This window comes from Metopolophium dirhodum, chromosome 5, assembly GCF_019925205.1.
Source record: "Metopolophium dirhodum isolate CAU chromosome 5, ASM1992520v1, whole genome shotgun sequence".
Taxonomy (NCBI): domain Eukaryota; kingdom Metazoa; phylum Arthropoda; class Insecta; order Hemiptera; family Aphididae; genus Metopolophium; species Metopolophium dirhodum.
The window spans coordinates 6,262,605-6,334,693 of NC_083564.1; the positions used below are offsets into that span (position 1 = coordinate 6,262,605).

The 72,089-nt window shown below is 30.6% G+C and overlaps 7 protein-coding genes across 12 annotated transcripts; 4 read left to right on the forward strand and 3 right to left on the reverse strand.

Annotated features, from left to right (window-relative positions):
- Nucleotides 1–15,494: 15,494 nt before the first annotated feature.
- Nucleotides 15,495–21,465, forward strand: LOC132944110 (ATPase family gene 2 protein homolog A). 2 transcript variants are annotated; one of them, XM_061013288.1, is made up of 10 exons: nucleotides 15,495–15,509; nucleotides 15,593–15,887; nucleotides 15,976–16,149; nucleotides 16,228–16,677; nucleotides 17,634–18,009; nucleotides 18,097–18,379; nucleotides 18,450–18,923; nucleotides 18,987–19,151; nucleotides 19,215–19,375; nucleotides 21,342–21,465. In XM_061013288.1, exons 2-10 carry the CDS (start codon nucleotides 15,698–15,700, stop codon nucleotides 21,343–21,345), a joined length of 2,277 nt encoding a protein of 758 aa, XP_060869271.1. In that variant the 5' UTR covers nucleotides 15,495–15,509; nucleotides 15,593–15,697; the 3' UTR covers nucleotides 21,346–21,465. The 2 variants fall into 2 exon arrangements, with proteins under 2 accessions (XP_060869271.1, XP_060869270.1); XM_061013287.1 differs by lacking the exon at nucleotides 15,495–15,509 and having other exon boundaries at nucleotides 15,533–15,887.
- LOC132944113 (transmembrane protein 41 homolog) lies at nucleotides 19,377–21,871 on the reverse strand. Its single transcript, XM_061013291.1, has 6 exons — nucleotides 21,462–21,871; nucleotides 21,118–21,274; nucleotides 20,927–21,055; nucleotides 20,640–20,838; nucleotides 20,427–20,565; nucleotides 19,377–19,708 (listed from the first exon to the last, which is right to left on the reverse strand). Exons 1-6 carry the CDS (start codon nucleotides 21,493–21,495, stop codon nucleotides 19,542–19,544), a joined length of 825 nt encoding a protein of 274 aa, XP_060869274.1. The 5' UTR covers nucleotides 21,496–21,871; the 3' UTR covers nucleotides 19,377–19,541.
- A 158-nt stretch (nucleotides 21,872–22,029) lies between these two features.
- On the forward strand, nucleotides 22,030–27,971 carry LOC132944112 (GPN-loop GTPase 2). The gene is made up of 7 exons (XM_061013290.1): nucleotides 22,030–22,465; nucleotides 22,536–22,637; nucleotides 22,705–23,003; nucleotides 23,305–23,510; nucleotides 23,573–23,690; nucleotides 25,255–25,450; nucleotides 27,638–27,971. Exons 3-7 carry the CDS (start codon nucleotides 22,886–22,888, stop codon nucleotides 27,903–27,905), a joined length of 906 nt encoding a protein of 301 aa, XP_060869273.1. The 5' UTR covers nucleotides 22,030–22,465; nucleotides 22,536–22,637; nucleotides 22,705–22,885; the 3' UTR covers nucleotides 27,906–27,971.
- A 92-nt stretch (nucleotides 27,972–28,063) lies between these two features.
- LOC132944109 (TBC1 domain family member 15-like) lies at nucleotides 28,064–32,994 on the reverse strand. 4 transcript variants are annotated; one of them, XM_061013284.1, is made up of 11 exons: nucleotides 31,736–32,501; nucleotides 31,386–31,480; nucleotides 31,207–31,323; nucleotides 31,033–31,141; nucleotides 30,660–30,843; nucleotides 30,376–30,581; nucleotides 30,060–30,292; nucleotides 29,803–30,001; nucleotides 29,521–29,741; nucleotides 29,123–29,437; nucleotides 28,064–28,961 (listed from the first exon to the last, which is right to left on the reverse strand). In XM_061013284.1, exons 1-11 carry the CDS (start codon nucleotides 32,184–32,186, stop codon nucleotides 28,746–28,748), a joined length of 2,346 nt encoding a protein of 781 aa, XP_060869267.1. In that variant the 5' UTR covers nucleotides 32,187–32,501; the 3' UTR covers nucleotides 28,064–28,745. The 4 variants fall into 4 exon arrangements, with proteins under 4 accessions (XP_060869267.1, XP_060869266.1, XP_060869269.1 ...); XM_061013283.1 differs by having other exon boundaries at nucleotides 28,065–28,961; nucleotides 31,377–31,480; nucleotides 31,736–32,500; XM_061013286.1 differs by lacking the exon at nucleotides 31,736–32,501 and adding an exon at nucleotides 32,577–32,994 and having other exon boundaries at nucleotides 28,067–28,961.
- Nucleotides 32,995–35,301: 2,307 nt separating this feature from the next.
- On the forward strand, nucleotides 35,302–37,986 carry LOC132944114 (small ribosomal subunit protein uS4). Of its 2 annotated transcripts, XR_009664416.1 has the most exons (6): nucleotides 35,302–35,461; nucleotides 35,956–36,197; nucleotides 36,426–36,544; nucleotides 36,746–36,813; nucleotides 37,450–37,619; nucleotides 37,727–37,840. XR_009664416.1 is itself a non-coding variant. In XM_061013292.1 (5 exons), the coding sequence occupies exons 2-5, from the start codon at nucleotides 35,975–35,977 to the stop codon at nucleotides 37,911–37,913; spliced, it is 597 nt and encodes a 198-aa protein (XP_060869275.1). In that variant the 5' UTR covers nucleotides 35,302–35,461; nucleotides 35,956–35,974; the 3' UTR covers nucleotides 37,914–37,986. The 2 variants fall into 2 exon arrangements, 1 of the variants encoding a protein (XP_060869275.1); XM_061013292.1 differs by lacking the exon at nucleotides 37,450–37,619 and having other exon boundaries at nucleotides 37,727–37,986.
- Nucleotides 37,987–41,067: 3,081 nt separating this feature from the next.
- LOC132945068 (extended synaptotagmin-2) lies at nucleotides 41,068–48,469 on the reverse strand. Its single transcript, XM_061014690.1, has 18 exons — nucleotides 48,226–48,469; nucleotides 45,080–45,753; nucleotides 44,858–44,998; nucleotides 44,670–44,743; nucleotides 44,519–44,585; nucleotides 44,308–44,453; nucleotides 44,126–44,246; nucleotides 43,868–44,038; nucleotides 43,704–43,795; nucleotides 43,587–43,635; nucleotides 43,418–43,507; nucleotides 43,267–43,353; nucleotides 43,048–43,206; nucleotides 42,819–42,983; nucleotides 42,268–42,563; nucleotides 42,085–42,186; nucleotides 41,904–42,003; nucleotides 41,068–41,818 (listed from the first exon to the last, which is right to left on the reverse strand). The coding sequence occupies exons 2-18, from the start codon at nucleotides 45,464–45,466 to the stop codon at nucleotides 41,585–41,587; spliced, it is 2,481 nt and encodes an 826-aa protein (XP_060870673.1). The 5' UTR covers nucleotides 45,467–45,753; nucleotides 48,226–48,469; the 3' UTR covers nucleotides 41,068–41,584.
- Nucleotides 48,470–53,006: 4,537 nt separating this feature from the next.
- LOC132944760 (uncharacterized) lies at nucleotides 53,007–54,966 on the forward strand. Its single transcript, XM_061014242.1, has one exon. The coding sequence runs from the start codon at nucleotides 53,251–53,253 to the stop codon at nucleotides 54,907–54,909; it is 1,659 nt and encodes a 552-aa protein (XP_060870225.1). The 5' UTR covers nucleotides 53,007–53,250; the 3' UTR covers nucleotides 54,910–54,966.
- Nucleotides 54,967–72,089: the final 17,123 nt, after the last annotated feature.

Consider the following 72,089-nt stretch of genomic DNA (forward strand, 5'->3'; position numbering starts at 1 on the left):
GCAACAATAAAAAAAAAAAACCAAAAAATCACCCCTTTTACTTATAGCACTTGCTGGTATGCCGGAACGTTATTTCGATCGTCACATATACAGTGTATAATAATCCAAACACACTGAAAACATAATATAATATTTTCACCGCGTCGATCGAAATCGATATATATTATAATATTTTGTCGTACGCCCGTATATCCGGTGTTTCGATTTCCGTCTACAGCTATTACGGGCAAGCACGTATAATAAGATAATATTAGTATTTCGCTTCCGGTGTTCATATACATAATACTATTATAATATAATCTGCCATACAAATAACTAGTGATATAGGACGTACAGGTAATTTATCCCTATGTAACGTATCCCTTACGTAGAAAAATATATATTATATTCAAATTCTTGAATTTTCCGAGATAGTAGGTACCTACTATTTATACTATCGTTCATATCAATTTATTATAATATTTAGGTTAAGTACATTTTTTAAATAGAAGTGGATTTATTTTTTGAAATTTTTACTATCCATATTGTACATAATATTGTAGAATCGATCAAGCTGGATTCGAAGAGAATAAAAATTCATTAAACTCTACAACAACAATCAATTATATTAGTTTGTATAGGCCCTTCTCCCATCTTTTCCTGGTCTTTGCTTGAACTTATTATCCCTTCCATAACCTTGATATAACATTCCTCTAGTGTTGATTCCGGGTATACTCCAGGAGGTGAATACCCCCCTGGAATTTTAATCGACCCCCCTGACAAATACAACTGTCAACAAGAGGTATTTATTAAATGTACAATACTCGTTACGATTTTATTACCTTTTATAATTATTATAACAATATGAACATACCAATACCATTCAAGGTTAGATTATACACATTATACATCTAAATACCTAGAACTTATCTAAAAGTGTTCAATAAAATATAATTAATTGTTATCAATGTTACACCTTCAAATTACAATTTGCCAAATTTAGAACAAGACACATTGGGTCACTGGGACAACAACAGTAAGTAACCATCAACACGACTACACGAGAGAACTCACTGATACACTTATTAACAGCCATCTTCCGATACAGTAAAGTAACATTTTATATATAATAATTAATAATTATTCTAAAACTATAAACCAAACGTTAAACATCTCTTTTTATTTAAAAAAACTTCATACACAGTGCTCTAATCCCCATCTACGGAAAACTTATCCATAAGGAATAGATAACCTTTTCTAGATAACTAATATCGTAACAAGGTTCCCCCGACCAATTTGCATCAATTTCTTTCCGCTTGTTAATTGTGTCTCTTATTTTGTTTTTTGTTTATAAATTTAACTTATTTGTATCGAGTAATAATTATTATTCTAAATTTGACATAAATTTATCATTGACAGCAAAAAGTTTAATTTTTCGTGGTTTATTATTTGATTTACTTGGGTCCTGGGACAACTAACACCATGGTGATGTGATAACTAACGCAGGTAGGTTGTCACGAATTCTTTTTTTTTTTTCAAAAAATGTATTCTGTCTTATTATTAGTTTGATTTTTTTTAGAGTGTTCTCAAGATAATATTTTAAATAATGTATTTAATGTGACAAACAGCACTTTAAAAAAAATAAATTAAAAACTGTGACAACTAGCCCCGGTTTCTCCTACCAATTTGTGAATTACGCCATATGTATGAATTATATTAATTGGTACTATTGAATTGCATTTTTAAACATAGTTTGAAATTTGGTTACGGTAAAATATAAGCGAAAAACGGTTAGTTGGCTTAGCATTGTTTAATAATCATATGCACTATAAAATCTATCAATATATTATATAATGATATGCTCACACATCATTATAACAAGTAAACTAAAATATAACAGATTAATAAATAACAGTCAGATTGTCGAGTGTAGAAATTGGACACCCTGAATAAAACCCTTATCAGTTATCCTTATCACCGACAAAAGGGTCGATCACGTATATGATCACGGATTAAGAAATCAACACGTATTTGTATAACGACAAAACGTTAGGCTTGTTGCATTCCAATATGAGCCAGAAAAAAGGAATGGTCGCATAAAAGGGCTTTGCCACCGAAGAGACAACTAGTTCTCTTAGTTTTAATTAATTTTAATTTTTCAAGAAATTTACCCAACTCTGAAGTTATCTCCGTAACAACTTCTCAATACCGAATCCTGGGAGCGACGACTCACTGAATTTATCTAATCCTATACTATAGCATATTCCATAGGCAACTGTGAGTCAGGAAACACACATAAGACACATAATATAATATAATATATTCATTATATAATATATTAAATTACCTATATATATTTTACATGAAATTGAAATTGTACGGTGTATTTGATAAAATTCTCGAATAGATGACTTCGAGAACCTTCTGTAAATCTGGAAGAAGGTAATAGAGTAATTTTAATATTTGCATCTGATATTATTCTTCAACACTTATAAGTTATAAGAGTAGATACTGGACCTTCACTTGGCTTCAACACAACTTTAATACTACTTGCTAGATTATTTTTAATTCTCTTATTTTTACATTATTAGTTATTACGTCATATACTCATTCAGGAGTATTCAAGTTGATGAAGAAGGTAATAGATATGTTTGCTGGAGCAAAAAAAGGAATTTTATATCATAATTTATTATTATTCTGTATTATTATTATTATTTTTTTTTTTTATTTAGTATTAGTATGTAAAAAAATTATATATTTATTTTAATACAAAAGTCAACAATTTTTATACTTCTAAGTTCTAGTAATATACACATTTTAGCTTTACTGGGCAATACAATTATTTAACTAATAGACAATAGTATAGTATTATACCATTATACTCCAAGTGTAGTAGTGCGTTAAGCTTCTTCCTCATTAAATTTATTAAATATTGTGCTACTAGGATTGCTATTGAACTTTTCTCATCATTTCATATAGTAAGGTAGGTATTTCATATTTTGCCTCTCCCCCCCCCTAAAAATGTTCCCAAAGTACGTCTGTACGACATTTATTCGAAGAGTCTATTATGTATTGTATTGTTGCTTACTTGTATTAGTATCTAGTAGTCATTCACTATATACCATACATATAATAATATAATATTATATATTATATATTAGTTATTATATTAGGATTACGATTTACAAACAATTTAACAATACAATTATAAAACATATAGTTAGAACTATAAGAAGTAAGGTATATTAAATATTTAATGTGAAATATAATGTTTTAATTTAACATTCTTAACTTTTTTTTTAAGGGTAGCATGATGCTATTTTTGTGGCTACTAAGCTCTCTTAAATAATTTGCTTGGACCTACAAGCTATAATATATAGTTATATGGCAATGCGTTTGTACGTTAGATACAAAAAGTAGTATTGCGAAAAAAAATACCACCAAAAAACAATTCGCAGACATGGCGTGTGCGACCCTCGTCGATCGGTTTAACTTTTCACAAACCGACTGTCTGCAACAGTGCGTGACCACCGGCTGTGCGCGGGTATATTTATATATACTGTTTATAATATATATAATATATAAGAATGGAGATCGTATATATACAATATAGTCTTTGAGCATAGTATATACGTACAATATATTATAATATATATTATACATAAATAGATACCTAGGTATACGTGACATGTGTGTGTATACATTATACATATATAATATGCATTGGTATAGTTTGTCGACAATAATAATAATAATAATAATATAATATCTATCGGGTCGTTTCGACTTTCGAAGACGATATATTATAAACAGGCGGTGGTGGAGGTGTCATCGATATATGTATATACGACCATTCTATATATATATATTGTTCGTTGAACTTTTCGCTTTTGTGTCGTCGTCGATTTTCCTATATACAGCAGCGCGGCGTGCACAGCAGTTTTTTCCCCGTGTGCTCGCGTAAAACTTCTTCGCTTTTATCGTATAGATGCGTCGCTGCTATATATATTATGCAGGCTCACCCTATCACGGCCTCTCTCTCTGTCTCACTCTTTCCTTTCGCGTTCCCGCCATTCTCGTAGCCTTTCGCTACCGCAATACGTACAATATAATATAGTCACTACTCGCGAGAATTATAATTTAATTTTTTTTTTGCTCGTTTTTTAGTCTGTCACTCCCTCTCCTTTACCACTACCGCCGACGACCCGTTGTCAACGGCTATCGGAGAACAAAAACAGTAGAGCGAGAGAGAGAAAAGGGCGGCTGCTATACCACTATACTGCAGCGAGGAGAGAACAAAAAAAAAATGGAAAAAATTGTGGATAAGATTGAGAGTGAGATGTCAGCTCGGCAGCGGCGGTGGTAGAAAGGCGTTTGAAAAATGGTCAAAGTGGCAATCTCGCAAAAGGGTCGAATTAATGGCTGTTTGGGGTTGCTCGACCCCATGCCATAAACAGCGCACACCTACCCTATAGCCGCTGCCGCCACCGACGCAACCGAAAGGGGTCGTGAGTAGTGCAGAGTAGTCGCCACCGAGATTTCTGCCTTCTCGCCGTCGCCGTCGCCGTCGTCGTCATCGTCTGCAATTGTCTTGGAAGGCGATTGTTGCCAAAACCGCAAGCGCGTAAAATATTATCGTCATTCGGCTGTTCCGCCGCAAAAACGACTTGTTGACTACCGGCAATTAGCGTCATCGCAGACTATAATATACGAACACCTTAAATAATATATACTATACAATATACGTGGATGAATAGTCCTCATTGTTCGGTCGGCCACGTTGTGAATCATAGTCGGGGTCCGACCTCTAGAATTTTCGTGTTGATGTATTCGATAATGCTGCACACATTGTAGTATATCTCTTTATACATACCGGCTGCAGTACATAATAAGATATCATGTTACATATATATAAATATATTATGCATGCTGCACTTCACTGCACATTGGTTTTTTTTTTCAAAATTTGCGGCGTGACTTTATATTCTCATGTGATCCCTACCTATCACCGTTGCCCGTAGGGATCTTTGTAACTGCATAAAAAAAATAACAAAAATTACACGCGTTTCGTAGTAATTTTGAACAATCAGTACCCATCTTTATCGTTTATGTAATATACCCAGGTAGGTACATATACATTAAATATGATGCGCAGAACTTACTAAAAAAAAAATTACGATATAGTCTGCTGGGACTTGGGAGTCACGTGCAGGTTTCTTCCTGATGTAAATATTGTTATACGTTATGTCTATTTATTGTTATGCGCCCGCGTATATAATGGTATACTGTATATTGCCATACAATATTATTTAGTGCTCATTAGTTTCGACCCTTACACTTTCTTATTCAGCTTATACAGTTTTATAATATCCGACCAAAGCTATTTTTTTGGGGAGTCGTTGACAGTAATCAATAATAAATTATTTTGTACAGTAATCAATATTATAACATACGACCGCGAAACGTGTATCGAATTTTGTCTTTAATTATTATATACCTATTATAAGTCAAGTTTTTCCGTTCCTAAACACGCAAGTCGCACGTCTGTATTATAATATCGCGTTCGCGGGCGTATTCGATTTTACTACGCATATTGTATATATGGTAAATATATGGTTAATATGGTACATAAATATATTATGTCGAAATGGTAATTTAGTGATACATACGTATGTATAGTATTAATAATATACTTTAATGTTTTCGTTTTAAAATCGATGACATATTTCGGATGCCTATTATGTGTAAACATTTAGTTAATACAGTAGGGGTAGGTAGTATATATACGCATAGCCGTAAAGGTATTATACCTATACGCCTGTAATAAATGGGTTTTGGAGAAGTGCAAAATTGTCTTCGATGGATTGGATTTTGATGCATTCACCTAGTGACTGTATTTTCGCACATTTCGCGTTATATTATTGTATATATAAAATATCAAATTATACGACAATGTATAGATATAGTATTTACTATATTATATAGCGATATACCTACGTAAAATTATAAATCATTTTTATAATAATTATATTGTATTATCTTTATACATATTAATTAGATAATGATAATATATAATTGTTTGAATATATTAATTTTTCATAGTATACGTAAAAAATAAAAACTACTATATGTTATATAAAAATATATATATGATAAGTGATAACATAGGTACAGTTATCTCTTGCCAGTGCATTTTCTGTAATGCGTTTTTGTAAATATTATTATATATTATTATACGCGTTACCTCTTCTATTATATACAACGCCGTGGTTTAGTCAGTTTTGTAAATGTTGAAGTGCGTGGTTGTATAACCGAAAAGGATTAGCGCACTTCACGGGATTCTTCGTTTGTATAGTTGGTCTGTATGAGATTATGACGCACTTTGTAACACGCCAATCCACTTTGCCTCGTTGTAACTCGAATACGTTTAACTGTAGGCACATAATATTATGTTGACTTTCAAATAATATATATATATATTATATATAATATGTTTGTATTATTTAGGCATTAAATATTGTACAAATAATCAAAATGCCGAAATATTAGCCATCGGTGAGATTTTACCGCGTTTTAAATATATTTTCACTATGACGAATAAGTATGACTAATGTCGTGTTGTTAATCATAAAAACTACATGTCGAAACAAATTCCTACAGAAGTTTGTAATGTTTTTAGATACGATAAATGAAGAAGTTGTAGATGATAATAAATATAAGTATTATTATATGGATGCGTCGTGCATGTTATATGCATACGTGGTATGCCTTTGGGTGTGAGTAAGGACAATATTATATAATTAACTGACGATGTGAGACGTGTCAAAGGGTAATCAATATAATATAATTGCATTAAGTATGTACATGCACGAGACTACGAGAGACAGTGACAGAGACAGGGTGGTTATTATATTGTTAGCGAGTAGCAATAATATGGTAAACGAAATAATAACGTACTATATTATTATATTATGTAATATGTGTATACTGTATATTATAGGCACCTATATACTATATAGCCGGAGTGTTCACGGGCCGTGTAATATAAAATTATAGTGAATATAATACAGTGTGTACTGAAAACACACGTGGCTGTAGACTACAAATGTATATATTAGAATAATAATACTAATAATAACAATGTACAGCGCGAAAGGATCTGTTTGATGTTTGCATATAATAAAATATCATACGGTGCATTGTATAAATATATGCGTGCGCATCGGTGCAGATTCGGGCCGATGGCCAATATTTTTCGATTTATGAATATAAATGCTTGTAAGGTGTACCTGATGCGGTGGATCATAATATATATATATTCAGTGCTGGAGGGACAGGGGTTTATACTTTTCGATATTTTTGGCATAATATAATACGTGTAGTGTATACCCGAGGAAAAAAATGGGAAACCGTCGGTTCCCGCTCAATAATATACATTATTATAGTAAACATAATGCATATATAATATTATATGCGCGTATATATTATCTATGCGATATACCTATGTGGAATATGCCAACCTCCGCCGTCATAAAAAAAATTAATTATATGAATTTATTGAATTTTTATTCGTGAACCTCATTGGTAGGTATATGATGAATCCCGTATAACATATTATAGTTATATTATATTTTATCGTATTATTATAGATATTTGATGCAGGTATACGCGTATTACAGAATACAGTAAACCTACAGTATATTTACAGTACATTTATACAATATAATAATATTAATAAGGTATTTTAGTTGTACAAACGATCATACCACATCAAAAACAAAAATTGATCATAATATAACGTAAAAGATGTTAAGTCTGAAATATTAACTTAATAGTAAGCACCTAGGTTCAATAGAAATTTCAAAATGTTTCGACTTTATTGAACAACAATTTGCGTCGAACTAAACAAATAATATTTATAAAATTGAAGACTTGAAATTAGTATATAGGTACTTACTTATATTTAAACTCTAATGGTTTTTCGAAAAACAATGGAATTATCGATATTATATAAATTATTGTGTAACAAAATCGGACAAATATTTTTTAAAAGTTCAAAATTTACTTTTTCTAAATCTAGTCAGCAGTTTTAAAGACTGAACCACCCTGAATTGTTTTTAATATCGTCCCTACTTGTATAAATGTCTATTTAATAAACCGATAGTACAACTAGTTGAAATATTTAACGTAGCTTAATTGCTTTCAAAAATGTAACCCAACCTCCAAAAAAAAATATTAAAATAAAACAAATATTGATTAAATTATTAATACAATACTTTACACATACATCATATATTATGTACAATGTAAATAATAAACATATTAATACATCATTATACTATTTTTGTAGGTACAACACTCACAATACTTTTATAGTTTGATTTATTTTCACTATAGGCACCAGTATAATATTGTTTGCAATTATCATTAAAATATAGATTTATATTTGTCACACGCAAGCCTACAGGACGCAATTCCTTCTAGCGATCATACGATACATACAGTCTAGATACTTCAGATCATTATGCCATTCCAGAGGCCTTAAGTAAGCCCAACATTACAATTTTACAAATTAAACCGAAGGTTGGCACATTTTTATTCTTACGTTAGTAATGTATTTTATAAAATATACATGTAGGCAAGGAAAAAATCTACAAAAATATTATTTATCAGTCTAGATTAAAAATTAAATACCGTATTCAGTAGAAAATTTAGATATCAGCAAGGATCTATGTTATAAGTTGGAAATAAATAATTAAAATAAATAACAATAAAACGATGCATAGTATCAAACATTATAATAAGATGGACACGGAGTTAATGAAAAAATGATGTCACAGTTGCATTCTTAAGTATAATGAAGACTACAGTAGGTAATTAAAATTTAACATGTACTATTCAAAATGGTTTACTGTATATTTCAAGAATTTTGTTTTTTTTTTATATCCTTTGAACATTTTCATTTTAACCCCTAATGTAAATCGGATGCTTCATTAAAATTCTAAGAATTAATTATATTTAAATTGCCAATCGATATGCAAGTTAAATGAAACTCTTTTATATATTCTTAATTCTTAGTGACAAAAAAGTTTTTTTTCTAAATAAAAATTATTAATAAATACCTATTTCCTAACCTATTTCCTAGAATATAAAATGGAATTAAGAAGTAAACTGCCATAGTGCCTTATAAAATATATACAATATACAATAAGAGACATTTCTTCTCAAGGCATAAAATCATAAACTGAAATTAATTAAGATTTATAGTATAATACAAAGTCATTTAAATGATATTTTAGATTCTGAGCGAAGCGATAAATGCATTGATTTTATTATGATGTATGTTTTTTTTTATTTTTTTATTTTTGTGTCTGTCATGACCTTTTAGGACAGTAAAAATGCTTGGATTTTCTTCAACAATTACTTTTCTGATGTGAAAATGAATCTATTTGGTACTTTGGGGGGTCAAAAGTAAAAATTTCCAAGTAGTTTTCAAAAGCGACGTGAAAAACAAAATAAAAATTAAGGAAAAACGGGAAATTTTACGCAAAATCTGTTTTCGAGAAAATCGATTTTGGTTTTTGGTGCAACTCTAAAACAAATGACCGTAGGTACATGACATTTTGACTGAATGTTTATACTAGCATTTTCTATACACCATACCATTTTCCAAATATTTTGACTTATTTTGAGCGGTTTCCATTTTTTTTAGTTTTTTTTTCTATAAATATCAATAAAATTTTATTTGTTGGTTAAAAAAGCTTGAAAATTTAATAGAAAGCTCCTAGGTTATTGTTTCAAAGACAGATAAAAAAAATTAAAAACCATTAGTCACAGTGACCCACTTGTCACCTACTGTACAGCAGAGCGACATCCACTTACCCACCTTTTTTTTTTTACTTGTGTTAGTCAATCATTTTACTAAGTTATTTAAATAGGCATTTATATGAACGATGGCATCTATAAAATGTATATGTATATCTTTTTATTAACAAAGACAAGTAATTTGACCACAATTAAACTATACATTTTCTTAAATTTAATCTGTAAATTAATATATTATATAAAAATGTATTTTTTTATAAGCCCGCAAGTACAAGGAATTATGAAGAATATTCCAAATTAAACGAGTTACTAAAGTCTTCTGACTTCTGGATAAAACAAGTGCAGACAACACAAAACTATTTGTCAATAATCATTGAAACGCATAACATTAGAAATATAAAAAAAATAAGTACGACATGCATATTAGAGACAGTGCATTAAATCGTTTTAATGTAAACAACTTTTAAAACATTTAATGAATTTACGACCAAATTTAAAAGGTGATTGATCATCATAAATACATAAATATAAATTATTTATTATAAATTTGTCATTTTATTAAGTATTTATCAGTCTGCAACCACAACTCGTATATAGATAACCACAATAAGTTTTGTATAGTTCTGATAACCAAATACCTAAGTATTGTTTATATATGTGTGTATTATTTATTATATATTGAATATTCTATACCCCGGGGTCGTCCGGGGATATATCGAACATATTATTATGGATCACGGGTATTTGATACATATTCTTGAGTATAGGTACTTTTAGCTTTGGAATTTGACTTTCTGGCTTTCTGGTTTTCGTTGAGAAATCGATTTCGCCGAGTAAAATAAATCGGAAAGACATTTTGAGATTTCAGTATTTCAGTGATTCCGCCAGTCTTTTTTTTAGATAAACAAAAATATGTATAGATTCCGCCGCACCATAAAGAGTATAATATTTAAAGTATGTTTATGAACCAATCGATTTTGCCACCTAATATAAATATGTATACACACAATAAATTCATTCGACACCGAAACTATATAACATGGCTAGCACACAAGTATCAATACAACTCAAAGTTATATTTACGTTAGGTAAGGAAAAGTATAGACGAACGCCGCGCCGTGAGCTGGTGTAATAGAGTATCTGTACGCCCATGTAATAATATATTATATAGGTACCTATACTAAATTATATACACATATTATATAGTATATTAGTCGCGAGTGGAAAACGCTATAAAACTATAAATTCGAAATGTTGTTTTAAACGAATAATGGTCAACGTTGTGTGGCTGTCACATGCAGTTTAACTATAGACGCAGAATTAGCCATTAGATATAGTATAATATTATAATGTGTACGGTGTACCTCACGGTGCAGACGGGCTGACGTATCATCTGCATAAAGTGGACTTGTCACGTGTGCTTGTCGCACTGTCGCCTGACGCCTGTACCCAGACATAACGATATTATTATAAAACATTTTTATATTTAATCGATTGATTCGATGAACAGTTTATTGTTTTATTATTATTATTATTATTTTTTTTATTTTTTTTAATGTTCGTAATTTATAGTAGGTACCTAACGCTATAATAATGGCGAATGTCCCATCGATGGAAATTACCGCGTTAACGACGATCACGATATAAATATATAATACATAAAAGCCAAAAGGTAATGATAAAGCTGACTTGTGCACACATACGCGCGTGTGCACATAATAATATTATAGTAATATATACTTGCATTCGATGGACCGACCGCGTGTACTATACATAATTTTATGTGGTTAAATATATATATAAATATAAGCATACATTCAATAAACGTGTCGTTATGGTATATTTCCGCCACCCACATGTAACTATAACCTATAGCATATAGGTAGGTTTAGTAGGTACTTACTACATATATGTATACATATATTTATGTATAATATATGTATATTATTGTGACGTGATTTATATGTAAACACTAAAAGTACACACAGACACACACACATACTACAGGGTGGTGTTTGTCCTTTCGTACTTACCCGCACCCACCTACTATATTATTCAATGCCTAAACATTATAGCTGTGTCCTCTATACCACCCGCGACCCGCCTCCTGTCTATAATTTATAACTTAAATAATATTATTATATTATACCCAAATATTTGAATTCCAACAGAATTTAATAATATTCGAGTTTTGAAAATAATTACATAAATTGACATTAGATTTTAAGTAAAACACGAAAACAAACTTTTTCATGGTTGTTTAGAATTGCTTAAGAATTATAAAGTCAAAGCGACAAAGCGTGATACTCTTTTGGCATACAGCAACCATTGCCAACCATTTCGATCTGGAAAAAGATATGATTGTTATCAGAAAATGGATTTTCTTACACATTTCCGTCTCTATAAGCCGACAATTCATTTATAGCGGGCAGCAGCGTGTGTAAGTCAACAATTTGTTATATTAAATAAATATATTATGATGAAAACGTGATACAAATATAGTAGTGACATTTAAATTTTGTAATTTTTTTCAATTTTTTTTTTCTGTTTGTTGAGTGTTTGTGATCTTTTAGCACTAATAATATAGTTTTTATGTTAGTTTAATTAGTCTGTATGTTTGCATTTTTTACCTCCTGTGAGGCATTTTTTTTTCCATAGGTTGCACATTATAATAGGTGGGTTCATATACATAACCGAGAGTTGTTTGACTTTGATTGGTATTTTTTTTGTATTGTTGTTGTGTGAACAAAGCTGTGGCACTGTGTTTGTTTCCATAAATGCGCGTTTCGCTGCAAAATCGGTTTTGTGGTTCTGTGAATACAATACACAAATACACATACAGCGACATACAGTAGGTATACACTTCAAATAATATTGGATTTACTAGACATTTTGATTAATTTTGTTTGTTGTGCCACTGTTTCGATGTGATATTCTTTACTACTTTAGATACGTGGTGCCATGTACCATGTGCAATGCGCATATACGTATGTTCCTCGGGCCTAAGACGATTTTGTTTCATTTTTACTACATTAATTGTTGTTATTTGATAAACGATAGGTATTACTGTATTAGGTAACCCATAATATTAGTCTTATCAATTAAATGACAAATGTATCTTATTCTTCAGCAAATTATGGTATTATATTTAGTATTCATATATTATTATATATAGTGTATACACCGGATATGACCAGGCAAACGACACTACGACAGCTTGATTTTATCCGATAAATTCGATTCAGTCGCAATAATTAACAGCAGTAGCCATTAGGTACAAATATTATAGGTAATGTAACGTACATCGGTCATCGTTTAAACCGTAGAACAACCAATTCGTTTGTAGATCAAAATCTATTAAAAATGATTGTACACGTATGAGATCATTAAAGATTTTTATTTCATCCGAGGATAAATTGGTATAATTTGAAATACCTAATAAAATTTTTTATTTCTTTTTAACAAAAAAAAAAAAAAATTTAATAATTAGAATTCAGAAGAAAAAAAAAGTTAAAAAAACTATACAAATGTGATGTAAATAATTAATAAGACTATTATGGAACAATAGTGAGTTGTACTTTAGCATTAATAATTTTAATAAAACAATTATACCTAATGCAATGTTGTATTACAAACAAAAATAATACATTAGTGTTTATGCGAACTCCATTAAAATGGTTTGTAAAAAATTATTCACAAAAAACTAATTATTCACCTTATGATTTTGATTTATGTACATAGTACCTACATGGCTACATATACAAAATTATGATATGAATAAATTGATGATATAAATTCTGGTATAGTACCAAAATGAACTTTCGAATTCTAATACATAATTTTATCTTAAGAGGATGTCAGCGTACTATATTTGTTTTCTCTCCCTGGCCCACGCGCGACATAGACAAAACGCATTTACGCAGAAATATTTCTTCTATGTTTTTAAGTAATTTTAGATAAAGAATAATAATAATTTTGAGGGAATGATACGTTGATTTGTCTAAATATTATCTCAAAACAATTTAAACATAATTTAAATTTATAACATGTTTTTTGTTTATTTTGAAAGTCGAATACAAAATCAAATGACAATAAAATATAAAATAAATATGTCATTCCCTCAAAAATATTATTAATTATATTTTTTGTAATGAGTGATTTTACTCTAAGATAACATAAAAACATAGAAAAAAAGATTCTGCGTTAATGCGTTTTGTCTATGTTGCACCTGGACCACTACAGAGAGAAAACAAATAGTGCGCTGATATCCTGATATCCTTTTAACTAAAACTTGGGTTTAATAATGGTATATACTTAAATAAAAGTTGAAATCAAAAATGTATAGGTAGTCAAATGTCAAAATAATTAACAGAAGGCACACTATATTATACAGTAGCTATTTAAAATGTCCTGTTAGAATTTTGTAATCGTATCGTTTGTCATATAATAATAATAAATGATATTATTTTATTTTATTTTCAGACGCATAGAGTAGGTAACCTATTATTTGAGAAGTAACACGCTTCACATTTATAATATTGTGTGTTTCCATGTGCGTTATATCCAAATCAATGTTTTTTGAATAATACACTAAATAAATCGACTTACTTCCTAATATTATTATTTATTATTAACTTTAAAACCTTCCTATTTTTAAAGTTATATGTTAGGTAGGTATAGATATAGGTTATTTATAGGCTATTATTTATATAATACTAGCTGATCCCGTGCACTTCGTTGCCCGTTAAATGTACCAACTCCATATGACTCAAACTTTGTTCAATTCGTTATTTAATATTCGGCGTATGGTGTTCAAAATGTATCTTAACTTTTCTGTTGCCCGGAATAAAAATTCTGATTCGCAGCACTATATCATCAGGTAGGCAATCCACCTGCGGTAGATCGCGGACCCTGAGCTGTTTGTACGTAACTGTATGATTTAACTCTAAAGTATCAAAGTTATACCAACTACCAAGTTTGTCGTTTTCATTTAATTCCACCTACGGTGGATTAATATAATCAATTAATGCAAAATCCCAATCCAACCTAACCGTACTAAAATCCGATGAATAAAAAAAACCAAATTTAAACCTTTTTAAATTAGCCTATCTTCGTCCCAGAGGTCTATCTACACACAAACATTCATTTATATAAATATATATATTTTGACAAAAAATAATAATAAAAATCAACTAACATGTCCGATTAACCAATAGCAACCAATATATAATACACTATTTTTATTTTAATCTGTGCAACAATAAACTAAATTTTTATTTTATTATTTAGTATATTTTTTTCTAGACAGATGTCACCACTATTGTATTTTTGACATTTGTATTAATCGTGATAATAATTGAAGTTCCAAAACGGTAATTTCTGAGGTTTTCCCTTAAATACCTGGCTATAATTTTGTCAGACGACTAATAATTTATCAACAAGATTATCAATTTAAGTAATTTCAAAGAATTTCGTGGAAATGTCGTTTGTTGTCAACTAATTATCAGAAATTGTCAATGGAACGATTATAGAATAATAACCTTAACTAGCTGATATATTATTATTATATATTCTATAATCGTTGTCGACGGATAATATTATTATTATGATTATAGTGAAATAATTCTATTTTTAAAGTTTCAGGTGTAAGCGTTTTCAAGGCTGCAAAAAAATAAACGGTAACTTGGCCACACTGCGCCACACTCGTGAGTATTGAAAACTGTTTTCGCGGCTCTGATGATAAACGGACAGTGGGTAGTTATTGTAAATTAATTTTCGAATTAAATAGAATTCGAAAATCAAAACAACACGGACGACACCGTGTGCGGCGGACGCGGTTCACTCTTCCGGTCTTTCGTCGCAGCCACCTGCCACGAATATCTGAGGGTCCTAGATGACGAAGCCTAGGCGTTCGGTCGGACCGGCCGTCAAGTACCGCACGTGCGACGCCTGCAATTCGACGTTGTACTTCACGGACTTGGAAACCCATTTCACCGGCCACTGTCCGCCGAGCTCGTCGAATTGGACCCAGGCGTTCGTCAACGACCTTTGTCTTTACTCGTACGCCAAGCTGTACACGAAAGGTACGAGACTTTTACTTAGTCGTACGCTTGTAACTAAAACATCGGTATTTTTTTTTTTTCATATTATTTTGAATTTCGACACCTACAGATGACGAATACATGGTGGGCAACGACAACGTGGTCGTACCTGTTGCTGCGATTCAGTTGTGCGGCTTTGTGCTCGGCGAACCGGTCATTGTGAGGTGCGGAAACAAGACTTTCGTCAAGCACGTCTGGCCTTCGGACGACTTGCCGCTGTCGAATGTATATTTCTCCAAAGAAGGTAGTGCGATTATAACACAATTTGATGTATAAATTATTTGGCTGTTGTTTTGTTTATTTATTATTTTCCTTATTATAGTGTTGGCTGACGAACTAGATCAGTTAGACCACGTTTCTGTTGAGCGATTTAAAATTCCACCGAGTGAAGCTCGAAACATTGAAATACGCTTGTCAAACAACGATCAATTACCAGATGGAGAATTCATTCGCCATCTGTTGACTCACATTTCTAATAAATATGAAGGACGTATCATCAAACCTTCAGATTTCTTATGTTTTGACTTTTATGGACGTAGCCTCGTCTTGGAAGTATCGAACATTTGTACTTTTCCAAATGCTGGACTGAATGAACAAATGCAAACTATGAATATAAACGATGAACAATTTTATCATATTTCATGTTCTACTACATGGAATATAAAAGATCATGTTGACAAAGTTAATATAACTTACCCAGTATCAGATGTTGGTGGATTGTGTGATATATATGAAAAAGTAATGAATGTAATACAAAAATCGAAATTTCAAGGTAAGCTAATAAGTAGAGGGCGGATTTTTCTTTTTCACATTTTTGTCAGTAATCTTTATAAATTCCAATAGTTTGAACGTAATGGCGATTTTTTGTATTGTATATTACTGCATATTTAATAGTTACCGCATATTTTGCTAAAATTCAAAATGTATTGCATATTGAAGTGAAAATTAGAAAAATTGTAATAAATAATATTTTGTCAAGCATAAAATGTAATAATACATTTTGTAGGTACTAAGTGATTATTAATTTTAAGGCACCCGGTGTCGATGCCATTTTGTCCTCAAAAATACACTCTGAGGGAATAACGATATACCGCCTTGTAGAATCAACCAAATTTCATAATTTTTTTTTTTTTTTTGATTGCTAGAGAGGAATATTCTATAGCCCGCATCAATCTCTGTTTTTCAATATTTTATTCTCAAACTTTATAATATGTCTAAAAAAATACAAGTTAAAAAACATTTTTTTACAAATTTTTTAATACAACTATTTAAAATAAAATACAAAATCAGAGATCGATGCAGGCTGTAGGAAGTCTTCTTTTTTCAGATAAAAAAATAGTCATCAAAATCCGACAATTCTACAAAGCTTGAGAGTTATTTCTGTAAAGTCATTTTTTTGATATAATACACCCTATCAACCCCGCCTAAATAGGTATCGGATAGTAGATTAGTAGAAAAGTCTTATAATTTAGGGGGCAACTAAAATATAAAATTTTATTTTCAAATTTTATTGAATTGAGGAAAATTTGAAAAACTGGCACCGGGACCCTTAATAATATTGAATTATACATTTTTTACAATATTACAAAATTTAAATTTATTTGTTGTATATTTTCATGATTTTAACTGCATATTATATGACATTTTTTTGTGCATAAAAATCTGCGCTTCACTAATATAGTCATATTGTATTTAAAATCAAACTACTAAATATTTTTTGATATTTAGGTGTTTGCGGATTTCTTTTACATGGTATTTCTGGAACTGGAAAAACATTATTGGCAAATACAATAACTTATTCATTAAAAAGACACGTGGTTGAAATAAAAGGTTGGGAAATTCTGAGCAAGATTTATGGACAGTCTGAAGCAAAATTGAAATTATTTTTTGAAGAAGCAATCGTTAATTCTCCTAGCATCATTCTAATTGATAGGCTAGAAACATTAAGCAAATCAAATGAATCTTCAGACCTTGAAAGAAGGATTATTAACACACTTCAAACTATGTTTGATTTGTTAAAATCAACTAAACATAATGGAGTAGCTATCATTGGCACTACTAGCAATTTGAGCTCTGTTGATGGAAATTTACGAAGACCAGGAAGGTATTATTGATTTAATTAGTTATGGTCTCAATTTTTTTTTATCATTATTGACATAATTCAAAAAGTAATTTTTGATTTAAAATTTAGGTTTGATTACGAGATTGAATTACCGGTGCCAAATGAATTACAACGTAAAGATATTTTGACGAAACAGTTATCACATATTGAACAGGAAATAAGTGAAGATGAAATAACTTCCATTGCATATCGAGCTCAAGGATTTGTGGGAGCAGATTTGTTAGCCGTTGTTAACCGAGCACAAACTGAAGCATCAATTAATAATGAAAACGTCACTTATAGGCATATGTGTTCTGCTTTAACCCAAGTGAAACCATCAGCCATTAAAGAAGTTATGGTTCATGTGCCTAATGTAAGTTCCCAACTTAAATCTTAATCATTATTATTAACAAATATATTGAACTATTTAATTTTTCTTATAGGTTAAATGGACAGATATAGGTGGCCAAGAAGACATAAAATTAAAACTTAAACAGGTCGTTGAATGGCCACTTAAACATCCAGAAGCTTTTAAACGCATGGGTATCACTCCCCCACGGGGTGTCCTACTATACGGGCCTCCAGGTTGTTCTAAAACAATGATTGCTAAAGCTGTAGCAACAGAGAGTCACTTCAATTTTATATCTGTCAAAGGACCCGAACTCTTCAATAAATATGTTGGAGAATCTGAACGTGCTGTCAGGGAAACATTTATGCGAGCTAGGAGTGTAGCTCCGTGCGTTGTATTTTTTGACGAGTTGGACGGCTTAGCTGGTGAAAGAGGTATGGGAGACAGTGGTTCCAGTGGGGTTCACTCTAGAGTTTTAGCCCAATTACTGACAGAGTTGGATGGTGTTCAACCATTAGGGAATGTCACTATTTTAGCTGCAACCAATAGGCCTGATCTTATTGATTCTGTAATTATTATAAATTTCAAACTTAATTTTTAATTTTATTATTAATTTACATTTTTTTTTCAGGCTCTCTTGAGACCGGGAAGATTAGATCGTAAAGTTTATGTTCCATTACCAGATAAGACTACCCGTTTCGAGATATTAAGACTAAAACTTTCAAAAATGCCAACATCAACTGATGTAGACATCAATAAATTAGTCGAACTTACTGAAAACTATTCGGGCGCAGAAGTAAAAACAAATAATATTATGTTTATATCATAAAATACTAAATATTAAACTTATTATTAAAAGGTGATTGCAATCTGTCATGAAGCTTCATTGAAAGCTTTGGAAGACAATATAAAGGCAGAAAAAGTAGATATGAATCACTTTGAAGTTTCACTTCAATCGTTACGGCCTCAAACACCGTTATGGTTACTAAAAATTTATGAAAAGTTTTCCGGAATCCAAAAGTAACAAAACAATTTTTATTTGCTATGAATTATTTTATGATGTTTAAATATATTATAAATGTAATAATTTATGAGACATTGCGACATAAGGAAGAGGCATATATGGGTAGGGAATCTAGACTACACTAATGGAATGTCCTTCAATATGGCAGTCAACAACATTTTTTCAGTCAAATTTGTCTCTTAATTTTGCCTTGAATAGTACAGGCAGTAGTGACAGGGCAGCAAATGTTGCCAAGAGTAATACGGAAGACCATGACCAGGTTGATTCTGATGCGACCTGATGTAAAGTTTGTCCAGCTTGTACAACCAATACAGACGGTACTGCTACTCCTGGAATTAAAACGACAGAATTAGTGAAAAAGTAGTCATTATTATATATTTAATTAATGATCATGAAGTTTGGTTATTTATGTAGTACCTAATATATTTATCAGTTGAGTTAGGCCATTCAATATGTTTTTTTACGAGATCTAAAAACTACCCTAAGTGCTCTTAATTTTTTGTTTTAGTTTACTCACATTCCATATAAAATAATAAATATTATTATTATTATTTTTTTTTTTTATCTAAATTTAAAGTTTACATTAGATATTGATAATTCAAATAGATTATTAGTGTTTATAATATATAATGCAAACACAGTGGGTATCTAAAATAATCATTAAACATTTAGGTGGCACTAAGCACCACACATTTTATAAGCATAGCTTTGTAGTAAATCATCATTCATTATTGACTTGCCATAAGAATTAAATAAAAATAACTAATTTCTTAAAAAAAAGAAATTATTTTGTCAATTCAATATTTAGTATTTCATAAAAAATACTCAGATAATTAAATTAAGAATATAGGTTACCATTGAAAATTTAAAAACTAATGAATTAACCTCAATAAAAAAAATACAATATAACAATAGTATAATTTATAATCTGTGATAAAATCTTAGAATTTCTTATGCATCTTAAATTATCCAAAAGTATTATTCTTTGTACTATATACCTACATATTTTTAAAGTATAAATTATAAATTTTATTTTTAAATATTTACCAAAAAAAGTTCCCAACCAAAATGGTATTAACGGAACATCGACTAGTGGTGCACACACATTTATGAACCAATTGGGCAAAAATGGAGTTATTCGCAAGAACATCATATAACAGAACATATTGTCGTTGTGTTTCTTAACCTGAAAAAAAAGGTATATAGTATTAACTGATTGACGATTATATCCACGCGTTCTTGTATTCAATATTCACCAACCAAATTTGCATATGATTTGATTCTGTCTGGAAAGTATCTGTATGCTAATCTCCTTCCGATTGTCATTGACAATAGATAACAAAAACATGCGCCCATTGCCGAACAAAAACATATAATTGCTAATGCTAATAAAAATGGGTATAAAAATCCACATAATATTGATAATGAAATTGATCCAGGTATGGCAAACGTCTGCAAACTAATATTTTATTAATAGTTAAGGTAAATGAATGAAAATCAAAAGATAATTTCTTCAATTATTGAATTTCAATGTGTTCAAAGGATACAATATATAACAGAAGAAAATTGACATGAACACTTGAGTGTAATTTGTATCCTTGTAATCTTCCAAAACTCTGCCCAGGTTTTGCATATCTGTGGTATTACGTGGAATTTTTATGTATTTTTTTTCCTCCCTGTAAACAATAATAAATGTAATTAACACTATGTTTAGGAATCAAATTTTTTTACTACATACTCGGTCATCTGGGGGAAATTGTAATACAAATAGCCTAAGATTAGTATAAACAATGAGAATATGACCACTAATATGACCAATGCTTTTGTGGTAGACATTGTTTGTTCATTTTCCGTCTTAGGCTCTGTGATTGTTGTAGTGTCGTCTACTGTCGACACTGAAATTAAATCATAAAAACTTTGTAATTTAATAAACGTGTTATAATGCATTTGTTTGTGTTTCAGATGAATAAGACTGTCACTTGGCACATCCCAAAAAATAAACAAAGAAAATCTTGCAGTTTGCAAGAGTGATTGATTATTGTTGTTAATTATTTATTAATTTTGTAATATACCAAAGCTTACCAGATTCGTTTTGCACACTGTGATCCACATCCATGTCTTGTGTTGTTGTCTCTTCTGACCTTATTAACGAAAAATTTGATAGTATTTTCCGCGAACTTTGTCGGTGACAGAAAAATACGAATTATTCAAAACCAATGACTATTTAATGATACTATACGACATTTTATCGTTTCGTAATTCGCCTGTCGACTGTCGTCGCACGTACAGCATTATATTATTCTTGTTGATAATAATCGAACGTTTGGCATACGAACAATCGAGCTTCTAACAATGTTGTGCTTACGTCAATTCCAGATTTGTGACGAAGAGGAAATTTTTTAGCTCTTCGAGGCTCGACTTTCTCGTTATCTCCTCCTATCGGCCTATAAAAATTGTAATGAGAAACAGATAACAGAAACACGAACGCTCGAAACTCGCCGATTTCACGAAATATTTAGTGGTCGGTTATCGAGTAGTAGCACGGGGGTTCTTATCGCGGTAAGAATGAAAAAAAAATTATGAACTAACGGCGCTCCGTGTGGACTAACTCATGTTTACGTGTAAATTTAATATTTAAATTTTAAATCATAATATTAATATTGGTCTGTAATCCGTACTTATTGACGGAGAAACAGTTGTATTTTTCCCTGCTAAGAACTCGACGTGCTCAGAGCCATTCGTCAATTTAATAATTGTTGTTGTTAACGTTAATCGCGGTGACAGATTTCCACGAAAAACTCGAAAGACGCTTAACCAACAACTACGGTACATACCTTTAAATACAAATACTTTAGATAATAGATTATACATCGTACACACAACCGTCACAAGTCGAGTTCAAGTACACTGCACAGAGTTTAATTTGGAATGGTACGTTGCCCGTCGGCCGCGTACGTACGAAAAATATATTTTTATAATTTATGTTGGTTGTGAGTTTTAGTATGCCGGTTGTGCAAAATGAAATTTAAAACTGTAGCGGCTCTACTGGACGGTGTGCACACAGATTTTGTAGCGTCGGTGTTCGAGTAATATTTTGATTCGCGATGTCCATATTTTGTCGATAAAACTTATAATATGTCCTGTTGCATTTCACAGGGATACTACCTTTATTGCGGTCACTCAAAATTCAAAACTAGGAACGTTGTATCTGGTCAAGCCGGAATCTTGTACATTGGAAGATCAAGGATACGACATAAAGTGAGTTCTTAATTTTTAAACTCAAACAATAATGATAAATCATAAATACAATTGTTGCTTATCTTAGAGTGCTATTTGGCCGAGAAGACGATAATCAAACTTCAAGTATTGTTAGTTTGATGCGAGCATTAAACGTTAACAGCAGAACTATTATTTCTCTTATGATTGAGAACACTAACTTCAGAACTTTAAGAGCTGTACAACAGGTCTTATCCACACTGATTTAAAAAGTTAACTTACCAAGCAACATGCCTCTATACGGTCAAGTCATCATTGGGCCACCGGGTAGTGGAAAAACTACGTATTGTGATGAAATGAGCAAGTACTTACAAGAAATGGGCAGACGAGTAGCTATAATCAATATAGGTCAATATATTATAAATATTATAATTATCTATGAATATTGAATAATAATAAACTTATGATTTTACAAATGTAATTTAAGGCAACAATTTCAAAATGGTAGATTTAACGTTGTAATTCTCATGCTGTTTTTATAGGTATTGTAACAAAGTAAAGTTTTTACTTTTTACCACTAAACTAATGTACATAATAATATTATATACATAAATATGTATGTGGGGATATACATTTAATGTATATATTTATAAAATGTATTTTTACCAACCAACAGAAAAAAATAATTCTTTGAATTGTTTGTTTTTAGATCCAGCCAATGATTCACTGTGTTACAAAGCAGCAATTGATATATCAGAACTTATCACAGTTGAAGATGTTATGGATTATGTAAATTTAGGACCCAATGGAGCTCTGATTTATTGTATAGAATACTTGGAAAAGCGGCTTGATTGGTTGTTAGAAAAATTAAGGAAACTGACTGATTATTATTTATTTTTTGATTGTCCTGGACAGGTATATAATTAATTATAATTTAACATATTAATCAGGATCTAATTATATTTCACTCAATTCAGGTAGAAATATACACTCATCATAACTCAATGAAAAATATTATGTCTGCAATTAAAAATGAATTAGATTTGCGGTTATGTTGTGTACAACTCATTGATTGTCATTATTGCAGTGATCCAGGTATGTTTTTATACCTTTTCCCTTAAATAATATTTTATTAAAGTTTTTAGTAAATTAGTTATTATAGTTTATTAATGAGTGTTATAAGTTATAAATGTAATATAATTTAAAAATAAGTCTAATAAGTTATAATGCACTAAATAACCGAACTTACAGACTACCATAGTATACATTAATACAATCATTTTTTTTTATATCAATCATAAATATTTCTGGTGGGATTCAAAAGGTTAGGTCCAAATTTAAAATTCCTATAGTTTTTTAAAAAGTAAGAAAAAACAGAAATTTAAAAAACAAACTTAGATAAATTAAATTTTCACTGAATAATTATTATAATAACTTATATTAGTATTTTGAATTTTCTATACACCAAAAAATATTTTGTCGTTAAAAATGTATTAAAATGTTAAATTTTTATAGCTAAGGATTAAAAATGTAAAACAAGGTTCCACAAGTAGTTTATAATGTAACCAAAAAATCTAAAAAATATGTATATACAGTTTGTTTTTGTATAGTTATTTTAATTTTGAATTTGGCCATAATTACATAAGAAAACCAAGAATAACACTTATAGAGTAGATTTATTATTATATTTTATACACACAATAACATTTTCAAATTCAATTTTTTCGACAAAAATAAATTTAACCTACTGTAGTACTAATGCCTAATAGTAAAACAAACTACTTTAATAAAAATAATATCATAATGTATACCAGCTACTTAGTAATATCATAGGATATCAGACTGTCTTAACTCATAATCGTTTTTCGTATACTATGATTTTATATCATTAAATTCAAATTTAACACATCCTTTGACATGGCAGGCATGTCATACTCAAAGTTTAATTTTTTTAATTAGGCCAAATATATGTTTACTATGCTCAATGTTTACCATAATAATGTATCGAAAAATAAACATTTAATACAAATTTTAAATTATTTTCATTATTTACAATACTATACAATATTTATTAAATTACAGTTTATAAGAAGATTAGATAGAAAAGTAACATAATTGTGAAACAATAGGAAAATTGTATAATTTATTTTTTTTCAATTTAGTTTTCATTTATATTGGTACTACGGGCCATACAAAAAATGAGCAAAGGGCCACATTACAGTGTCTCTCTAGGCATTTAATGTACAACAGAGTGTTACCCACTTTGAGTTTTTATATTATGTCGATTAAAACTTTGTATGTCCATTGTAAAAATATATTATAATTGTCATTTATAACAAGTCCTGTTTTAATTTAAAAGAGGCATTAAAATTATGTTGAAAAAGTAAGATGTAAGGTGTAAGACTTAAAAGTAGTCATTTATGTAATCTACAAATAAACAAATAATTCAGCTGTAACACTGAAAAACAAAAAAAAATAACACATATTATTTGGAACAATTAAAAATCTTAAAACTGCTCTCCTGTAAAATGTAGTGTTTGTGACGTACAACTTTTGGTCTTATCCATTTTATATTCTTCATTTCCCTTGTCCTACACCTCCATAGGGCTTATATTGTATTCTGTAAATGAAGAGAATTTTAATAATTATTCATTTTCAGGTAAATACATTTCAGCACTTCTGATGTGTACATCTACTATGTATCAAATGGAATTGCCTCATGTGAATATATTATCAAAAATAGATATAGCTGTTAAACATAAGTCAAAGCTATTATTCAATTTAGATTTTTACACAGATGTATTGAGTCTTGATCAGCTATTGGATGCATTGCAAAATGATCCCCACACTTCAAGGTAAGCATATATTTCGACCTAAATTTATCATTTAAATAGAAATATTTTGGTATACTAATACTTAAACACCACAATATTAATCTCCAAAAATCTTTAGCTGGGAACAATAGAACCACTTTTGTAAAAAAAAAATAAAACATTACTTTATACCTAAATGTTGTGTTAATGTTTGTATTTAGATATTTTATGTATTTACATAATAATCAATTAGCTAATGCATATTTAAAAACTGATTTCTACACAAACCAAAAAAAAAACCCTATAGAATTAACAAACATTTTTGATTTTGTCTATCTCCCTATATGCGGCGTAACTGTTTGTATGTACTTCCTAAATATGAGTCTAGTATGTGGTCTGCCAATGAATTGTGTACTACTATAACCATTTTATTGTCATATCTCTATCTCTATATCTAAGTATAGAATTGGTATTGCCAGGGTTTTTCTTGGAATGAGGAGCTGATAATTTCTTTATACTATATATATAGGTTTGGGATGATGATTTCGAGAGTATATAACATTTTAAACTTATGCTGCCTTATGCAACTTTCATACCAATTACAATTTTAATACATGATTACATTCTATGTAATACACTAATACATTCATAGGACACTTACCTTGTGCATTTTTAAATGTTCTTAAATTTCTGTAGCTTCCTCCGCCTTCCTGGCTACATCACTGTAGTGTACTAATATAGTGAGTTCAATTAGTATAGTAAATTACAATGAATTTATTGAATACTTGTAAAAGAATTGTAATGTATTTTTTCAATCTATAAAATCATAGTTCTCAATTCTAAATTAGGCAGATTGTGGATGAGTTTAAGGAGAAAATTAATTTTTGTTTGATGCTTAAGATTTGGATAAGGCTTATGACAAGATTTCCAAAAGTGGTATCCACTTAAGGAAATGGTTGCCAAGGGTGTATGTGAAGGTAATAGTGGACGTGTATCAAGGAGCGACAACGAGAATGAAGAGTGTATGATGTAGAAACGGAAGAATTTAGTGTAAGAGTAAGTAGCTGTGCACCAGGGTTCAGTGTTTAACCCTTACCTGTTCTCTTTAACCCATTAACGCCGTGCGTTGCCATATGGCAACATAGATTTTTACAATCATTTTTGAAGTATAACATGTTTTCAACAAAATTTTGGTTAAAATTGTAAATAAAAAACTCTGGTGCTAATGGATTAATAACGGACAAAACTAAGTAATATAAACAGAATGAGTTGCATTGGTCATATTTGGAGCTGTAGTGTTAATAGTAGAAAGCAGGAAAACCTTAATGAAAGATGAGTGGTGAACAGCACTAAAAGGGAAGAAGTGAGAGTTAAATAAGCAATTGTGTATGATTATAGGGGAAGTAATCGAGAAATTGATGGAGCAAGGCATAAGGGATGATGTAGTGTATGAGGTGAATAGGTTCAAGTACTTAGGATCAGTGGAATAAAAAAATGGTTGTTTTGAGGATGACGTCAGAAATAGGATTATGTATGTATGGATGAAGTGAAGTGAAGTTTCATGTATGTATTTTAAATTTTTGTAAGACAAGTTGATGCTGTTGAGATTAAAAGGTAGACAATATAAAGCAATATTGTGTGGCCAGCCATGTTCTATGGATCAACATTTTTGGCAGTGATCAATAAAACAGAACAGAGGGTGAGTTTAGCAAAAATGAGAATGCCAAGGTGGATGTGTAGAAATTATGATAGAATAAGTAAAAGGTTGAGTTGATTTGTTCAAGTTACGAGGTGAGGTGAATTGGAGGCTATAAGAGTGGCTATGAAAATAAATGTAAACATAAAGGGTGAAAGGAAGATCGAAAAATAGGTAGACATGCATACTAGAGAATGGCCCAGAAATAGTGTGTGAATAAAAGTGCGGGGCAGATATTCCTATAGGCTATATGAAAGCGTAGGATAAGGGTAGCAGGCCACTAATATTTGGAAACGATAGGCGAAAAAAAGAAAATTCTATAAAATAAATATCATATTTTAACTTATTTCTGAAATTATTATAAATTATATTGTAGACAGCTTACCATACTTTTATTATCATTATAGTCTACTATAAATTTGTAATAATAAATAATAATAGATAAAAAAATGTATTTTTTTTAATAACTACTTTTTCTAAAATATCTGAAAAGCATAAATGCACATAGTTACATTTTTTATTTGTTTTTATAGGTATCATCGTTTAAATAAAGCTATAGTTAGCCTAATTGAGGGTCAAAATATTGTTTCATTTGTACCGCTTAATGTGAAGGATAAACGTACCTTGGAATTGGTAAGAAAGAACATCGATAGAGCTAATGGGTACATTTTTAACCCCGAAGAGAATCAAAATGCTGCAATGCTGAACTCAGTTATGCAATTGGATATCAACGATTTAACTCTTGACGTTTTAGAAGATTTACCCAAATCGGATTCATTGGATACAATGATGCAAACTTAACTTGTAATACTACAGTAAATAGCTTTATACAAAAATGTTGTCAATAAAGATCTAATTTTTCCTTTATTTTTCTGATTTATGTTCCGTTATTTTATTTTAAGAAGCAACAAACACAATTTTTATGAACATTAAATTGAATATGTTTTCATGTAGAATTTTATTCTTAAAATCACATTCCAAATACCTAGTTAAAATAATACACAAAAAAAATATATCAAACAGACACAAAGTACAGGACAAATTATACAAATTACATCAATATAAAAATGTGTATAATAATCATATACCCTGAATATTTTAATAACTATACACATAATAAAATAGATAAAGATAAACAGATAGACGAAACATATACTGAAAATGTATTCATTTGCAACGTTAGCAAAACGAAAACATACCAAACAATCAAGTAGAATCATCACGTATGGTGGTGGTTAGAAAAACAGGTTCAGAAGGATAATAGATATTGTATAAAAAAAAGTGCGATTGAAGAATTATAAAATATGATAACAACTAAAAAACTTGATAAACAATCATAAAGACTTAAGAATAATTGTTAATTACAAATCAAATTCAAATTTAACACTCAGAGAGTTGTTGACCAAAAAAAGGCAAATATCACAATAAAATATTTAACAATAATTATTGATATAATGTGTAAGTTACATGCATATAAATATAAAGTTTACATAAATAAATAAATTTAACAAGAAATTATTTCAATACATCTTAACACACTGATTAAAATAGTATCTATAATCTCTATAAACTATAAATATGAGATTATGAAATTTTTCTTTGATCACAGTAGTACATTTCTATACATCAATTGTTTGGTTTTTATGTATAATTCATTGATAAGGCCTTTTCATAATCGTCTTCTCTAGAATTGCTGTCACTAGATAATATAGTTTCAGAGTGGGATATCGAGAATCCAAGTAATTCGTTAACTGAATCTTGTAATGATGGCTGTGCTTGTTTCAACTGTTCATAAATACTATAAGCTGTAGTTAAAGCTTTATCCAAATCAATTTGTTCGCATAAATTATTTACGTGCTGAAAATGTTAAATCAAATATGTTAATAATTATTGTGTTCAGTGTTGCTGTGTTTAAATGTAAATGTTAATATGATAAAAAACAAAAATTAAAACCCTTCTGGATTTGATAATTTTTGATATAAGTATAAATGAATAATCAATTGAATGACATTACTAACTTTCAATATTTCAGTTAATCCATAATTTTCATTGATAATAGTATCCTTTTCATTATCCAATATCGCCACACATATTAACAAATGGAAATTTGCACAGGGAATATCTGTCCATAATACTTCCCACAAGCGCATGATGTCAGAATAAATAAATTCTCGTTTGAACAAAACCAAAAGCCATCTAAAGCAAAAGTACATATTGCTGGAATCCATTTTTTTCAAATGGTTTTCTAATTTTGGTGATACAGTTGTAAGCAAGTAATGCAAATCGTTCAACTGTTTTTTCATGCCAGTTTGTTTCAATTCAAAGTTAGTATTCTAAAACATAAAACAAATCTCGTAATAATATTGATTGTAATTTACTTGGGAAAATTTCTGTTATTTATTTTTATTTGACTCACGACTCTGTTCATGAAACCCACAAAACACCAAAATGATTCTACTTCATCGCTGTTCATTATCATCAATATTGGTGATAATAAATCACTCATACCCTGGACATAACCAAGATCAAAATTGTACATAACATAAGTCATTAATACATTATGTAGTTTAACAAGATTTTCATTTCCTTCTCCAGCATAAAAATCGAGAGTGCGGTCGGTTCTATATACATCTTTATCTGTAGAAAAAGAAAAATTATTTAATAACTATGAAAATTGGAAGATTGTCTAAATATCTACCTATTAGGCTCTTTCGATCTCTGTACATATTAAACCTAGATATTTGATCAGAAGACATATTCATCCATTGCACTTTCATTCTCTCATATTCCGTTTTTTGTTGTTTATCAATGTTTATACGTTGTTCTCGGGTAGAATCCCAAGGATAATATCCAAGTAAGTACTTCCATACTTCGTGTCTTATTGAATGTTCACAACCCTAATTAAACAAAACAAATTAATAGAATTCTTTGCATATATACATTTATAAAACTCACTCCATAAAAAATTATGTTTTTGATGTAATCTTCGTTTGTTATTCTCCCCTCATCATTCATAGATTGATAAAAAGTGGTTTGATCTAATGGATTTCCTCTTGGCTTTATTCCCGGTCTTGGTGGTAATACAGTTGGTGGAGGGTGATCTACCATAGTATATTCGTCATCTTCCTCAGCTCTGTTTAAAAGCTCAGCCACTTCTTGGTCTGGTCTTGTGTCTGGTGTGCGAGTCACTAAATATTCAATGTACAATTGTAGTCAAATGTAAGTACATTCAGTATATTCTAAATAATGCTGATTAGCATATTTTACTCACAAAGAACATCACTAATTTTTGCAAATGTTTCGTACGTTTTTTCCACAGGATTGTTTTGGAAGCCACTAATAAAACTCCAGACTGTACTTGTGGGTGGTTGATCAGGAAATATTTTTAATTCTTTAATTGACTGACACAGAGGATCTGAATCTTGTCGCTCACCCAACACCAATATCACTCCAGTAGGTCTGTGGTGTCGTATTTCTCTAACATAACATGATTAGATAAATAATAACAAGAATTTATGTATTTTATTTTATTTTTTAATGTATGTATTTATTTACTTTTCTGTATGAAGTAAGGTCTTTAGAGCAGTCACAAAATCACTAATAGGCGAGCTTTCAAATAAAAATGTAACAAGTGAACCATTAGTTTGGAGAATTGATATTTGATGTTTTTTGTGTTTTTTCATTTTATAACTCTTCATTGTGGCCAAGTTAATTTTTATATCAATATTACTACGATCATCTAAAAAATATATAAATTAATGAACTATTTGAATTTTACCATATTAATTATTATTGCCTAACTTGATTTATTGCATATTGCAACAGTTATTTATGACCTTAGAAGTATTAAAAATATACTCTTTACAGCTATCAGCTTACATATTACAATAGAAAAGAAGGTTAAAGATAAATATTCTAAGTTACTTACTTTTATTTTTTCCATTTTGTTTGTATCCAGTATCAACTATATTCCATTCATCTACATCAGGGAATATAGACATTTCAGTTGGCTTCCATTCAATAAACTTAGCAGTTCTCTACAAAATACATTCATAATGATTCAACCCATTAATAAAAAAATATTTTAGTTATAAAATCTTACATATTTCATAATTCTCAATAATCCTGTATAATGAGTCTCTGCATTTTTATGACTCTTCGATCCTTTATGCAATTTACTTAAACTTTTTATCGCTACTCCTTGTTGGACAAAATACTCCTAAAAAAAAGTTATTAATAACATATAGTAAGGAACAAAAATTGGTAATTTACTGTTCCGACTTCTTCATCTGAAGCAGTAGATTCAGCACTTCCATAAGTTGAATTCATTTCTGTGGTAGTTGTTTTCTCATATAAGACTACAGTACCTGCTCCAGCTAAAAACAAAAACATTAGATAATTTTAATTCATCTAACCATAGTAGGTAGTTTCTTTTAAATATTTCACAGTCACTTGTCTTGCAAATTAATTTAATTACTTACAAGCATTACAAAATAAACAAAAGTATGTAAATATTATTTATGATTTAGTAATCATCATCTATTATCGCAGTTCCGTTATATGCTAAAATTATATTTATTTAATTATTTCCCTATTGTAAAGTTGAAAACCTAATGAACTTTAGTCTTTACCTGCACCGTCATTTTGATTTGTATTTGTTTCAACAACGCTTGTATTAGACGCCATACCTTCCATTTTTCTCATTAAGAACAATATTCCTTTTAATAAATTAGACCTGTCATTTTGATCTCGTTTTTCAACAGCTGGTAACTTATCCACACGGTTCATCAAATGACATAATTTTGCATCTGCCAATCTATATTGTTCACTGTACCTGTCCCCTTGAATGTTGTCAATCATTTCATTGATGACTTGCAATTTTTTAACGCATGTCTTTACTTCACTCTTTACGTTTACTCCAGGCACTTTACTATCAGCGCTCATCAACGAGTTGCCCTCGACTTCGATTCTCAACAGACCACGCAGAACACTCCTCATTTCGTTCACATCGTTCATGGCGGCTATCCCTCTAGCCCTCAACTCGTACGACAATTCCTCTTCGTCCAATTTGGTGACATCCATTTTTTTTTTCTTTTTATTCGTCACTCGCAAACTATTTATATAATATATTTTATTTTGTTATTATAACTTGTAGGAGACAAAAACACTACGTACACAAGATGTGCGAAAGGTTTATAGGCACCTCCTATACGACAACTGTGGTCGCGATTACTTCACATCACGTACAACAACAACAAATACCAACGGCCTTGTAACGATATTGAGGTCACACAAACCCGTTCTCGTGATGTTAATTATTCCTCTCTCGCTGTTCATTTTTCATTTTTTGTCGACAGCAAAACCCGCTCGACGCACACACAACACTGCCCTCCCTCCCACCCGCCGCGGACGCCTCATCGTCGTCCCATGTTCCTGTGACAAACGCGCTGCACACACGATTCAATATGGTACCTGTCGGATTCGGTCCGTGCAAAATCGTCCGGGACTATGCACGCGAAAGTATGAAACTGCTAATTTTCAGTCGCAGTGTCGGCAGTTCGGTTCAGACGACCAAAACATCAGACGGACATCAGCACAGCACCACGTCACGTCATCGGGTGTCGTTTCGTTCTCACTGTTCCCGGCGAAGAAAGATATCGGGAAAAAGGTGCTTTGTGCCTGCGTGAACTGCGAAGGCGAGTAATGCAATATCAGTGTATCGCACATCGCACTATCGCAGCCAACGAATTATAAATTATTATTGTTGTTCGTCGTTATTTTTATCAAACTAAAATAGAACCGCGGTCGTATTATCTCATACACTGATAATAGAAATAACAATAACAAAAACCGTCTTCCGCGGCACCTATAATAATTATTGTCCTGGCGGTCCTACGACATAATAATATTTATATTTTATCTTAATCCTTATTGCGAATTAATTTCCTCAATTAGTTAAAACTATAAACGATGTAATTTTTTTTTATACAGTTATTATATTTTCCTAAAATATGTGATTATATTATATTAAAATATTATTATTTTTTTTTCTAGTATTTCCTATATTATTATGTTGTTGAAATAGTGTTTTTATGGTTTTTGAACTTTGGAAGAATGATACTTAAATTTTTCTTTTTTTCCTTGTAAAAATGTACAGCACCAATCATTATAAATTATAATATGTTCGTTGTGTTCAAAGTAATTTTCATCAATGTCCGGATTAATTGCTCATTTGCAGAGTTTAATCAAATGCCATTTAATAGCCATTAAAAGTGATAAGCTGTAACGGGACGCTGTGTATCATTTTTTATGTTATTTTTCAAATTGCCCCGTTACAGATCCACCACCCCCCCCCCCCCCCACCTGTTAATTGATAAGCTTTAAATCGCCGCTTTGTCTATCCACAGAACAATACAGAAGCGAAACTCGATCAGCTGATGGGTGGTGAAGTGTTTACCTATGATCTGAAGTCCGAACAATGAAACTGTTTCCGTACACTACGACTACGGCGCAATAATAATATTCGTTCTTATTGCGAATTCGTGCCCGTTGCTGTTATAGGGTCAAGGGAGGCACGGGCGGTCTGAAATTCGGGAAAAAAGGAAAAAAAGAAAAAGAAAATAGAACAATTTTTAAAAATATATTAATTGATTATGAAAATTAAAAAAAAATATTAAGGGGTATCAAATGTCAATAGTATGGAAAATGCTATGAAAATTAATTTTTGTATTACCAATAGTATGGTTTATTGAGTGGTTTGAGAGTAAAAACACATAATATTATCCATATTGTTAAAGAGAAGCCAATCTGCGTCAGTATAAAAATACATTTTCGATATATTAATTATTTAACTCAATAATTAAAATTCAAAAAGTAAAATATCACAAGTGTTGGAGCTATTTATTGGAAAATTGAAAACAATATATCGAAAAACGACTCATACATAACATATTATTTTATTATATTTGAATGTATGTCAAGTGATTTATTAAATATTTAATATAGGAATGAGTAATGACTAATGACTAATGAGAATGAAGCATTTATATGAATGTATAGACTATATTATAGAATATAGAGTATAGACAATTTGACTTATTAGCTTTTTTGTAGGTTTGCAATGTTACCAGTGATTAATAGATAATAATAATTTGATATTAATATTTATTTTTTTTGAAATAATCAATTAATAGGCAGATATATTTAAAATTGTTCTCTTTTTCTTTAGTCTATTTTACCGATTACCGGGCGGTTAGCGAGTACGCGGTGCCACAGTGGTATTGAAGACAATTTTAGGCAGCCAAGAGTATTATTTTTAAAACCAAAAAATTATCGTTTTTGTTTTTATCGATAATTTATTCTTACAATATTCTGACTTCTGAGCCTAAACAGAATTTCAAGTGAATTAATTAACATAGTACACTCGACTTATAGAGCTATTTGTAACAAAAGTATGCATTATTTGGTATTTTCAAACTTTCATACGTAATTTTTAAATTATTTAATTTTTTCACTTAAAACTATTAACAATATAATTTTTTTTATACAGTTATTATATATTGTCCTAAATGTAAAAATGAGATTATTTTTTTTTTTTTAGTATTTGCTACGATTTACTATATTATATTGTTGAAATATTGAGTGTGTTAATGGTTTTTGAAATTTGGTGCAATGGTTATTAAATTTACGACATTTTACCAATCGTTCAATATATACATATTGTAGAGGAAATGGATAGGCACCTAATTAAAAATATAAACGTTTTTTGCATTCAGGTTCGACAGTAATTTACAAAAATCGTTTTCATTAAATAAACGTAACCTACTATGGAAAAAATCACAATTTATATTTTATTAACGATTTTTTGTAAATTACTGTTGATTGAAACTGAATGCAAATAAATTATTATATTTTTAAATTGCTGGAATACAGATCAGATTTATTAGATATACTTTATTAGATCTTACTATATAATTGTATACGATAACTGTGTTTCGTTCCATGACAAAGGATTTGTTCTTCTATGACATTGTCGTCCATGCTTTTTCTCCTTCTAACGTATTGGGTTCGGTGGATCTCTCCTTCTACTAGCGGTCCATAATATCTTTATAGGTTAATGGTCATACCATGGTTTTGGTATTTACTGGTTTCCCTCTCACCGCGACGTAACCACGATCACCACTCCAATAATAATTGTACAACCAATGCGCGAACCACCCCCCACCAACGACCGGCGGCCATCGATCGCTGAATCGCGGCGAAGCTGACGTGGTGACGCTCACTCGATTGTCGCTCTGTTCTTTTTGGATGCGCACGTTTGACGGTCAAGTCCTGCCGATAGTTTTCTTCCATTTGCTGTGAGTATTGTAATTATTTCTGGATATACGTTTATTTTTCGTTCTTCTAGACCTGAACTATTAGTTATCGACGATCGACGGTGGCTTCGTAGGATTGTCGGTGGTTTTCAGCCATCGCCACGCTCGATCGAAACGGATGAAAAATATCGCCGACACGAGTTTGTCGCTCGCCGTCCTCGTTTCTCTATCGTCTTTACATGATGTACATACATACTGTATAGAGTTCTTTTTCTCTCTTTTTCGACATTCACCGATACCTATTTCTTGTCAGATTTGGGCCGATATTCGCCATTCGCGACGTTTACCGTTGGGTCGAGACTGTGTTTTCGTACGAGTTATAAAACGTTTTTTATCATGAATAACCAATTCCTCTTTTACTGTGCGATTGTCCCCCTCTGATGACGTCGCGAGTCTGAATTTTAGAATGCATTAACAGCGTGCCCGTCGAATTGTATACATAGCGTGTTGTGTATTGAACATTTGAACTGTTTTAGTTTCAGGTAACGATTAAAAATGGTTAACGGACGCATCCCGTCCGTGTACAGTAAGACGTACGTGACGCCCCGTCGTCCGTATGAGAAGGCGCGTTTGGACCAGGAGTTAAAGATCATCGGAGAATATGGTCTGAGGAACAAACGTGAAGTATGGCGTGTGAAATACACATTGGCCAAGATCCGTAAAGCCGCTCGTGAACTGTTGACCCTCGAAGAGAAAGATCAAAAGCGACTTTTTGAAGGTATGTTTGTTTGTCGACCCAGACCATCTAATTATTGTTCTTGTTTACAAAATATTACAATGATGAAACCAAATTATATATTCTGACACCTCTCGTCTGAAATTCCGACAATGTTGCTAATTTAAACCTTTCTGAGTTGAATCATATTTTGTATAAAAATTAAATTTTATCCATGTTCTCTAATTTTTTAGTAGTGGACAATGTGAATAATTTAACGGATTTTTCCAGGTAACGCTTTGTTGCGTAGGTTGGTTCGTATTGGAGTATTAGATGAAGGCCGCATGAAGCTTGATTACGTTTTGGGTTTGAAAATTGAAGATTTCTTGGAACGCAGACTTCAAACTCAGGTAAATGTATTTATTGAAAAAAAAATGTGAGCCTATAAACTAATATGATGAATTTATTATTATTTTCTGACACCTCTTCTGAAAAATATTTTGTTGATAATTAAATATCTGATAGTTTATGGCTGCATTATTTTTTTTTTTTTAGTAATATGTTTGACCCATTTATGCTTGTTTATTAACGAAAAATGTATTTAATTTTAGGTATTCAAATTGGGATTAGCCAAATCCATTCATCATGCACGAGTTTTGATCCGTCAAAGACACATTCGGTATGTATTTTGACTTTTTAAGTGTATGCCAATTGTTTTGGGCAAGGATGCTTGTTTGTTCTACCAAGATACTCCTAATCACAATTGGGCTAAAGTATTTGCACTGTGTTAATCCAAGTTCAGATAAATGTTTTCTGATCTTTTTCATGACAATGCTACACTATTATACTAGTAATTTAAGCCTATTATTCTTGGGCAAGGATGTTCTTAAATCTTATACGAACAAATCTTAATCATGATAAGGCAATAACATAACACTTTGGTTAATCAAAGGTCGGAACGTATATCGTCTGTCTTTTTCATGACAAAGTGACAGGTCTAATGCAGTATATTATGGGATAATTTTCTACTTTTGTTCAATGTATAATTAAGCCATTTGTTCTTGGGCAAGGATATTCATTAATACAATTTTAAGTAATCCTAATCACAATGGGCTAAATAAATAGACTTTGGTTAATCAAAGGTCAGAACTACTATTTTCTGTCTTTTTCATGACAAAGTAACAACTTAATTGTATGTATTGAATATAATTAGTTAGTGGTTTGGGTTAGAGATGTTAGGTTATAAGTACTAAATTTATTAATACATTTCTTTAACTTGGAAGGCTAATAGTCAAATGATTGTTTTCCTAATTAGATGAAAGTCAACTGCCTCTCAATATTGGCAATGAGTTCAATTTAAATTTTTATCAGGCCACTTAAAATGTTCATTATTTATAATGCCATTTTAACGTCTGTAAAACAACCATTTAATTGTTGTTATGTTACTGGTCCCTCTGATAAATCCATGTTACTAAGACCGAAAATGTGAGTTGTTTATACAAGTGTCTTTTCTGATACTTACATATTGTGAAACTTTCTACAACTTGACTACTAGTTCAGGATGAGTTGTTCAATTTTGTTTTCATTTACAGTGTGCGCAAACAGGTAGTAAATGTACCATCATTCATTGTTCGTCTGGACTCCCAGAAACACATTGATTTCTCCCTGAAATCACCATTCGGTGGTGGCCGTCCAGGACGTGTAAAGAGGAAGAACTTGAGAAAGGCCAAGACTGCCAAGGACGATGGCAATGCTGCCGAAGAAGAAGAAGAAGATTAATCTTATTAATCATTGTTCTTGCTCTGTACATTGTATTTTTAATTAATGAAAATATATTGACAACTAATTTTAATTTTTCAGTTGTTACTTTTTACTAATTTTTTTTGGCATTTGTACATTTAAGATAATATTGTTGGTAAATTATTGTAAGAGTTATGGAATAATTGAATTTTCATTTGGAATGGAAATTATTTTTACGCCAACAGATCTGGGACTGCCCATTTGTTTGTTAATGATGTTTTTGAATACTAGCTGGTAGAACATTGTTTGGAGGGGTTAGGGGTCTGATACATTGAAATTTAAAATATCTGTTTAGATGTAAAGGATTCTTTGAAAAACCCTTGATGATTTATAAACTTTTTCTCATAGATTTACATGGACCTTACATACTAGCATGTGCTGTTCAGTATTTAAAAAAGAAAAAGTATAATATGAAAAAAAAAACATCAATATTTTTTTTTGATACATCAGACTAAAAATCGTATTGAACAAAACCATGTTTTTTTGTCCACCGAAGGGATGGGGTATTATTTTATTTCATAATACTTATATAGTTGTATATTTTAATTCTGGCCAAAAAACTGCAGACAAAATTGAAAATTGCGCACGATGATACACTATTAAGATATAACGATATGTTTCGTTAGGTCCTAGTTCATTAGTAGAGACTTAATTTTAGATTTTCGGGTTTTAAATATGGTCAAATATTCTATGAAATATGACATTTTTTCTTTGTGGATAACAGTTGTATGTAAAACCCGAAAATCACGAGCGTCTGTTAAAATAATATGTATAATGTAATTGCTTCAATATTCTGTGTTTTATTTATTCACAATAATAAGTGACAATATCAACATTTTTTACGGTAACTAATAATATTTAGAGTATTCAAGCAAAACGAAGTATGAAATCAAACGAGGGCTCACCCGTATGCGTTCTTCTCTCTCTTACAAATGCGTAACATGGCAAATTGTAGCAGATCACGTTTAGCTCTGTTAGTTTAAATATTAGAGTGAATTGACCCTTATACAATTTAAAGGTAAGATTATATTCTAAGGAACCTCTTAAGTTTTTTTTAGATTCTGAGTGGAGCGAGAATGTATTGATTTTACAATGATGTTTTTTTTTTTATTTTTGTGTGCCCCTTTTACTGTGCTTAGATTTTCTTCAACAGTATTTTTTCTGATAGGAAAGTGAATTTAGTTGGTACTTTGGGGGGCCTAAAGTAAACATTTTCCAGTAGTTTTCAAAACTACTTGGTCTAACTAAAAGAAATAACCGTATATAGGTACATCACATTTTGATTGAATGTTTATAATAAAATTTTCTATACACCATAACATCTTAAAAATATTTTAAGCTGTTGGACATTTTCAGTTTCCAACTGTTTTAGTTTTTTATTCTTTAAAAATCAATAAAATTTTATTTGTTAAGTTAAAAATCTTGAAAATTTAATAGAAAGCTCCTAATAATTGGCTAATATATTGTTTCAAAGACAGATGAAAAATATTAAAATCCGTAGTCACAATTTTTTTTATAAGCATTTAAAGTTTAAATATTGACAAAATACGGAAAATTCACAAAAAAGTACAAATTATTTTGAGTTAGAAATTCATGAAATTTTTCTTTTTAAATCTATGATATGAAAATATAATAGAAGATTCCTCACTTTGTCTACCTTATTAAAAAAAAAGTCAAATCAGATTAAATTTTTATGAGCGTTAGAAATTCATATTTTTACAAGATTGGATATTCACTTGATTTTTAATGTAGCGATTTTGTTATTTTGATGTAATTCTAAAACGAATAACTGTAAATAGTTTTTTCTACTGTCAATAAATTTTTATTTGTTGGGTAATAATGTGTGAAAATTTAATACGAGGCTCTTGATAATATATTGTTACATTAGCAGTTGAAAAATATTAAAAATATATATGCACAATTTTTTTTTATTTGGTTGGAATTTTGACGAAATTTATCAAATTTAAAATTAAATAATTATTTTTTAGTTAAAAATGTATAAAATGTTCAAACTTTATATCTAAGGATTCAAAATTTAAAACAAGGTTCCACGTATATAGGTTATATATTATAAATTACTTTATTCACAATAATATCATTAAAATATTTACTTAGTAATATCATAGGCTGACAGTCAGTCTTCACTCAGAATCGTTTTTCTTATACAATGATATTATATCATTGAATTCAAATTTATCACCATCCATTACAGTGACCCACTTGTAACATAATGTACAGCAGAGCGACACCCACTTGCCCACCTTTTTAGATTTTAACTTTGAAGCAAGTTAGTAGGTATGAGTATTTTAAAATGCACAAGCAATTTACAATTTTAAAAGACTCATAACTTGGTTTAAAATTAAAATATTAATAAAACCCTACGAGGTTCACTAGATAATATTCTTACTTCTAAATTTTATTAGAGGTCAATAATTTTTAAACTGACTATATGCAATCTGCTGAGCGTACAATTTGCTATGTTATGCGTTTGTAAGACAAAAAGAACGCTGTGGGTGTAGCGCCGCACTCTTAACAAAAAAAAAATTACTACAATTTCTCGGATGGATAACTAGTTTAAACGGAAAACAATTTTTGCTTGAAAGACGTATACTAGTATACTTATAAAAAGTTCTATTGTAATAGTTGATCTCTAAATGTCTAAAAGCCATAACGTTTATGTCAATATTAACATAATATTTAATCAATAAAAATGTCACTGTTAAAAACAAAGAAACGGTTTTCATCATTTTCTGCGACAAATAACCTCTAACTCGTGAAATGAACCACAATATTCTGTTTTTATAGACAAAATATGCTCTGATATGCAAAATCAATTTTCCTCTACAAATCCCGTAAGCATGGGCGTGTCCGATGTATTGTTCTTATTGTATACAGCCAATTAGTATGTGAAAAACAGTCGCTTCCTACTCATCAGTTTCAGTATTGTTTCCACTCAATAATGAAATTTTTTTTTCTCATTACACTAAATGCACCATCATAATTTGTGACTACACCAATGGCGCAAGTCTTGTTTATTGAATTGCCTGATGTATCAAACATGTTTATAAGACGTAACTTAACAAGAAGTTCAACATATTCAACGTAACAGCACAAATACATTTTATAAAACTAATAACTGTCAACAATTAAATTTATTTATTTCTTCAATAAAAATGTGACGCTATAAAACATTATTCTATTTTAATGTGTAAGAAATGAATACACAATATATTTATCAATTAATAATTAAAAAGCGTGGCACTATTTAATTTGTTCAACAAAATAGTTAATATTAGTATAAATCAATGAGTTATCAACAAATAATACTTGGCATAGACGGAATTGTTTTCAAATTAAGTTTGGAAAGTACATAAGAAAAACATGTTATAACAGTTGTAAAAAAAATATTATGTATATATGTATACATAAATAATAATAAAATATAAATGTAACAATTCAAAATGCAAAATGCAAAAATAAAAATAAAAATAAAATAAACAATGTGACTAATAGTTTAAAAAATAAATACACATTATGCGGCCTTAAGGTAAATCATAATATTTAAGCACCATAATGTATTAAAATAATAAATGAACTCCGTTCATAAAATTAATGACAATATTAATATGTTAAAGCCCTGTGCAACAAAATTAGCCAACGGTGCCTTCTTTGATTTCGGTTTCTAAATCAAACCAACCAGTAAAACTGGGAGTGTTTACGTTGACATAATCGCTAATATTCAACACTATCTGACCCAAAACTGGACTGTGCCACGTTTTCTTAGTCAGGACAGTCACCTCCAGCTGCTTGCTATTCAACTCTGCCACTCCCATGATGTATTCGAATGTTTCTTCGTAAACTGGATTGCAGTTGTCTTTGTACGTCTACACATTGAAAAATACAAGTGTATATTATTTATTAGAACATAACGATGACGTTTTTCATATCCCTCTTGCAACGGAGTCTTACTTCGGTTTTTCGTTTAGTGTTACTGTTTTCTTTCTTGGGTAGCACATACAACTTGACATAAGGATCAGGGATGTCTGAAGCTTCTTTGATTGGTAGGTTACTGAAAACAAGCAATGTGCATGCGCGACCATTAATAATTGTTGTGCTTACACTAATGAAGTAATTGTGATGGTATTCTTACACAACTTTGTGTATAGTAACGTTGAGACGTTGTCGGGCCACACTGAACGTTAATGTAAGTTGTATGCTGCCTAAAACACCTGTGCCGGGAGCAGGTTCTTCTCTATTTGAATAAAAAAAAATTAATAAAAAAGATGTCATTCCATAGCACAATAAATACACGTCAACAAGATATGATTCCTACGGTTCGGATAACAGTTCGGTAGTTTCAGCTTGCTCAATGAGTGGTTCTTGATCACCACCACCAGCATGTGAACCTCGTGATACCGTTGAATCTCTTTTAATCGACGAAGTTCTACTCATACCATCCGTTGGCGTGTTAACGCCAACAGCCGATGACTGAATCTCAGAGACGTCTGCTGACGTTATAACACTGTTAACAGATTTTGTCGACTGTACAGAGGTCTGCCTTGATAGTGGTTTTGTTACTGTAGATGTGTCGTCATTAACATCGACCAATACTGGCAGCTTCTTCAAAAACTATACAAAGTTGAAAGTAAGTAATCACATACGCCTGTCAAAATATTAAATCAGTTGCGTACAAAAAAATTCAAATGGAGGGTGGGTGTTATAACAAAAAATATTATATAATATAATATATATGGTTTTTACTTTTTTTTAAAAATATTTGTACGTTTTTATACAATGAAAACAAGCCAAAAGGGGGAGGGTTGAAAACATTTGTGTACGACACTGTATTAAATTAAAGTCTGAATATACATTATACAAACATACTTTAAGTTGCAAACAAAACAATAATTTGCTGTCATGCTGTTGGTTTTTGCTGTCAATTATCAGATCATAAGGTTGAGTATCAACTCGCATATTTTGGGCGAGTACTAGTGCTGACAATTCGTACACATACAACCCCAATTGAGTGTTTGTCTTTTGATCTATAACCTAAATACAAAAAAAAAATATACAGTCAAGGTGTTTTAAGTCAAGGATAAAATATTTTAAATACCTTAAATTCGATGGTGTCTGTTTCAGGGTTGCTCACCAAAAACGTGAATCCTTGTTCATAGACAGGACGTTCAGTGCGTAACTTTCCTACAGTCGTTTGGGAAGTTTGACCAACTGTTACTCGTACCAATGGATCTGGTTTGCTTTGGGCCCGAGCGTTCTATAATATACCAGAGTATAGAATATAATTCTTAGAAATAAATTTCATTAGAGTACACACCGGCAAATTAATGGCTGAGTCTATGTATACCATCACCACAGCTGAACTCAGGTTTGTTATTCGCAGTTCTTGGGTTTCAGTAAGGGCCTAAACAGTACAATATTAGATATACCATAAACGCGATAAGTGATTTCACTTTTCTATATATTACCCTCTTTAGAGCACTTTGTTCCAAAGTCAAGTCCAACCAAAGCATACGCACATGTACCATGCCATGTTTAGTGTCCTCCAAGTTGATCCACTATAAACAAAAAATTGTATATATTATATATTAAAAAAAAATTAATGCACATAGTTTCAATTCAAATTATTTTATTTACCTTATCAAAATATCCAGTTTTAGCAACATTGCCAATTTGTATTGAAGCTCTACACAATAAAATTGAATAAAAATATAAAAATAATATTAATTATTATTTATTTTATAAGTGTTTCACCTTCCTAGATTCGAATGTTTTTTGCCCACCATTTCGTCTTCATCATAAAGTTTAAGCTTCAACACTTGTCCTCTGGGAGAGAAGGATGCAAACTACACATTGACAGTAATTATACAGTATTCGGGGTGTAAAAATGTATGGATCAATAAAAAAATATTCATTACCTCGCACCAATAATCCCATTTAGGATTCAGTTCATTGTTTATTGTATGGGTTTTGTATTGTTGTGCACCCAATGTCACGATGACATATGGATCAGATTTACCTTTTCTTATTAAGCTCATGTCTTTGGCCACCAAATTTTTAGCTTGAAAGATGTGTACACGTAGGACACCCTAGAACATAAATAATTAATCTTCAAATATAATGACTTAGAACTGGTTAAAAAATGTAGAATTTAAAATTTTCTATCTGATACTAACCTCTGGTTCAGGTAACTTAACTACATGTGCAGCTATTTCATTGCTCAATACTATAGGCAATTTGTTTGGTAAAACCATTAAAGCAGCTACTTGTTGAGAAATAACTTTTCTTAGTACATCACTAAAACAATAATTGTGTTGACATTGACAAAATATTTTATATTATGATGTACTGAAATTACTTGAGGCCAGGCATATCCAGTACGTCGGCAACGCCCATCAGATCGTAATCAATGTCGGGTTGATTTAGGAAAAATATCTGCAATCCTCCTACCAGAGGTGAAGTAGTGAGCAATGGTTTCATAACCACTCTCATCATACCACGAATCTGTTTGTTGATATTTCTACTATTATTAAAATTTGTTCTAAAACTTAAAAACTACTCATCATTACTTGGAAGTCTTTGATACCGCAAGGGACTCCACTAACATAGAACGATATGTCACTATCACTGGCAAATCTATAAAATGTGAACATTACAGAGTTAATTTAAATTATTCCTTGTAAAATATTATGTAAAATGGTTATTGATGACACGACTCACATAACATCAATGTCCAACATTATTTGATCCCGCGACACTTTATCATACACTTTGACACCTCCGATTTTGGGCGGCTTAAATAAAAGAGTTTATTTTAAGTACCTGGTACACCTTAAGTGAAACGTCAGCGTTTACAACCAACGACACAAACTTCAAGGCGTGTAGGTAAGTAGATTGATGGTACTCACTATTGATCCCAGTCGTAACTTGTCAAACGCAAAATTGTTGATTTTGTATTCGCGTAGGCTCTCGGCGACCATTGGTTCCACGGTTTTTTTTATGGTACTCTGAGCATATACGCTAATCAACGGCCACATCTGCTTGATAATCTAAAACGGAACATAGCCAAGCAATTAGCAAACAATGGTGCACATGGCCACGGGTATCGACGTCAAGGGCAGCCGACCTACCTGGTTGAGCCATTCGGCGCGGTGGATGTCTGGGAAGAACACCCAGGACGGTAGCTCAGCAACGTTGGCGGTGATCAGGTCCTTCTCGTCGGCAGCCGCGGCCAGCTGAGCGCGCCGGCGCTTCGTCCGGCCGGCGTCGCGCAAGAGATCGCGGACGACCGACAAGCAGAAAAAGAACGGCATCAGCACCCAAACGCTGGCGGACGCCACGCGCCAAAAGCCGAGAGCGTAGATGGTGACCACGGGTACCAGACCCTTGGTCACCCGCCAAACGGTCTGCCGGACGGTGGGTTTGTCCAGCGTGCCGTCCGCGGCCTCCTCTGCCAACGCAGACGAATCATTGTCGGCGTCGCGTAACCGCAGCTCTTCTCCCTGGCGATCCGCCATTGTTGCGGGACGAAGACGAGAGAAATGAAAACGTTAAAAGATCGCGACGACAATACGAGTGGGCGTCAGGCCGTCTGCGCCACACGAACGCGAACGGATGAATAAATAACCGACAACTGTACAGAGGCAACACTCAAAACGCTGAAGGCGGCGATGACATAATAATAATAATATTATTCGATATTGTCGAAACGGCCGAGGCAACGGAGAGGAGTAGGAGTCGGTCTTCGTCGACAAGATTCGGCGGCGAGAGGTGGGACTGCAGCACTGCGGACGGTTTCTAAAATCTAAACGAGTAATAATTGTTATTACTTATTATATTGCGGTACGTTTTGTTATTATTATTTTTATTTAATTTTTCGTAAAAACGAGACGACGTGAACGGGAAAAACCCTTGCGGTCATGCTCTGTTTATTTCGTTTTCCGCCGCCGGCTGGATCCCCAAAAGATTATGTTATCTCACTAACTGATAAAGTGAAAAATTTAGCAATCTGATGTTAACAATAACTTAACATCAGCTGTCTGTGGTTAACGACATTCGCCGGAACTCGAAAGCCCGGACCGCGGCCTGCTGGCGCAGAATAGATTTTATTTTCATGATTTCGTGTACCTATTTAGTTTTAATTATTATTACTCTATGCGCCGGACCCACGATTTAAGATATTTTATATCTTAAATTATGACGTGAAACATTCAATATTTGAAAATATAACGAAAAAATTACACAAACACGTAAACTATATTTTAATCAACACCACTATAATATAGTATATCTACTTTGTGGACCGGGCATTAATGCGAGTATGCGACCGACGGCCAACGGGCACACTAAATTTAATTAAATATGAACATTTTTTTAGAAATAATGATATAATTAATAATTTATCTTATATAATATAGTACCTGTTAAAATAATTAACTATTACATCGTTCAGAAAACACCTATGAAAATGAATTATATTTTAAATCGATGATTTTTTTATTTTTTTTCGAAAGATTTTGAAAACACCCTTGCGCCTATTGCGGGCAATTTGTGGGTAATAATATTATAATTTGCGAATACGAACTCAATTTTGTATAATTATGTCATCGGAACTATAATAGTACTTCTACAGCTTGGGGTTCTACTATACCTATTCTTTTCGTCGTCAGTTTTACAAGCACTGCCGCCGTACATATTTATAGTAACACTATTTAATATATTATACATTACGATTATATTGTATACGCGCGTATTATGATTTATGACAAAATAACCGACCTTGGTTTGTTTTGGACGTCTAGCCCGAAACGGTTTTAGTGTTTTTTTTTTTTTTTTTATCGTTTTAACTTTTATAATTGACGCGATGCAGTCAAGCCACGATGAGGAGGGGACCGAGGGGAGACAGTCTTGACAAATTTATGGAGATTCACATTCCTGGACTCTATCGATTACTGAGTGCGCAATATTTACGGACAAACGTATTGCCCGCGTTATATAATATAACAGTCATAATACCTTATAACTGTATAATATAGTTTTATACTTATCTATGAATAATACCATAATATTATATAGGCAATATAAATATTACGCAACTGGTACACAGGACCGAAACAATCAGGTATCCGCCAATAATAAATTATTAATGTGCCTAATCGTCCGGAGCATCCACGGGCTAAGATATTATAATTATATGTTAGTCCGTGGGAGCATCTAATAATCGTTTATTTTATGACGTTATCTATTATTTGATATTTTGATTTTGATTTTTTTGAAAATTAAATGAAATCCCGGAATAATCACCCTATAATCTATAGTAGGTATAGATTATATACTATTCGACCAAACACAACATCACATAAAACTATAATATTAATGACCAAAATTCGATGGTAAGTATTTTACCATTTTAGCATACCTATTATAATAGGTATAATATTCAATATCGTTATACTAAAATATAACTTTTTAATATTTAACAATCTTTAGCATCAAAAACAGTTTACAAACGAAGCCAAGTGTATGTTGCAATCAATAAAAAAGTCATAACATTTTTGACATTTAATATTTATTTTAATTTTACAAGCTCCTTTTAAAAGTTAAAAGTTAAAACCCATTTGGACGATTAGATAATAGATATATGGGGGATTTAGTTGTAACAGGGGAGCGAAAGAACTTAGAAGTTTGGACACAAACTTAAATAATATTCAGACATTTCAAAATATTTCCATTAGAAAATTAACTATTTAATTTGGTAGGTACTACTAAATTATGCTCCTCCCTTTATTTCAAATCATACACTTCATAAATATTTCGGAATAATGTCAGTCGTCAGACGTCAGTAATCAGTACATTTAACATGAATAAGCTATAAATAATTTTATAATAGTTTCTGAAATAGTCTATTTCGCCTTCACGGCTTCACCATTCCAACCATGACTCCAGGTCATGATTCCAACGCCTTATCCACTTATTAAAAATTGATAGTGCTTAAAGCTTATCCATTGCAGGTGATAGTCCGAGACACATATTATATTTAAAATACACAATATACTTGTCGTATCATATAAACATAATAAATACATAAAACATAACACTAGAACATATTTTTAAAACCGATCTAACAAAAATATTGCGTTGCCAATTTCCTAAACAACCGCTTCATGTCGTATACAATACTTGCATGCGGCCACTCCGGGTCGAAATATTGTATAAAATTAAAAATCATAGAGTATAAAGTCGCCTATACAGCCGATTACCGATAGTCGATACGTACCTAAATATGTTACTGATCCGCAGAGGGCGCACTTATAGTACTCATAACTTATAAATATTTAAATAGTTAAATATGGCCTTTAGAACTACGACGAACTGCTAAGAAACTTAACGGAGGTTTTCATGACAATTACGACAATTAAGAATGTAATGCAAGTAAATAAAAAAATTAATTACGACTTGATTCTGTATTTGAACTGAATACAAATAACCGTCTAAAATGTTGGACGAGTGACGACTGACTAAAAGTTTAAAACTATATAGTAAAACTAAAACAGTAAACCGTTTAACGTGACTATAGTCTATAATAATAATATGTATTAGACCTTCTCTCATACTCCGATGGTTAAAGTCTGATAAGGTGAAGTGGGTGATGGCCGGGGAGTAAGGCCGTATATATAAATGTTAATGTAATGTTACGTAGACAACACTGCGTGCAATATAAGAACATACCTAGGTAATATTTATATATTTTTAGGCGATTGTACACATTAATTGTATAATACGTTTTGATTTGCATATTATTGTACGTATTATTATTATGTTGATAACACGCCCCCCCCCCCCTTGAACATTTTTTGTCTGCGGGTGACCTTGCTTTCCTTCATTGCGGAGTGTGTAGTCTTTTTTCGTAAATAATATTAAACATTAATCGTTATACAATAGCTACGAGCTTAGATCATATACTATGATCTAAGGCTACGAGTATTCAGTCTTCAGTGTTGGTAACTATTTCCTTATAATTGTGACTTGTGTCTAAAAGGAAAAATACTATTATAATTTATAGCATTAAACTAAATAGTAAATAATATTAATATTATTGTGTAATGTGTATTAAACGTTAAATACAGTACCTAAGAGAGGGGCGCGAGAATGTAGCAGGATTGCAGGAATGAAGGATAGACAAATAACTTAAAATATATTTGACAAAAATTTAACAAATTTCATGTTGACAAATGACTATGCCATGTTGTCAAATAATATTTAAGAGGGCAAGGAGTAGACAAAATATGGCATAAAAACATGGTTTCGTAATTCCAGGAATACGGCTTATTAAAGCGTTTTACAGTATAAATACCTATTACAAAAATTGTGGAGGAGAATTTTTTCTAGAAACGTAAGAAGCCCGATTTTCGATATTTTTATTAATTACTAATTAGCTAAATAATTAATTGATATAAAGTTTAAAAAAACGTGTTAATTTACCATGCGATATTGGACGATTGGAACAAGATATCAAAAATCGGGCTTCTTACGTTTCTAGAAAAAATTCTCCTCTACAATTTTTGTCATAGGTATTTATATTGTAAAACGCTTCAATAAGCCGTATTATATTTTTACTGTTTTAGTCATAATTCGCAGACTATAGTATAGATTATGCATAATATAGATATACCATGATGTATACAGGGTGTCCCGCGAGGATTTACCCATTGCGATATCTCCTGAGATAATAAATATAATATAATAAATCTGTTTTTTTTATTAGAATCACAAAGACAATGACCACATATTTTATTTTTTAATTTAATTACATTGTTTGGTAAAAAAGTTAAAAAAGTTATTTTTATTTTTGAAACAATTGAAGATAGCCATTTTATAGGGTTTATTTTTCTGAACATTTTGACTTTTCAACATTTTATTTTCATTTATCTCATGGTTTTTTATAAATTTTTTAGTTTATAGGTAAAACGGCAAAAACCCGGTTTTTGTCCGGGCGATGAGTCTACGGCTAATGGGCTTATCCTAACGGAACACCCTATATATATTGTGTATTTGTGTACAATTAAATCAACAAATAAAAGTCGAAAGGCACCTATGAATAAAATTAATTGTAAAAGGATCGGTAGACGGAATTACAATAATATATAGGTACCGCGCGTGGTCGGTCTCAAAATTGTTGTATAGATTTTAATTGGATTTAGGTATAAACAAAAGAATACGCTGATACAGAGATAATTCAATAATTGTATATGTTTTAGCTATAGTATAATCAATGGTTGTTCGTTTATTTTTATACAATGAGCTCTCTTTATTTTGTTCTAACGTTATTACAGTAATACTGAATCAGCGTTTTACAATCGAAACTATAAACAAATCATAATAATATGTCGAACGAATGGATTTTTGCGCGTATCATAAATTAAAGCTTTTATACTCGGCTTATAGCCTATATTAGGTACTTTGATTTATTTATGTAAATATGAATTAATTTTTTTTTGCTATTGAGACGAAACTTCTGCAAACTTAAATACAAGAACAATACAATTCAACTGTTTTTATGCGAGTATTAAATAAGTCTTCCGAACGTTTTATTTTTAAACTTACCTATATACCGGGTGATCCATTTAATATTTTACACTCATTATTTTAAGACCTATTAACGTTTTTGAAAATATTTTTCGTAAGTACATTATTATAAGTTGATAAAAACAAAACTAAAAAATATTTTTTTTACTTTTTTTATGGTTTTTTTTTTTTGAGTTTTTACTTTTCTCACGACAACATGCATATTTAATTTCTTTTTCTAAAGCAGAATATTTGTTGGAGTACTTTAATATATAAAAATCGAATTTTAGACTATACCTATTACCTAGTATTGTTTAGAAGTTATAAGTATTGAACATATTTTAGATGAGCAGAATATGGAGTACTGCGGTGTACTGGATTCGCTGAAACATTTCCGTACACTACTCCACTTGTCTAAAATTTAAATACTCAAAACTAAAAATCTACTCTAAATTTTTATGGATCAAAATACTCCAAATAATATTTTGCTTCGGAAAATGAATTGAAAATTTACCTATGTTGTTATTCAATAAAGTAACTATGTGCCTCTACAAGCCTAGCAGAAAGGAGGTATTCATAAATCATAATTGCACAGTTATTTATACTCTGTATTAATTTATACGCATACATAAATAAAAAAATAAAAACATAAAAAAAAGTAAAAACTTAAAAAATGATAACGATAAAAATAGTAAAACAATGTTTACCATTTTATATTTTTTCCAAAAATGTTGTTTTGTAACGACTTAAAGTTATTTAAAAATAATATATTTAAAAACATAACTGTTTTCCGAAATAATGGTTGTCTTTCATTAAATGGATCACTCCGTATACTTGCGTAGAGCAACTCTGAATTGTAATTTTCAAAATTTAAACAATAATTTAATAATTACTTAATGTCTCAATGTGCTGTACAATTATGGATATGGGCCTATTATTCCAATTCAAAATATATTTCCCTACATAATATGAATTTATTAGACGATAATTATTATTCGTTTAGTGGATACATTTCTTATTTTTATCATAAATTATGGCAGTATTTGTCTCAAGATTTTTTTTGTAATCATAAATTTTAATTTATTTGTTGATTTGTTGTGCCGCTATTCTATTCGTATTTTTGTGTTGCCATGCATGTTTATAAGTTTATTTTTGTGATCTATGTGTTATCTATCTTAGTTCATGCTAATAAGCAATATGCTTTGAAATTTAGATTTTGAATACTGTTGACCGTTTTCTATTTTCTATTATTATTCACGATTTAAGTTATTTTAAAGTTTATAATAAATTGTATTCACTAGCCATATAGTTTATTATATTTATAGGCCTTAGTGGATAACCGGTAAGCGATCCAGCCACGGACTAAGGTATATTATCTTAGCCCGTGGTTCCAGCTATGACCACAGAATATTCTGTGCTATGACTAAACCACGGACTAAGATATAATAATGGCCTGGAAACGACAGGAGCGTTTAAATACAGGAATGCACCGCTCATAGTGCGCATGCGCAATATGGTATCGTCCGCATAACTATAGTAACTGATAACTCAGTGATAACTGATAATGTGATATTATACCTATTGAACTTAAATAAAATTATTAATATTGCAATTTGCGAATTTAGTATATTTTAAGTTTTAACTGAGTTATACTGATACAATTTGGTACATTTAGTCTATGGTAGGTACAACATTTTTTAATAATATAGAAATATAATAGTTTTAGTCAATAGTAATATTTGTAAAAAGATATAATATATCGTAAAGTACAAAAAAGTTTTACACTAACTAATATAAATGGAATTTTAGTATATCATATTCAGAAATTCCCACCTATTACGTTTTTATTATCTTACTTCAATCAATGTGTTGGAAATAGAACATGTCTAAATACTCTAAATTCCTATGTCATAAGCGTGTTACTGTGTCAGGTAAAATGTGTTTTACCAGTGACCTTAAATAAAATAGCATCATAAAGATAGCTAAAACCTGTTTGGGTAAGAATTGATAAGTTTTGAATACCACACCATAATATCGTATTTATTCAAAATTTTAGTTTGCCGCTTAAATCACTGATAATCAATAATCAACATGTTATCTAATATCTATGTTATGCAGACGATACCATATTGCGCATGCGCACTATGAGCGGTGCATTCCTGTATTTAAACGCTCCTGAAACGACATGGTCGGCGGAGGTCGGGGGACGGCCATGAAAAGGCGTCACTTAGCTGATAAGAACACTGTTCTTGAAGTTTTCAGCGCTACCGGTGGTTTTGATTTGGCTACACAATTTGTATCTTATAGTCCGTGTTAAATGCAGAGGGCGCTGTGAACTCCAGGAACACATAGCGACCCCCCCGCACTTTGCTTCTTGTATATACATTCGTGGCCGTGATAAGCTGCTCGTTTCCAGTCCATTATATCTTGGTCCGTGATTATACCTTAGTCCGTGGACTAAACTAAATAAACTAACATCATGGAAAACTCTTGGAAAAAAATGTTATTCCCACTACAATTTATTATATAGGAATTTTACTGTTTCTGCCAAGTCTGGGGAAAATGCTCAGTGATAAGAAAAATTGGTTTATTGGTGATCATGCCGGTTAATTTTATTAATTTATTTTAGTCATAGTTCCAGGTTCCAGCCACATACTAGATGAAAAAATAATTAAATATTAGTATATGTACACTACATGTGAGAGCTAACTGATTATAACATCGTTAACTTGACAAAATGGCTTCCCAGAGTCTTATGGAGTTGAAAATTGTTGTCCGTTCCGTTATAGTTGCGTGCAAAAACCAATTAACAATCGACGATTTATGGAAAAGGACAATTCACATGTTCGGAGGACCACAACAAGTACAGTTAAAATTGTTTGGTTACGATACTCCTTTTGATTTTCTTAAAAGTATACCAGATATCGTTCAGTTAGAAGATCCAGAAGATACAAACTCCATTGTTAATTTAGTAAGTTCAAAATTGAGCAGGCATATGGAGCTATTAGTCGCAACAAATATAATAAGGCCACCCAAAAGTAAAATTAGTCACCACAATTTTTTGGTTCCATACAGAACACAATGTGCATTTATCAGAATTTTTTATGAATTATATCCGGAAGGTTTGTCTATAAGTACTTTTGATTCTGATGTTTTGTGTATTCCAATATTTCAGTCTTACATCGACTGTGTTGATATACTATTGTCAAAATTGGACCATGTATTTATGAGAAGGGGAATAGAAATGATAAACTTGCACCCGGATCTAGTAAACAGATTGAAAAAAATAATTGAGACGGATGATAAATTTACATCTATGGATATATGCAACATTGATGAGTATTCATTAGAAAATGATGATCGACAAATTTCAAACGGTCTGGAATACCCATTGTTCAATATTTTAGAAGAAACAATTAAAACTAATATTGAACAATTGTTAAATGAAATACCTGGTTGGATATCTGATAGACAAATGTGTAATTTATACATTAACAAATTTGGTTCTGAATTTAATCATTATACACGGTGGGGTTTTAGTAGAGTTAGTCAAATGTTTTCTAAATTACCCGAATTGTGTTGTGTTCACTTCTCAATAAATGAAGTAGAAATAATTTCATCATTAAAACATACTTGTAATGATTATAAAAATCCAAATGAATCAGAAGAAGCAAATGAGTCCAGAAATTGTTCTATTAATGCAAAAAAAAAAATTGATAATGAACCAAGTGAACATGACGGAGTATTAAAAAAATTCTTAAGAAAAGATCCATATTTACGGACTCCATTACAGGATTGTTTTTTGGATCAAGAAATTAAACATTTGGAATTAAAAATCAATAATTCATTAACTGTCAATGTTTGTGGAGTTGATACATATATTATACCAACTGTTATATGTCAAAGCGTTGAACAACATCATGAATTCCAGAAGTTATTAATTGATATGAAAAACTTTTATTTTCTACATGAAACAGAGTTGTTATTTGATCCAACTATAACAATGGTAAAACAAACATATGCATATTGTTTTGATGATTGTTGGTTCAGAGGAATTGTTACTGATATCAACTTAAGTGTAATAAAAATTGTGAATATTGACAATGGTTTGATGCATACTATTTTATTTGAAGACATCAGGTTACTACATAAACAATTTAGCCAATTACCACCACAATCATTAACTTGTTATTTACATGGAATAGATTCTATAGACGAAGATGAACTTTTGAAAATTATGGATAAAGAATGTACAATATATGTTGTTTCTACCGATGAACAAAATAAATCTGCAACTGTCAAAATTAAGTTAATAGATTCTATATCAGATAAGTACTTAAATGAAGAATGGATTGAAAGCGGTGTTGCCGAACCAGATTCAGATGAAGAAGATTGAAGATACAATTAGTAGTTTTTTTTTTTTATTAATATAATAAACTGAACAAGCAAGTTATGTAAATTTTTTTTTATTTGTACAATATTATATTGTTAAATTTTAACTTTTCCTATGACTTATAGAAATTAAAATATTAAAACTTAAAGTAAAAAAAAAACCTGGCGCCAACAATTGAAACAATTGGTAACTTGACCATAATGTTTGAACCATTAACCACATTTTTGAAACACAAGTAGGTAGCTAATAGAATAATAAATAATAGTAGGTAATTGTTCAATTACACGAGATAGTGCATTTAAATAATATATGCGACTGATCGGTATAATTATTTAAGTGAATAGCCAATGCTTTTGTGGTTTCATGTATAGTACCTATATATGTAAAAGTATAACTATTTACAATGAAAATCATGCAAATACTGCAACGATAATCATTGCGCTGTACGATAACAAGACGAGTTACACGAAAATCCATGCTCGGACATGGTAAATATTTCCTACTTAGAAAAAATTCTACAATTATTAAAAAAGGACCTGTAGGCATAGTATAATTGGTGTGTAGTGCTCTCTTAATACATAATATATTATTATTTATTATGTTTTGATGTATGAAAAATAAATATTATATTGTTATTGCTATAGATTATGGATAACAAATGTATTGGTGTGCGCAATTAAAATTAAAATCATAGGTATAGGAACTGAGGATCATAATATTTCAATCTCATTCACGGATGTGCGTTATCTCCCTATATAAAACAGTTAAATTATAAAACACATACCTATATAGATAAGTAGGCATAGTAAAAACTATTAAGGCTTTAGTCTTATACAATTATTATACCGCTAGCATATTTTTTTATTTTTAATTGATTTCTCAGTTCCTCACCACACACCGCGTGATAGTAAGTACAGTCTTAAGTAAAATACTTTTTAAAAGTATTTGGAATAAATACTCGTATATTCATGAAAAATAGTATTCCGAATATGGATTCAAATACATCATAAAAATAGTATTCTGAATAAAGTATTTAGAATACTATGAAACTATTCCAAATACTTTTAAAATATTTTTTTGTTTTAGATATTAATAAAATAATAATTGCTTTTGGGAAATTATAGTCAATGTTTAAATATATTATATTATATTGATTGTAAATTAAAATTATATTATATATATATATATTTTACCTATATTGCGTGAACAACTAAATATTAATAATAATAATATCCTAGTTTCTAGATATGCCTAGGATCTAGTTAATAATATAGTCATGTGATATAATCATATTCTGACATTCTGTCGAAATTTACAATAGTTGAATGTTTGTTTTTAGAAAAAAAATAGAACATTTAATGCATTATACAATATACTTAATTTTAAATTGTTATAAATATTGGAAATAAACTCATGAGAGGGATCTATCCCTTTCATCTCCTCCCCCTTGTTTGACTACCACTGATTAATAGATGTTATCAATTACAAATTTCCAACTAAAATTATATGTTTTCTATTTTTTGTTTTAGATTGTATAAAGAACTAATTAAAATAGGTTCCTATATTGTTATACTATTAATTTATTCCGAATAAAGTATTTGGAATACTTTCAAATGTATTCTGAATACCTCAATAGTGTTTTGTATACCCGATACCGTATTTGGAATACTACCCAAAACTGTATAAGTAGTAACTTTAGAATCTGGGTTCTAGGACAAAAAAAAACCATACATTTAATTAGTCGAACACAATATTTAACGTTTGATTAGATAATAAATTTAATTTGTACACATGGTGCAAATGTGCAATATAATTTAACGTTACAAATTATTATTATAATATGGTTATGAGTTAATGGCGTATGCGACTATATTGTTATTATATAGTGTATACTGTATGAGTTGAAGTCAATTGAACTACTTATCGTTATGTACGGAGAGGACAGTATTAAATAATAAAATCGATATTAATACGGAAGCAGTGGCTTATTTATGGGTCTGCAATGGGGATATATCTTTTCCTTTGACTTTTTTTTTCATTATTATTATTATTATTTTCCCAAGGTCTATAATTCGTTGTACGAACATTGTCAAAATCCCAATCTTCACACTGTTCGGGCAATGTTATATATATATATAAATATCTAGCGGTAATACCTATATATTATTATATTTATAATGTATTGTACCTATCTCGCGTTTTATATTATTAATTATTTTCTGAAAACGTATATAAACAATAAACTAAACAACTAGATAAATTGAGTAACGTTACACGGTTCTTAAAAATTACGTTCAAATAGCATAGGTAAATTTGTGTCTTTAAAGAAAAAAGTTTTTACAATATATATGTATAACTGTATACACATTAATACATATACAATATGTTTATAAAAAAATCAATTTTTTTAAGTTGTATAACGATAATAATATCATAAGAAGCAGCTGAATACCTAAATAATTTTCTATAAACTTCGGTGTATTAATATCGCAGATATTCAACAAATAGTTTTTGATTAGTAAGCATTAAAAGCGTATATAAACCATAGATATATACAACTAGATAGCCGTCTTATAGTACAGTTGTGACCAATGTTGAAGTCGGTCGCCATTTATAAAGCAGGCAATGTTTACATTTGTTTTACATTTATTTATATACATATATATATTTATGTATACATATATACTGTGATAATATTATTTTGTAAGCATTGCCTGCTTTGTAAATGGCGGCTAACTTCGATGACAAGAAGGAGACGGCTATCTAGTTGTTGTTTATATCTATGATATAGTCATATAGACTTAGATCGTATACAATGGATGGAGCTATGTGTGTATTTCTCGTATACTGAGCTGTGTTCAACATAACCCCCCACTAACCATTTAATTTCAAGGTACAACGAGTTATTACGCATGCGTTTCGCCAACAATCACTATAAAATAACTAATAAGTGGGAGGTTATGTTGGACACAGCAAATGATTAAAGTAGCTCCATCCATTGTATATGATCTAAGCATATAGACGAGTGGAGAGAAGGTAGGTACTACAGTAGAATATTTTATAATAATTATATATTTTGTGAGACACGTCTTGCCCATTTACTCCGATCGCATATTTGCATCTAAACTTTAAATGCATATTAATATAAAATATTACTTCGATAAAAATGATATCTACATCGACATTTTTATAAAAGTGCTTTGCTATTTTGATTATGAAATAACAAATATAAATAGGTTGGTCAATAGTCATAAACTGCGTTCTGTGATTAAAATACCTGCAAAAACTGTTTTGGAACTATTAGTAAATTAAATGGAACAATTAATCATGCAATTAATATTGTGAATTGTGATGATAAGCGTATTGCGTACAATATCGAACTATATAAATGTGAAATGAAAATCTCCCTACAGGCTAAAATCTGGAACTACTTATCAGATCTGCTTGATTTTTTTTCAAACGAAAGTGTATATCACGGAGAAGGTTCTTATGAAAGAAAATTTTAGGAAAATCAACCGGAAAAGTAGGAAATCTGGATGTCAAAAATACAACAGAAAAAAAATAAACTAAATGATAAAAAATGTAGTTTATTGTTGCAGATTAAAATAATAATAGTGTATTATACCTATATTGGTTGCTATTGGTTAATCAGGCATGTTTGTTGATTTGTATTATTATTTTTTGTCAATATATATTTATAAATAAATGTTTGTGGGTAGATTAGACTATTTAGACCTCTGGGAAGAAGATACCTAGGCTAATTTAAAAAGGGTAAAATTTGGTTTTTTTTTATTCATCGGATTTTAGTACGGTTAGGTTAGGTTAGGATTTTGTATTAATTGATTATATTAATCCACGGTAGGTGGAATTAAGTAAAAACGACAAACTTGGTATAATTTTGATACTTTAGAGTTAAATTATACAGTTACGTACAAACAGCACAGGGTCCGTGATCTACCGCATGTATATTGCCTACCTGATAATATACTGCTGCGAATCAGAATTTTTATTCCGGGCAACAGAAAAGTTAAGATAAATGTTGAACACCCATACACCAAATAACGAATTGAACAAAGTTTGGGTCATATAAAATTGGTACATTTAACGGGCAACGAAGTGGGATTCCTATATAATGTAATGACAATACGAAATGGCTGAAAATGTTCTTATAGCTATTAAAATAATTAAAATAAATAATATTGAGAAAAATATGTGTGACAGCGTGTCAAATGTCAATGTCAAAATGTCAAATAATTATTTTAAAATTGAAAACAGTCAATATGCTATTGCTTTCAGACTTCGTATATTATACGTCTTCATACGCAGGTATAAAGCGGCGAGTTTTAACATTTTTTTTTTATTACCTTTTTTATCATATTTTATAACGTTATATAAGAAACCGGAAGTGAGTTTACTGTTCAAGATAAATAACCCTTCAAATAATATAATACCTATTTTGCGTGTATTTGTCGAAATGTTTATTGCACGTGCCCATATACTTACTTAATAGTTAATAATAATATTATTATCATATTATACTAACCGATTGGCTATTATATTTATATTGTGTACTTTCATTAAGCTTCACGTCTACATCACGTATTATTAACCTATAACCTATATACATGTTACACAGTAAGTCATTTGTAGGTACTCAGTACTTATATTACTACCCGAATAACTTATTATAATTTATCCATATTTTTGTGAGACATTTTATAGTTTTCACGTGGAAAAAGAAACATAAATAGGTATTTTATGAGCCAAATTAAATGCATCTTAAACTATATTTCTTTTTGTGCACAATATTGGCGTACATGTGGCATGATGGTATATGATATTATATAGGTCATATAGGATATAGCTATAACAGGTGTACTACCTATCTATTACTTCCTTTCTGCTTACTGCAAATTTTACTGGACACCCAGCTACAGGTACCAACGAGTAAATCGTCTTGTTCGCTGCTGTCGTATAATATGCGAGTACCTACGATCGACCGAGCTGGGTTTTTTTACATGAAAATCTTTGAAAAAAGAGAAATAAAAAGCGGACACGGCCATATGACGTGAAAACAAATTGTTTCTGACGTCAGCTGAGAGTTGAAACAAATTGGTTGGGGATGACGGGGGGGATGACCAAAATCACAATTATGATTTGCAATTTGCAGAAAGTAGTTTGCAATTGATTTGCTAAATGTTAACTTCGGTTCAGAACGGATTGGACAAGTTTGGGGAGTTACCCCCACCCCTCAAACGTAAAAAGTAATTTGCAATTTTGCATAGGATTTGCAAATTAGCAATAAAATGCGATTTGTGACTTTTTACAATTGAGACATTTGACTTGATAAATATTTGCGCTACTTATAGTACTTTGTAGTAATCTTACCAAGGTATAGAGGTAGGGGGAGGCTAACTTCATGAATATACAACAAACATATTAGTATTGATTAGAAATAGGTACTAGTATTTATAATAAATGATATTAGATTCGACTTTCGAGTACCTTTATAGTTATTATATTGTAATAAATGTTGTACACTAGTTGTAACTAGAAACCGAACGGAACGGAATCGAATCGAAATAATATCGGAAAATATTTTGACAGATACCAAAGCGTTTGTATAAGTAGGTGCATTTTTAAAGCATGAGCGGTTCTATATGTCTAATCTACCTAGATAGTTTAACACTCTATTGTTTACTGTGTAGTGTGTACCTACCTACGGTGTGCGGTAAAATACGATTGATAGCGGTGCGTGGTTAGAAAACGATTGAGAACGTTCGATTTTAATTTTCCCACGTTGCCAAATTGAATAGGTAATTGTTGTCGAACTATAATTTGAGCACGACAATTTGTTGATATTTATCGGATTCACCGGATACTATTAGTAATAACTTAGATACCAGAGAATGATGGTTATTAAAATTCTAATTGAAACTGAACCAGAAACAATATTGAAAATAGCTACGGACACGGTAGAACAGGGTGTAATACTGTGTGTCAGCCGTCAGGTATCCAGTGACCAGTGGCGCATTTAGGGGTTGGCGAAAGTGGCAAATAATTTGGGGGTGGCAAAAAATTATGGCTTTTTTTTATGATGTGTTCATGATTTTTTTAATTTTTAAACTTTTTTCGGTATTATTATGTAATTAAAACACATTACATTACATTTTGTAATTTAAAAAATATTGTGAGCATCTAATTGTAAATTATACGATACCTATAATTATAGGTAATATAAAGTATGTTATATTATATATATTATTATACAATAAGATATAAGTAGTATGATTTGGGGGCTTCCTGAAATCGTGCACGTGCGCGAGCGGGTGGTGGTTATGGTGATGACGAGGCAAGGACGGGGGGTTAAAGACGATTAGGGACGAGGACGAGGACGAGGACGATTTCAGGAAGCCCTCAAATCATACTACTTTGGTGTACTCTAAAACAAATGACCGTAGATACATGAATTATTATTGGTTAGGGTTATATTAGCATTTTCTATACATGATAAAATTTTCAAAAATTTTTGATTTGTTTTGAACTGTTTACGGACATTTCAGTTTCATTTTTTTTTAGTTTTTTTTTTTCTAGAATTGCCAATAAAATGTTATTTGTTATATCAAAAATCGTGAACATTTAATACAAACATTTTTAAACATTATAATTTACAACACAAATTGTTACAAATCGCAAAGCTTTGAAGTACACGAACAACACAACACAAACGTTTATTAAGCGTTTATTATAATAAATAAATAAACATGAAGCTAATTATAATAATTAATAACCAACCAAAAACTAAAACGTAGGTATACTAGTAAAAATAATAAATTACTTTAGCAACTATAAGTTCATGTAATTTTGAGTAATGTGCGAATAAAATTCGTTTCTGTTTCGATTGAAATCTATTCAGTTCCATTCCACACCATTGTGCTAGTGCGACAATCTTATTACGTATTATGTAGAGATAGTGGACAAAGAGAACCAGGCGGTCGGAAATATCTTAGAAAATATAAGACATTTTAAGAACATGTTCTGATGGTCATGGGAAAAGTGTAAAATAATGTTTAAAAAAAAAAAATCTTAAAACATTCTTTGTATTTCCTTTGGTTCGCGATAAAAGAATCTCCCGATATGTATGTAATATTATTTTTATAGTAATAAAACTGTTTTTGTTTTTTTTTTATCAGCTATATAGAATTGCTTTTGTTCGCATTCTCCGAGGAAATGAATGAGAAATACGTAATGCGTGTTATCTGTACCTACCTATTATGACTGTATACCTACTGATGACTACAACTGCAGCACTCAAATATTTTAACTTATAATCAGTACCTACTGTCGTGCAGATTTCATAGTAACGGATGGTGACGTGTATTGACGGAATCGATCGGAGTTTACAACACTCTAATGATTTTTTTTTTATAATTATGTAGATTTAATAGATATATTGCCTACTTACAGCTATATTATAATTTTATTATTAACGAAAATTGCACCTATAATTTATTTTAATCACCAGCTACAATAAATGGTACAATTAAATTATAATAATAATATGTAGATGCGCGTGTATGTAGTCGGTCAATTATATATATATATACATTGTGTACCAAATACCAAGTGGTTTTATTATTATTATTATTATCAATGTTTTTTAAATAGTATTAAATTGATAATTACATTGGAATTTATTATTCGGAGAGATATGAATGTGGCGATATATGACTAAGTTGTTTTTATTACCCAATAAGGCATTGCCATTCAGAACTGTCATATTGACAAATAATATACACGACCAACTGCAACGGCGGGAAATGATAAATAACAAATAAGTTGAAAACTATATACGAAAGTTATACAAAGAAGTAAAAATCAAATAAGTATGTATGGAATATATTATTATATGAACATAGGCATACCGCTACTTCCCCACTTTTTTCTTTAAATAACGCATTTATAAAAAATTCTGATTCTTGGAATTTGTATGTTTACCTATACTTAAAGACCGTATATTTTTAAGATACCTTTACATTTTGAAACCATTAAAGAATAAGTGAAACACGGTGTCATGGTGATACAAACTCATTATTTAACACTTTTTTTACTGTAAATTGTTGAGTATCGATTATCCTATTATATTTTTGAAAATATTGATGTAGATTGTAGGTATTTAAATCGAAACAAGAACGAGTAGTTTCTGAGTTAACTTAAAACTAATGTCCGAAGAATAAAACTATAAGAATCTTCAATAATATGGCTTTAAATACCTACTTAGTACTTATTATACTTGGACAATTTTTACAAATCATAAAATGTTTAAAGACTTTAAAGATTAACATAAATTGCTATGATTTTTAAATCATCGTAACTTTCAACCGTATGACCGTATGGTCCTATTAGTATACAAAGTCAGCCAACCCAAAAACTACTCGTTAAAATTTCAATTTAGACACATCAAAAGTTTCATAAGAATCATCTGCTTAACAATTTACATTAAATATATTTAAAATAGTAGTGGTTCTCTTTGAAAAAAAACCTTTTGAGTTTCTTAATGGTTCGTACAAATTCTAAAGGCTATCCGAGATCTTAATAGAACGCACTCTTTATATGGAGGAAAAATATGTATAGGTACGTACGTATATAATAGTCTTACCTACGAATCGGTTGCAGAATGATTTAAAAAAACTCGTTGTTTTTACACGATAGTTCGACCCGACGGCGTATACTTGATGACGTAGAGATATTATAAATCGTTTATTTATACGAATGTGGTTTTGGACAAGATTATTGTAAAATCACTTTGATGATAAAAATATGTTTCATGTTTACAGACCCACCATTTTATTTTTGAAAGGAGTCAATATTTTGTTGATTGTTATGTGGTTGTTTTAATGTTTATTTTACCAATAAAATGGCTTAGGTAAGTCATGAACTCGGATTTTTAGTTTTATTGGTATTTAATGTTTTTATTTAAACCCCTTTTTTACGAATAAACGGTTCATAAATCTATCAATACAAATATTATACAATATGCGTATAAACATTTTGTTAAGAAGAGTAATAGGTATAGCGTCCTTCAAAAGCAATACATTTTAAACATTAACTCGAACGTTGTTTCTTTGTTCAAACAACGGTTTATGGCAGAGATTACGAGTAGAATATTGTTATTACACCGCGCAGAATTAATAAAGTACATAATAATATTTTATATTCTATTATTATTATTATAACCGATGATCGGCAATACAATTATTAATTCCGAATTCGTTAAAACTTTCGACTGCCGCCCACGACCTACGTCCGTTTATTTATACCGTTGAAATAATGCAATTTAATATTAATAGTGGATTTATTTTAATTACCAGCGTGGGCGTATTCGTCAAGTGTAACGTCGTACGTGAGTCGTGCTGTTTCAACTGTCCAAGTGGCATAAGTACCGCATATACCTTTAGTAATTTATTAATATTATTAATAATTGAGGTCAAGTAAGTAAATGCCCGTCAGGTTCTCTAACCATTATGGAATGCTCTGAAAAATAGTCGAAATGCCCGAAAAATATTTTTTACCACAAAACACAATCAAAAATAATGATACCAATAAAAAATGATGAAAACATATTTTAATATTTAAGTGATTTTGAAATGATGACGACTAAGTGACACAAAAATGATTAGAACACTATGACTGATCCTAAATACTGCAGTCAGAAATCTACCAATCCAAAACATCTTAAACAACCTACCACAATAACGACTAAAGCCTCGCAGACAAATTTGGAATGGCAACCAAATTATGAATCATAAACGTATATTTTATCTTGAAAACTTGCGATGCAAGATATCAGTTGGAGTATACCTCCACCAGGATTAAAATTCCCAAGAAATGTTTAGTGCCGACCAAACAGGATTAAAACAGGATATGCAGGATGTAAAGATATGCTTTATAAATGGAAACGCCGGATGGGGAACTCTCCGAATGGCGATGGGGGTGATCAAAATAAGACTGAATGATGACGTCATGAATGAATGCCCCCAAAAATAGTTTTACAGAAACTGGGACGACATCAAAAAACGCCACCCCTAAAGCGGTTAACTGTCTCTCAGAACTAGATATTGCTGACCACCTTTATAATTCATATTATGCATTTAAATGATTTTATGTACCTAAACCTTGTTTTATGTTTTATTTTTATACTGTTTGATTCTATTTTACTTTATATATTTGAATTTATTCTATTGTTAAGACGTATGCATAGGAACTTTTGTTTTATGTTTATTTTACGTTGGGTAGTACGGCAGAACTTGATTTGCCATACGAAATAAACAAACAACGACTAAATTGGAAATTACTCGTCGGCTATAGTTTTTTTTAACAGTGAACATCATATTAACATATTAGCATCATATTATTCTCTTCGAGCTGTATCATTCATTGACAACATACAACAATATGAAAATAAAATTATGTTAAGTTCTACGTTCAAATATTTTTTAACTGTTAAATTGTGAGCATTGCATTAAATCTTACAAAATTTCTTTGGATGATATTTCGAATTATTAAATTTTACAATCGAGAAATGTTTAAATATATAGGCAGGGGTACACTAAAAATAATGAAATTACCTAAAAGTGCAGAAAAAAAATGCAAAATAAAAGTTTCACTTTTGAAGTATCTATTATAAATGCCTCAAATTATGTACTTGGAATGAATCATTCTAGTGTTCACCCAAAACAATTCACTTTGCATTGAAATCCGAGCCTCAATAATAATATAACTACAATAGGTACTGTATGACTATTGACTATACATATATAGTAAAATATACAATACAAATATGGGACCACTAGTGAACTACTCTCGAACCGCATTGCACTCAAACCGAAATTTATATAATATTGTCATTAATTATAAATACAAGTATTTATATTCAATGATATACAGAAATACACTGGAATGTAGTAGCTTACTTAATTACTGTGTAGGTTGACTAGGTGCCGTATCCCCCCCATGACTTTTTTTCAAACCGCATTTAACTATAAATATCGTTATATTTTATAGGTACTACCTAAGATATATTTTATAAATTCACTACTCGAGTTCGAGTTGCTACAACTGACTTCTGAGTCCACTGGCGTTTGTTTATTTTCAGTATGCATTGAACTATCATGTCAGTATAGGTACACAAACTCACGGGATCCTACGCCTCTCTGCCCACGATTCCATTTTAAAAAATCATATTTTTAATTAAATTCAATTCATGCTGTATTGATTTAAACTGAAAATAACTACACAATTGAACATGAAATTTATAATATTATCGTTTATAATTTGACTTGACATAAAGTACAAACAAAAGCAAATCCCATTTTAATTGTTGAAACAAATTGATAATATCATTAAAACAATATAAAAATTCATTGAACCAAATAATAAATACAAAACGGTTCAGATTTTTATTTTTACTCATAAATTTAATCGATTCTACTGTTTTTGATAAGACAGTTTTCAATTACCTACTTCATTGTGAAATGTAAGTTTTTTTCCAATCGACAATGATGTAAGACGAATTTGTCTCAGAGAATTTCTCGATGTTGAATTTTTTTAAAGACCGAAAATGTTCGTTCAGCTGATGCACTGGTGGCTGTTTTCTTAATTTGGGTGAATCGAAATGTTTACCAAATTGTTGTTTTAATGAATCAAACGAATTTATTAGAAAGACATTAGCATACGAATTACATTTTTAAAAGTCTAATAATGCAAAAAACACTAATTTGTCAAGATTGTTAATTCATTGTTTAGTTTTATTAATTAAAACATCAATTATTTCGTAAAATATTCGTCTGTTTTTACCTTTTTAGTCTCCAGAAACTTGATAAACTCTTTGTATTTTCGATAGAGTTCGAGGCTGTATTGCATTGTTTATATTTTCTAACTATGACCAAATATCATCAAGATTTGACCTGGTACTAAATAAATTATGTACTCGTCAATATTTTTGGAGTCATAATAGTACCTACCTAAAAATAACAATTAATTCATATATTGGCGGTTATATAGCCAGTGTTCCAGAAGTCCGCTTGAAAATTTAATTCGTTCTCAATGTAAGCATTAGCTAACGAAGTAGTTCAATTTTTTTTTAATGAAAATTTTCATCTGGTTATCAATTTAAATTATTATTTTATAAATCTTTTAATAATACCTGCGTCGCGTAAAGGTGAAAATGTTTATTTTTATTTTATATGCAATAATTGAGTCTTAATAATTTTAACATAGTATACACTATACAACATCAGATTATCTATCTTAATAAAATTAATTATACAACCTTACATATACCTATATCCAATAAAATTACTGCAAGAAGGTACATGCAGAAACCAAAGACAAGTTACAACATACGATTAATTTGTTTTATTTTTAATTAGTCGTATGTCGTTATTATATAAGAAAAATACGCGTAGGTAGGTGTTGTGGTAAATAATAATTAAACCTATAATATACGACATGGTATTTATGTAATTTAGAATGTAGAAACTTATCTAAAATTGGTTCACGATTTTTCGACTGTAGTTTATATTAAATGATTGAACCTAAGTCAAATCATGTCATGTTCATAACATTACCTCAAAGTGTTTTTTTGTTCATCTTATACCTATGGTCATGTTTAATATAATATTAACGATGGTCACATTATATGTCACCAAAAATTAACCCAACTGCAAGTAGGCACTAATATAATTACACGTGTTTGGGATAGGTAGTAGGTTAAATTAACTATTCGCATTTTCCCACTCAAGGATTTACAACAATACTTTTGATGTTAAGTAATTGCACGTCGTCGAATGATTTATTCATTTCGTTATCACAAACTGGTTATATTATATCATTGCGAGGTCGCTTGTTTGATAATATATTGTTTAGTTACTGAACATTATCACATAAATAAATCAAAACCCAAAAACCGCGGTGCTTTCTAATTCAACGCTTTCTATCTCGGTATAATCTTATAAACTTACCCTGCAAAATATAAGTTAATGAAACGAATATTTACTAGACGTTTTATACAGGTTTATATGATATGTCTATTCATATTGCATTTTAAATGTGTTGATTAATATTCGTTACATTTTATACATTTAGCAATATATTGGTTAGCGGTATACGCAATGTCGTAATATGTGTATAATATAAGAAATCGGGTGATTACGTTGTATTTTATTTTATTGTATAATACAACATGGGCTTACACCCAATATACAGATTATACATTTAATATACTTTGTTAGAACAATAGTTGAATTATTATTAAAACAAGAAAGATGGGTCTTGATTTGCTAAATAAATACATGCAGCGACGTAGAGGCTCATTCTGACTATAATTATTTGAGAGAGTATAGTGAGTGAGAAAGAAGCAGGGTGGCGTGAGATTCGGACAGGGACATTGAAAAAGATTTGGGATAACAGGTATGGCGAATCGATTTTCCATTGTAACAATTTAGTCGAAAATTGAGATTTGCAGCTTTCTAAAGTGTTAAGTTTAAGTAATTGAAAGGCAGGTGTATAGTCATGATTGGAACACTAAATTTTTATGATTGTGTTTCCAACATGGTTAAAAAAATTTGCGCAATAATTATGGTGTAAAATGATATTGTAATATCTGAAATATTATTTTAGGTGTGAGGAAACGAGAATGGATTATATTGTTGTGATGCATTAAACTTGAACCGATGATACCTAGTTTACGACTGTATAAAAAATAAAAATGAAAGTCATCTTCACCACGCTAGTACAATATTTTCGTGCAGTGGACGAGCAAAATTGGAACTTCGATATAAATGCTAGGCGCATTGCACTTATCGCGGGTTAAATATTTAGTAGGTTAAGTATACAAATAAACCATAGAATGTATTATGTTAATTACCTATATGGAATGACGTACACGGTCCTTGGTCAGAGCGGTGTCCTCGCCGCCGTCGCTTGATTGAAGACTGAAAGAGTGAACGGTCAAGCAAGTTTATAATATTATATTTTTTAATAGGACGTTCGTTGATTATAAATACAGGCAATAGGCAATTTAATACGTTCAATAATCGATGGTGAGTAACGCGTACCTATTTATGTTTAATAAATAATCTCTACTAGACATTTTCGGTCATATTTAGTTAGATATCTACGCGTACTTCGAGACTAACGTATAAATTGACCAATGATCAGGAAAATAATTTACCTTTAATAATAATAATTTAATTTTTAACTATATAACTCTTTTATAAATATTGTGTGTTAGTATATTTTAGGTGGAAAGCTGGTGCGGACATTTGGTGAACTTAAGTGCTCGCGTAGACGATTATTATTTTTGTAATTCTATGAAAGTGTTTAAAATAAATTTCGTAATAAATTTCGAACAGACGTCTTATGAGCTATCTGCAGGTCAATATAATGTTCATTGAAATGTCATCCATTTGGGATTATCGTTTTTCTGTTTTGTTTTACCAACACTAAATTGACGTAACGTCAGTTCACGGTTGGTTACGGTATCAGTATCATGTCTTAAACTTGTGTCCGTTCAATACAAAACGTTTTTAATTTGAATAAAATATCGATTCCAATACAATATAATGTTGAATTTCCAGCAAATATTCTGAATAACAGCCCAGTAATGACTTTAACGAGTATAGTATAGGTATATTTGGTCTAATGATTTTGTGATATATATTTATAGTAGTTATATTATTTAAACGAATAAAATTGCGAAAAACCAAAATCAATAATACATCGTCTTACATACAATAAAATTTAAATTAAAAATGAATGCGCGATCAACGTTGATGTACCTATCTATTCGTTAAAATCATGAAAATTCTTAAACTATTATAATGTTGAAAATTAATAAACATTTTTAATTTTAACACTCAAGGTTAGAAAATTTAATATAACATGACTCCTCTAACGTTATTTTGACAGGAATTTAAAAAAAGTGTATCAAAAAGCCACATGACTTTTTATTAGTATTTGTAGTTCAAATGTTGACGACAAAAAACCGATATTGAAAAATAACGATTCAAGTTGTTATGCTGTGATTGAAAAATATATTTGACTTAGGGGCTTTAAACCTATTTCGTATTTTATACACGAGCAATGCAATTTTCAAAATATTTAGAATATGTTTAAGCTATTCATACCTCGAACTTCTTTGTCTCTTGGGATAAATTGACGTAATAGTTAATAACAATAATGTATGCCGTATAGCAATATAATTTCATGTGGATTCCTCCCGATATTGAAATATACCCATACGTAACAGATGAAAATGTAATCCACACCTTAAAAATCGAATGTAATTTCACGTGGCACACGCCGCACGACCAATGGAAAAAGCGAACAAACAAACAGACAGACCAAACTACAAACATCGAACTCGACCAAATTAAATCGTTAACCAAAATATATGTCCCCTAATTAATTTTATCCGACATGCGAGCAGATCTCGGTCACCAGAGTTATACCTACGCATTATTGCCGGACACACGAAACTTACGCCATGATAACATAATCTATACGTCCAATGCATATGTGGATAAGACCCGAACCCATGTGCGAAACGTGTTCCTGTGTAGGTACTGTGTGTGTGTGTGTTCCTTGAATGTTTCACCTACCAACACGAAATCAAACACAACACGATGTCATCCGAAGAAGCATTGTTAATAATTATTAACCATCGAAGATTTCCCCAAGACCAGTGCCGTAAAAATCATATATAGGTGCAGGCGGTGCGCAGAACTGAAAATACGAAGGGCCCATATATTGACGTTAACAGATGATTTTTTTTTGTTTGCCCATTTATTGGATTCATAATAATTTTATTATTATCTTGTATTCAATTTCATACAAAGAAAAAATGTAGAGGCCTGGTCCGTTTCGACTCGGAATTGTTTATCTTAATATTGGGGAAATTACTCAGCCTAGAGTGACTTCTTAAATAGATTTGTCGATTGTTTCAATAAGGAAATAATTATTTATCGGTTTTTAAAATGCAACAATACATCCTAGTATCCTACCTCTATAAGGAATAAACAATACTCATAGTGTGTCCGTCTTTTTGTATGTATTAATTGTATGATATGCTCAAGAGAGAGATTTATTTTCACTTGCTGGGTCTTTGGCTCTATAGTTACGGCACTGCTAGAGATTATCTTGCCGATCTATCACAGCAATATTATATAGAACAACGCACCAAAGATACTCAAAGGTATTACCACAATTATTATTGTACAATAATAATGTTTAAAACTTTAAGTTATAGTAGGTTAATGAGCACTGTGAACTTGAAGCCTTACCTAACCTAACCTAATAATACGAGTAATAATAATAAAAAAAAATATTGTTATAATAATAATTATTATTATCAATTATCGATAATAGGTAATATAATAATATTAAACAAGGGATTTTTTTTCAAAAATCAGTTTGGCGTACTGTCCCATTATATAACAGAAAAATAAATTACTTATAGTATAGTCACTTACAAATTGTAGGCTACAACCTATATTTAATATAAATGAGTTAAAAAAACATCGTTAGAAATAGGCAGTGTCCGACACACCGCGTCTTGCTCAGAATCGTTTTTCTTAAATGCATTGGTTGTGCATTGAGTTCGAATTGAACACATCCATTACAGTGACCTACTCGTCGACGAGGCCCACTCGAAATACCTACTATACAGCGGATCGACCCGGCTTTTAATTTTGATATGTCGATTCCAATATACATATTGAATTTTTCAGAAAATATATATCGAACGACTGCTGCTGAGTAATGTGTTTATTTGGTTAACAAATGTTAATAAAAATGCAAATTTATTCGAATAGAGGTTACACTGCTTCGACGAACAGCACGATTCGAGAGAAATGTAATTACAATCAAAACTCGATCTGCAGAACTGTGTACAGTGTATAATATATTATATGGGTGGTGTATACCTACCTAACCGATTTGAACAAAAACCGATTTATAAAATTAAATTTAAACTAACATCATTATATATCACTTAAAAAGTTGAAAACGGATATTTTCAACTTATATAATAGTTTATTCGGATTATTGATCCAAGTTTGATGGTTTAAACTTTCAATGTCGTATTTCACAACTATAATACATACTTCTCTCTCGTATTGCAG

Excerpts from the sequence above, each read along its gene's own strand:
- LOC132944110 (XM_061013288.1), top strand. The coding sequence starts at position 15,698 with ATGACGAAGCCTAGGCGTTCGGTCGGACCGGCCGTCAAGTACCGCACG. Across the intron at positions 16,678-17,633 it reads ACAAAAATCGAAATTTCAAG|GTGTTTGCGGATTTCTTTTA; the intron begins GTAAGCTAATAA and ends TTTGATATTTAG. Across the intron at positions 18,380-18,449 it reads TTATGGTTCATGTGCCTAAT|GTTAAATGGACAGATATAGG; the intron begins GTAAGTTCCCAA and ends TTTTTCTTATAG.
- LOC132945068 (XM_061014690.1), bottom strand. The coding sequence starts at position 45,466 with ATGGCGGATCGCCAGGGAGAAGAGCTGCGGTTACGCGACGCCGACAAT. Across the intron at positions 44,247-44,307 it reads CTGGATATGCCTGGCCTCAA|TGATGTACTAAGAAAAGTTA; the intron begins GTAATTTCAGTA and ends TTATTGTTTTAG. Across the intron at positions 42,187-42,267 it reads ACCGAACTGTTATCCGAACC|AGAAGAACCTGCTCCCGGCA; the intron begins GTAGGAATCATA and ends TTATTCAAATAG.
- LOC132944113 (XM_061013291.1), bottom strand. The coding sequence starts at position 21,495 with ATGGATGTGGATCACAGTGTGCAAAACGAATCTG. Across the intron at positions 21,275-21,461 it reads CAGTGTGCAAAACGAATCTG|TGTCGACAGTAGACGACACT; the intron begins GTAAGCTTTGGT and ends ATTTAATTTCAG. Across the intron at positions 20,566-20,639 it reads TCAAATCATATGCAAATTTG|GTTAAGAAACACAACGACAA; the intron begins GTTGGTGAATAT and ends CTTTTTTTTCAG.
- LOC132944114 (XM_061013292.1), top strand. The coding sequence starts at position 35,975 with ATGGTTAACGGACGCATCCCGTCCGTGTACAGTAAGACGTACGTGACG. Across the intron at positions 36,545-36,745 it reads AACGCAGACTTCAAACTCAG|GTATTCAAATTGGGATTAGC; the intron begins GTAAATGTATTT and ends ATTTAATTTTAG. Across the intron at positions 36,814-37,726 it reads ATCCGTCAAAGACACATTCG|TGTGCGCAAACAGGTAGTAA; the intron begins GTATGTATTTTG and ends TTTCATTTACAG.
- LOC132944760 (XM_061014242.1), top strand. The coding sequence starts at position 53,251 with ATGGCTTCCCAGAGTCTTATGGAGTTGAAAATTGTTGTCCGTTCCGTT.
- LOC132944112 (XM_061013290.1), top strand. The coding sequence starts at position 22,886 with ATGCCTCTATACGGTCAAGTCATCATTGGGCCACCGGGTAGTGGAAAA. Across the intron at positions 23,004-23,304 it reads AGTAGCTATAATCAATATAG|ATCCAGCCAATGATTCACTG; the intron begins GTCAATATATTA and ends GTTTGTTTTTAG. Across the intron at positions 23,511-23,572 it reads TTTTTGATTGTCCTGGACAG|GTAGAAATATACACTCATCA; the intron begins GTATATAATTAA and ends CACTCAATTCAG.
- LOC132944109 (XM_061013283.1), bottom strand. The coding sequence starts at position 32,186 with ATGGATGTCACCAAATTGGACGAAGAGGAATTGTCGTACGAGTTGAGG. Across the intron at positions 30,844-31,032 it reads ACAAAATGGAAAAAATAAAA|ATGATCGTAGTAATATTGAT; the intron begins GTAAGTAACTTA and ends TATATTTTTTAG. Across the intron at positions 29,438-29,520 it reads TGGGTTTCATGAACAGAGTC|AATACTAACTTTGAATTGAA; the intron begins GTGAGTCAAATA and ends TTTATGTTTTAG.